The sequence below is a fragment of the Diceros bicornis genome, chromosome 39, assembly GCF_020826845.1.
Source record: "Diceros bicornis minor isolate mBicDic1 chromosome 39, mDicBic1.mat.cur, whole genome shotgun sequence".
NCBI lineage: Eukaryota > Metazoa > Chordata > Mammalia > Perissodactyla > Rhinocerotidae > Diceros > Diceros bicornis.
The window spans coordinates 4,105,581-4,177,052 of record NC_080778.1 but is presented as its reverse complement, the minus strand read 5'-3'; the positions used below and the strand labels follow the sequence as shown (position 1 = coordinate 4,177,052).

Genomic DNA, 71,472 nt, shown 5'->3' with positions numbered 1-71,472 from the left:
CAGGGGACCTCCTTAACTCTGGTGTAGGAAAGCAGCGCGAAGCACAGCTGAGTGAGCTCTGGGCCTGGAGGCCAATGGAGTGGTTGCCCCGTCATCGCCCGTAGCAGTAGGCCATGAAGCCAACGTCCTATCTGTGTACATCTGGCTCTGATACTGTGAACATCACTCCCCCGAAGCATTCCTAAGATCAAAGCCCTCTTCTGGAAGAAGAATATGGCATGCATTGCTACAGAACACCATTCAACCAAGCTAGACTAAGTAAAGGCACAGCTAACCTTGTAATGTGCTGTCAAAGACAAACATGTCAGAGTAAGGCAAGTTCCCTGTCTTCCATTGGCTGTAACACAGCTGATTTCATCAAAGCGTAAATAGCGTCTAAAGAGCAGTAGCAACGTGACTCTTCAGAAGCCACATTCAAACATATGATTACGTCGTTATCATAATTATGGGGTTTTACAATCTCTTGGAGTCTGTGTGAGCCCTGGCCACACGCTCTCCTGGCTTATGAAGGTGGAAGGGCCTCTCTTTCCCATACCTTGATGATATTCCTGGGCACACAGGGCCCCATGGGAGGGAAGCCGGCTAGGCACAACTTGTTCCATCATCGCAGGAATCCTGAGTCCCGAGAATGCCCTTGTGGGCTCATTGCTCCTCCTGGAAGACTGAGTCCTGAACAGGAGTTGCGTAGGAGGAGCTGGCTGCCAGCGTCCGTAGCCTGTCAGACTGCTTGTTCTCACACTTTCCTCCTCCCAAAAAGTCTCTCAAAAAAGAATCAAGACTCTGTTATTTTTATTCACACTTCATCTTTTTAGTACTTTCACTGCTTAAAGGACAGACACCCCAGGCAACTCTCCATGTGAACTGGGGTCCAGCTAGAGTATTAAGCCATGTAATTAAATGCCATGATGTCAAACATCACTGAACTGAGGGAGGAGAGATTCTGGGGTCAGGGAGAGGGACCCTTCTTGGGGGACCCTGAAATCAGACCTGCAAGAGTAAATGCAGGTTCCACCAATGTGGAGAAGCAACTTCTCTAAGCAACATCAGTCACAGGACATGACCAGTGTTTCTGTTTACATCTCACATGTGCAAAGATGAAAGAAGTAAAACCGCACATATTTCTATAAAAAGGCCTTGATTTTTAGGATTTCAAAAATTAAGTCCAAAAATATTTCCCCTGCCTTTATTTGGAATTACTGGGCATTTACTATACATAGCCTATATTTTCATGTGTCTCTTCTGAAATGTGGTTTCCTTAACTTTTTTGCTGTTAATAGCCTTGCCTTGAGTCATGCTGCAAATACATAAAAAACCACATGCCCTCTTGTTGTGAACAGAAAACTCATACACACAACTGATATTTCACACTGCTTAGCATAGCAATTTTCAAATTTAGAAGTTAGTCGTTTAGACATAGAAAACATTCCATTTTTACTAAAGAGGAACAAACAGTAGCTGTAGCCTCTTGTATAATTTTTCTAGGCAGGTGAAGCCAGTTTACAGAGAAGAGTCATCCTCAGTCATTTGGCTTAGAAATGATCACGGTCTTGTTCATCCTCCTTTCCCAATATAGTTTATAGTTGTGGGTTATAGTTTATACGGAACATAGAACGCTTCTCACATTAAAAAAATATGCGTATATATTATTTGCCCCATTTTTTCAGTTAGCCAACCTAAAATGTGTTCCTCCATACTACACACATGTTCTTCTGAAAAAAAGTTGGTAGTGCCTTAAACCCAGAACAATTTTTTATTATTCGAAATCAGAGCCAATGTGCTATTTTTTGGTGTGTCAATTATAAGGAAAGTTCTTTTTTATCATTAAAACCTCCCATTTCTCGAGGGCAAATGTCACTTCCAATATCTCCTTGTCCCCAGACTCGAGAGCATGTGTTCACCTTCAGTACACACTGGTGGAATGGAACTGACTTGAGAAGAAAATTCTGTCTGTAGTCCCAGGACTTACAGAGCTGAATTTGCCCCTTTATAAACTAATATAGGAAGGCAGGGTTTTCTGCCTACTGGGGAGCCTTCAGCAACATCCGACTGCCTACGTCTGAAGGCCACACGTCTTAGCGTGGCATTCACGGCCTTTACCGTGAGTCCTCAGCTCCACGTCTCAGCCTAATGCCCCATCCAGCCCCACTTCCCAGGCCCTCACGGGAGGGTCATGAGCCCCGAGTCCAGACACAAGGCGCTAGCTGCGGCCCCGGCCTCAATGGTTGGCTGCCTTCCCAGCCCAGAGCTCCTCCTTCTCTGCATGTCGGAGCCATCCTGGCTTTCAAGGCCCACTTGATGCCCTTCCTTCCTCCCCACCGCGGGGACTCCCCTCCCCTCCTCTGGGGCCCACACTGCTTCACACTTACTTCATGGAAAAACTGTTCTCTCCTACATTACAGCCATTTGCCTTCCAGTAGACTATCTTGCTCAGTCTTATAGCCCTAGCATCTCTCAGTTCTTGGAAAACATTGGCAGTTCAATATGTTTTGGTTGAATTCGGTTGAATTTCCCCACTCACTATGGGGCGCATTTAAGTTAAACTCTTTCTCTTTGATAACTTTTGTCACAGAAATTGTGTTCATCCCATTTGCCCTCACATAGCTACAACCTAGCACACAGTAGGCGCTCTACGTATTTTCTGGATTGAAAGTATGCGGAAGGGATACAACCCAGGTCGGGAGGGAATGCTTTCCCTTCCAGTCCACATGAAGCCTAGACTGTACAGTGACCCCAGCAGTCAGAACACACACTCACCGTTCCTCGTGGCCCTGGACCCCTGTGCTCTCGAGAAGGGGTGGGTCCTGGGGTGGCGGCACGCACTGGGGCCACCCTGAGCCAGGCTCGGTGTCAAGGAAGGCAGGAAGGCCTTCTCGTCAGGCCCTGATTCCGAGGGTGGCTTTTGTGGTCTTTCTTCAGCAGCTGCTTAGCCCAGTTGAAATGGGCAGGACTGGAAGCTGACGTGCTGGCCGCTTAGCAATGCAAACCCGCTCTCCTCGCAAAGAGGAGGGCCGGTCATCGCCTCAGGGGCAGGGCCAAGGGCTCAGGACCCCATGCAGGATGTAGAGCCAAGGGTTCATTTGCGTCTTTCTTCGTCTACACTCAGAGGATTTTCTTCTATTCATGGGAACCACACACAGCCAAGGGCTCAGTGGCCCGTCACCTACAGACCTGAGGACTCAGGGCGGCTGACTACAGATGAGAAGGGGCCATGGGCTCCTCTGGAGGGCTTCCCAGGATCCCCTTGTGCTTTGCCCTAGTGGTACCTCAAAATATATTATTTCTACATAAAAACAGTCGAGTTTCCAAAATGAATCTTTATTATTTGTTTTAGCCAAGTTTAAACCAGCGACCCTGGTCCGATCCATCTTTCTAGCAAAGGCTGTGGGCTGCTCACACATTCTTGTTCCGTCTTCCAGCCCGTGCATGAGATGCTTGTGGACTTTATGACGGTAACCGAAGAAGACCGTCTGACATTTCAAAGCTGGGAGCTTCACTTCACGTAGATTTTTGTACTCAGCTCATTTAGGCTCTGGGATGTTGGTACCTCTGTGGATTAATGTTTAATATTTTGCTGCCGTCTATTTAATTACAGGCACTGTTGGACCCTTTCAGGACCAATAAACTGTTTCATGTAACTATATAAAAACTGCACAACACAACACCGAAGATATTGTCTAAGTTACGTCAAGCAAAAGGGAAACATTGCAGATTTTCTAATTAGCAAACCAAGAATTAAAGCAATTCATCATATGTGGCCTAGAAGGCATTTTTCTTTTTCGGTTAGAAGTGTTCACTTGTTGTTAATTATTTATGCTACCCTCCAGCCCTATGTGCTGGTAAATTTTGTAAAAACGAGGCATAATTAAGTTCTTCCCCGACTGTCTTCACGAGCATCAGATGAAGGATGGGTTTGGCAACGGTTTTGACTGATGTGCACAGCCAGGGGAGGCCATCCAGACACAGGTAAGGATTTCTGGCCTGGAATGATCTAGCTGAGTGCAATTTATAAATCTTGAATTTGTTCATCAATTTTTAATTTTCCCCTTCAATTTGAGATGTTCACATGAACTTCTAAGACTTGGCGATCAGTCTCTACCTGGAGCATCTGGGCTGAGAAAGGAGGCAAGCGATTAAGATTGGAGGAGATTGCTGAGGGCATTTAAACAACAAAGAAAATGCAGTGTGCACTTATCTAATGGAAATGTGTTGTTTTTTCCCCAAAAGCACTATGAGCAAACACATTTCTCCAAGCTGTTTCTTTTCCATGTTCGGCCTCCTTTTGATGATTTCTCTGAATTTCTCACAGGGCTCAGTTCTCTCTTTGGCTTGCATCCTCCATGGGATCCCAGGTCCTCCTCAGACAGGGAAAGCCTTCAGGCGGCTCAGTGCCTGCTAGTAACCGACCACACGGATTCTGGCCGTTGTGATCAGAGAACTGACCCAGAGGCACGTTCACTCTCAGCAGCAGCGTTGATCCAGGACCACCTTCCATCTCTGCTTCACGCTGAAGTAAATGCCCTTTGGGGTTCTCTCCTTCAGGGATGTGGACCTAGCAAATGTCCATGCCTACGGCATCAGTCTAACCTCATCTTCAACCTCATCCTCAAGCCTGCTCTTTGCACCAGGACACACTTATTTTACATGTCCTCCTCTGATAGGATCAAGAAGGGAGGGGCTGTATTCATTATGATGTTATATCTAGAATTTTGGTGAAGTCCAAGGAAACTCTGAACTCATACGTAAAACTTTCACTATTTTATTATTCCTCAGTCCTACCCCGCAGGCAAGCACAAAGACCCACACCCCAGGTGGGTGATGGAAAAAGAATTTCCTCTAGCATCTACCAAGCCCAAGGAGAGAGAATGAAAAGTAGCTTGATCTAAGGGAACTTGGAAATCTTTTCTGCCCCCCAAAGATCCTCCCAATGAGTGACCAAGCCCTTGACATTTTGCCAGTAAACAGTCACTGAAAACCCACAGCTAGCACAGCATCTGGTTTGTTGGAAGGACGGTAAATATTTACTGAGAATGGACTTTTATTTACTACCATCATCGCTTCAGTATTGGTTGAAGGACTTACAAGAACATGATGTTTTTATAATAAAAACTTAATCAAGAGATAAATACACATAATTGAGTGAAAGAAATGAATCTAGAGGTCTATGCTGGTGGTGGTCTGCTTCTTGATCTAAGTGCTGGTTACATGAGTGTGTTTGTGCCAATTTATCAAACTGTGCACATATAATTGTACATTTCCTGTCTTTACGTTGAAATCAATAAAAAATTCCAAAACATTCAGTGTGTATATCTCAGTTGAAGAACAGCATTTGGAGTTATTATCATTAACTAGCCTTTTAGCAGAAAAATACCCTCGACCAGGAGTTAGGAATCCGAGATCCAGTTCCATTTCTTCAACTAACCAGCCGTGTGACCTAGCATGTCACCAACTTTACTGATTATCCTTGCTTTTCTCATCAATGTTACATGAGGAATATGATCTAGAATTATCTTAATGCCCTGTCCTTCCCAACTCCCGTTATTTCAACTGTGTAACAACCCTTGACCCCATGTCACGCTCTAGCTATTGCCTCTTTTCTGGAGAAACCCTCGGTAAGTGGTGGAGATCTTCACCGTCTACACTTCTCTACTCTCTTTGAGCCACTCAGTTCAGGTCTTCATCCTCCAAAATTCCACTGAGCTGCTCTGGCCATGGACCCCAGTGACCTCATCATTGCCAAATCAACGATCCATCCTCCATCCACATCTGAGCAACACACCATCAATCGTCGCCATCACCAGCTCCGTCTTTCGGAACACTTCGATTGGGCTCTGTGGTGTCACTCTCTCAGGGGTTCTCTTTTACCCCACTGGTCACTTTTTCCTGGCTCCTGCTCCTCACCCTGACCTCAGAAGCCTGGAAGATGCAAGGACTGAGACTCCAGCTCTTTGTTTTCCTCCATGCCATCCACTCAGCATTGGTCTCCCTTCCTGTGCCATGACTTTAAATATCCTCCATATGGTGATGACTTCCAACTTCATCTTTCTCCATGTGATATCCCCCACGAATTCCAGCCTCATGTATCCAACTGCCACTCAACGAAACCACTTGGATGTCTAATAACACATCAAAACTAACATACTCAACACCCAACTCTTGATTTTTTACCCCACCAAACTGCTTCTCTGCCAGGCTTTCCCCATCTAAGTCAATGGCCACTTCATTTTTCCAGTTCTTTGTTGAGCCAAACTTCTGGAATTTTCCTTGGCTCTCTTTCTCCACTTCAGCATATCCTGTAGACTGTGCCTTTAAAGTATATCCTGAGTCTGACCACTTCTTACCCCTCCACTGCCATCACGACCACCTTAGTGCCAGCCACTGTTGCTTCTTGCTGGGAAGATTCAATAGCTTCCTAATTGAACTTTCTTGTTTCACCCTTGTCCTGACTGTGTCTTCTCCACCCAGCAGACAGAGTGAGCCTTTGAAAATCAAGTCATTGCATGTCACTCCTCTGTGGGTTCTGTACTGGGTTGAATAGTGACTCCCTCCAAAATTCATGTCCTTCCCAGAACCTAAGAATGTGACCTTCTTTAGAAATAGGGTGGTTGCAGGTCTAATTAGTTCAGATGAGGTCATACTAGATAGGGTGGGCCTGTAATACAAGATGAGTGGTGTCCTAATAATAAGAAGAGAAGAGACACAGAGACAGGCAGACACAGAGAGAACATCACGTGCTGACACAGACACACAGAGGGAAGATGGCCACGTGATGTCAGAGGCAGAGACTGGAGTGATGCAGCTAGAAGCTAAGGAATGTCCAGGACTGTCAGAGACACCAGAAACTGGAAAAGGCAGGAAGGATGCTGCCCTAGGGCCTTCACAGGGAGCCTGCCCTGCCGATACCTCGATTTTGGACTTCTGGCCTCCAGAACTGTGAGAGGATAAATTCCTGCTGTTTTAGCCACCCCAAATAGTGGTTCTTTGTTACAGCACCACAGGAAACTGACACAGGTTCCCATGTTGCTCAGAATAAAATCCAGTCTTACCTTGGACTGTAGGCCCTACATGATCTGGTCTGGCTCCTCTCTGGCCTCACATCTGACCATCCCCACACGCACTGCGCTGCCTCAGACTGTTAGCGGCTCCCCTTTATGTGACAGGGCTCTGTTCTGCTGGGCACCTCCTGATTCTCCCCTCATCACCTTATTAGAGAAGCTGACACTTCCACTCAACGCAGAAGAGCAACTTCTCCCTCTACAGGAGCATCGGTCTTGACACCGCATCCTGTCTTACCCTCACACTGCTCTCCCCTCGATGACTTAGTACGTTACTCGTTTAGAAGAGAAATTTCTTGAGGGCAAAACTTTGCTGTTTTGTTCACTGCTGCATCAAGCATGCCTAGAACAATGTTTGGCACTTAGCCAGTGCTTCATAAATACTTGTTGAATGAATGAACATATACATTCGAATTTGCCTACTAGATCATCTCCTTGTGTGACAAGAATTGTTCAAGATGAGCTCGCTCGGAATTTATTGGGGTCAAGAATGGAAGGTAAAGTCTCAGGAAAGGTCGCTGGGACAGCAGAAATCAGGATGCCTTCTTTAAAACCGTGCCGTGGAGCAGAGCTACGGGGGTGCTGGGCGGGAGAGCAAGGTGGGCACAGGAGAGAGCATCAGCGGGGGCGGGTGGAAAGGACCTTCAAAATGGTGGCACTGGGCGTCCTCACTGTACTTGGAGTGTTGAATGAGGTCCACGGCTCTATATTAACCATAAATATTCCCAAATTGGCTTTTCTTCAAAGACGTTACACTGGCCTCAGAATTTCATCTCTGGACTGCATGACTCACCGCGTGTGCAATGAACACTGGCGCCCACCAGGACATTTTCAGGTTGTCCAGGTGGATCCTCGTGGATGTCAAGGTCATAGTTTAGTGTCACTCATCACCTTCAGGGCAATAGCTGGAGAGGAAGAAATAGAAACCCCACATTGCCAGAGATTGGAGGGAAAGAATTCTTCTCTAATTAAGGAATGCTTCATACTGTGTAGAAACACCCCAAGGGTAGACGCAGATATAACCGAGTAGATGAATGATTTGCTTTGGAATTCCTGGGTGAGAGGCTTTACCTTGCAAAGCAGCCTGGCAGGAAAGCCTTTGTAGTTGTTATTTTGTTTTATTTTTGTAAGGAAATCAGAGAGAAGAGGTGAGGGAGTGTCTCATTGAGAGTCAGATTTATGTGCTCTCCTAAGAGAAATAATAAACAGGGCACTGAGCCAGGGGAGGGTGAGCTGGGAACATTCACGATAGGGGTCGGAGCTGTGCTTTAGTAATGCCAGGTGACAGTGAGGAGCGGGTCTTTTCACCTTCTTGGGAGGGGAAGACAGACCTTTCTCTGCCGACACGTTTGTTAAGGCGACAGTGGCTGCCGCCGCCCGCCAGGGGGCACCATGTAGCTGCCATTGTCCCCTGCTTCCCGCAGTGGGGATGGTGGCATGTCCGCTCGCTAGGTGGGGAGTGTGGGTGGCCTGGAAAAGCGAGGACCATGTGGTTCCACGCACTCTGCTGTCTCCTGCTCACCACACCCACTGGACACGCGCTTCTCTCCAGATCTCCTGCCCCTGTGGGGTGCTGAACCCAGGGGAGGAAAGAACAAGGAGGAGAGAGAGGAAAATTGTCTGATTGCTGCTCCAGATTTCTGTGATCTGCCCCCTTCTCACTCTCACGCTCGAGGGCACAGATATGGGACAGACTGTTATTATGGGAAGAGCTGTAAGAGCCAGCGTGGAAGAAAGGGCAGAACGCTCTGGAATGCACTGGAAGGGCACCTGACCCAGGCAGGTTGCTGCTTGCAGGGAGCAGGGCAGTTTTAAAAAGATTTCCCAGAAGAAGTGACATCTAAGCTGAATTTGGAGCACTAAATTGGTCAGCCAGGCAAAGTTAGGAGGAGGAAACGAGTTTTAATAAAGCTAGCGTTAACTGCAAAGATAGAGATGTGAGAGAAATTTACATTTATATTTTTGGGAAAATACTACAGGGATGGGAGCAAGGACAAGACTGGCCCAAATCACAGAAGGTCCTGTGTGCCAGCTAAGGCGCACAGGTTCCCTCCTGAAGGAGAGTGGCAATGCTCAGTGGGTGCTGAGGAGGGCAAACAGCGTGTCGTTCTGGCACTTCGAGAGATTGTTGAGTGGGTTATGGATCAACAGCTACCATGGGAGAGTAGGGGTTTGGAAGATTTCCAAAAAGCAAAATCAACAGGGCTGGTGCCTGGTGGGAGGCGGCAGTTGGGGTGCCGAGGGGTCGGCGAGGAGCCCAGCTGGGGCAGCTGGCATGATGTTTGCGAGTGGCTCTTTATGGGAGGGTGATCTTGATGGGAGAGGAGGCGGTTGTCGACAGGCTGCTGAGTGAGAAGTGGGACCAGACACCAGGGAAGCCACCACCCTGGTCAGCCTTGGGACTCCAGCGTGTCTGCATGGGGCTTAGAAGGAGGCAGGGAATTCCAGAGGGGTGGGGTGGAGGCAGGTGGAGGGTGGGTGGCGCAGGGGGCTGGGGTGGGATGAGGAAAGGCTTACTGTTCACGTCCCGGGAACGGCTGAGGCTGGAGACCAGGAAGTAAGAGGCCACCGATCGCCAAGGTGTTTGCTGCTGCCCAGGGCCTCCAGGCAGAGTGAGGCACAGGGTCATTTACTTAGGAGTCGTTTCGCTAGGCTGTTTGGCTAAATGTTGGTGGAACTCATTATTTTTATGTTGTTTCATGGTATCCAAGGGGCAATGGAATCCTGCCACATCATGTGTCATGAACTGCAGTAATGACAATAATAATAATCAGGAATATCTTTAATCCCAGGAAATCTTCAAAAAGATTTACAACTTTTAGAAACAGACTTTACGTGCCGTGAGCCAGTTAAGCGAGCATGCCGCAGCAAGAGCAGAGAAATAACATGGTGTAAAATCAACGCTGTTAGCCTCACACGGTGGCTACACAGTCAGACCACCAGGGGGAGCTGTTTACAAATGCTGATGCTCAGGCTCCACCCAGACTGGCCGGAGCAGGACCCCTGGGCTGGGGCCTGGGCATCTGCGGAGGGCAGAGGCCCCCTGGGTCAGAGATGCCCCAGGGTCCTGAGGACGAAATGAGCTAAGGCACGCGGAAGGCCTGCAGGCGGTCAAGGGCTCAGAGTGCAGGCAATGATGATCCTGGGGAGAGGCCGTCACATCCCCTGGGCTGGGGGGCTCTCCTGCAGCACAGAGCCCATGTGCTCACAAGACGATCGCCCCTCCTGGGCTCACTTACCCAGGACGCGCAGCGGGGTGTCTGGAGGCCAGTAGTCACGAGACATGAATGCAGGTGGCCAGAACAACTCGTGTGTCCAGTCTGTTCTGCGTGCAAAACCTCATCTTACTACAGCACGTGGGGATGGAGAATCAAAGTTCATCTGAGATGGAACAGTAGATGCATCCTTTGTAATTAGATTAATATTTCAAATATTTAACACTGGAGAAAACCAGGAAGCTTGGGCCTGGAGCTGGAGAGGAAGTAGTGGAAGGAAACAGTAGGAAGCCCTCAGGGAAGCAGGGGCTGGGAAGACGCACACAGACCCACACAGACTGTGGGCGCCCGGGAGAGGCCGTGAAAGGGTCTTGTGGCTGGGGAAGAAGGGAGGGCAGTGCCCTTCTGAGAGACAATTCTGCAGGGAGCTGGAGTTGGGCCCAGCACCTGTAGAGGGCAGTTTTGACTTGGGCCTAGAAAGGGACTCAGGAGGAAAAACTTGGACATAAAACTGGAAAAGATTGTCAAATACCTGAGTACTTTTTAACTCTCTCATTTTGTTTTGTTATTGTCTCTCTGACTGTAGTTAAATGCTGTGTGTACTTTCGCTCACTCACTGAATAAACCCAGGTTGGAGGAGACCCTAATCTGGTCTGGGTCAGGGTTAAGGGTAGGGTTAGGATTAGGGTTAGCGTTGGAGTTAGGGTTAGGGTTAGGGTTAGGGGTTAGGATTGGAGTTAGGGTTAGGGTCAGGGTTGGGTTAGGGGTTAAGATTAGGATCCCTGAAGGCCTTCAGGCTTTGGAGTAGAAAATTCTAGTCTCCTGAAGGGTGTGGCAGAAAGTGACCAAATCTACCTCGTTGGAAAGCCACCCTCCTAGGCCTCATTAGCTCACCCTGCCCAACCTGTTCTCAGAACCACATTCCAATTGCAGGCCCTCAGCTTTGATCAGTGATCACAATGACTAAACTGCCATAAAACACACAAAAACCTCCATCAGACAGTGTCCTCTGTGCTTGTCACGTGCTTCGGTTAGGAACTGGGATGAACATTTCTTTACACTTTAGTATCTAGAAAATTAATCTCTTTTTAAACACTCATAAGCCTCCTTTTATCAAATAATGACTATTGTATAATCTGTGTATTTTTATTGCCTTGGCTGCTAGTAAATTTAGGAGTCCTTTTAGTAAACTCTAGTAAGTATACATATAGCTGCCACTGCCTAGATTTCTGACACATTCATTTTCTCTTTATTATTTTTAGCTTGAAATAAGTTATTTCTATATTTAACAGTTTTCTTTTAGATATACCCTTAATTTTTAGGAAATTTTTTATAACATAGTGTGACATACATTCCTACATTGTATGCTTTTAAATCTTGCCCTCATTAATTAGTCTGAGCAAGTAATAAAAGAATATGTTTGATGCACAGCCCTGGAGTTGGGCCAAGAGGTTTACGATGGCTGGATCAAATCCAATCGAGGTTTTGTAGTAACTCCACTGAGGGTTAGGGATTCACAAAACAGCATTGTATTTAATCCTGAGTCTTATGGGGTGGTCATTCTTACTGCTCCATTGCATAGCTCTAACAGTCTTCTACGATAACACACTGTCCTAATGATTCTTTATGAAGTAGGAATATTTTCATTTTACAAATGGAATACTGAGAACAAGATTAAATAATTTAGTTGCTGCTACAATTCAGCATTCCTAACAAGCACGTGCCAGGCTGGCAATATTGACATGACCAAGGAGACAGACCATTCATCCTTCACCCACCGACAGGCAGAGACAAGAGCTGTGAGGACTGTTTCTCTAGACCTCACACTGGGGTTCTTGGGCACATTCACAGATTCTCCTCATCAAAAAGTTCAAAAGATAAAGAGAAAAGAAAAGGCCCTAATGCTGTAGGCAGTCCCCCAGGAAGAGCCAGGATGCCAGACCAAGAAGCCGGGTGGGTGCACAGCAGGCGGGAAAGAGCTGTTCATCGTGAGCATCCGATAGCACCAGCCAACTGCTCTCCAAACAACCAGACAGCCCTTGTGTGCCCTGTTGTGGGCTTGGCTTGAAACCCTCTTGGTCACTTGCAGAGGCCTGGGCTCCTGGCAGAGGTGTCGTCTGGCACATTTTCCTGCGAGCATCAATAGTAGCAAAACAAGATAATGTGTTCAGCCATCTGATCAGAGTTCTGCAGATCCTTTAGCCTCAAGTGAGGTCTTTCAAACCGCTGAGATCTCTGTTTCAGGGACACTTGGAGATGCAGCCCTGTTCCACATCACTTCTTACACAGAAATAGACTTTGCTCCCTACAATTGGGAGAAGCTTGATCTTTGGGCCTGGAGTTCAAAACCTGGACTCTCTGCCCACATTCTCCTCATTTTCTGGTGTGTGATGGATCATCAGAGAGATCCCTACGGGCAGAGTATTCCCAGAACCAGCACTCAGGCTCGGGAGGAACTGAGCACTCCAGCAATAGTACTGAGGGAACTGAGCACTCCAGCAATAGTACTGAGGGAACTGAGCACTCCCAGTACCAGCACCCAGACTTGGGAGGAACTGAGCACTTCTAGCAACAGTACTGAGGGAACTGAGCACTCCCAGTACCAGCACCCAGACTTGGGAGGAACAGAGTACTTCTAGCAACAGTACTGAGGGAACTGAGCACTCCCAGCACCGGCACCCAGGCTCGGGAGGAAATGAGTGTTCCTAGCAATAGTACTGAGGGAACTGAGCACTCTCAGCACCAGTACCTGGGCTAAGGGGGAACTGAGTACTCTCAGCAATAGTACTGAGCAGCTAGTCTTTGCCTTTTAAGGCAGGTCAGCTCAGCACACAGCTCAATCAGATGCTCAACGGCGAGCCACCCCACACATGAGACCATGCCCAATGTCCACAATCGCTGAGGGCTCCTCCCAGGCTTCCAAAAATAATAAATAAAATAAAACTTAGGACTGCATGTGCTCCTCTCTGTCCCTGGGCTCTGACCCTGGGACACCAATTTAAACACCTCCGTCTAGAGGTCTCTCCAGGGTCATGCACGCACTTCCTGACTCTCCTCTCAGCTTGTGGCTCCTTTCCCACAGGGTACACTCCCAAGTGCCATCTGTGTCTCCAGAGATGGGCCTGGTGGGGTCAGGAGAATCTGGTCTGTTGTCTTTAGGATAATCTTGAAGGGCCTCCCTGGAAGGTACAAGGGGTTCCTAAATAAGTTAGGACATCTCACGTTCAAATGCTCTGAGCTGAGTGAGTAACCAGAGATCAGTTCCATATCAGCCCGTCTTAGATCCAGTTGGCCTCTGAGAGCCCTACATGGTTTATTTACAGGAACCCAACCCTGCAGATTGGAGCGGACAGCGCATGTCCTGGACCCCTCGTTGAGGCCTTCTGTACACATACTTGTTGAGCTTTGATTCTCTGTGAAATGACCCAAGTTCCACATTGTGGGAAATGCAAAGATGCTCAGGTGTCCTGCAAACAAATGCGACATGAGGCAGCCTGCAATAAAGGGGCGGAAAGGGGAAGAAAACAGAGTTGAGAGTTTTAGAGCAGATGAGGACCCAGCTCTGTTGAGAAGACTGTGGAGGACTTCCAGAAGTTATAGCATTTCATTCGTGCCTGGGAGTTAATGCCATTTCATTCGAGAGGATGAAAGTGGTTTGGATAGACATAAGAGTAGCACGAGCTAAGGGCCCACAAAGAAAGAACCAGGCACTTCAGAGACACATTGAACAGTTAAGTTTGGCTGACATGGACATAAGGCAAAAGAGGTGGCTGGGATTAAGTCACCAAGGGCCTGGAAAGTCATGGTCGAGATGCAAATGTTGATCTTTAGATGAGAGGGAACCCTCACAGGGGCTGAGCTGCAGGGTGGAGTCGTCAGTCGGGTGCGGATGGGAGACACTGGCGCCCTGCAGGGAGGAGCGAAGTCAGGAAACAGTGAGGCCAGGGAGGGTGTGGAGCAGGGTGGTGGGTCCGTGGAAGGGCCGGAGAAGACTGGTCAGAGAAGTGGAGGCACCCCAGGACCTGCCCCGACCCCACGGGCAGTGGAAGGAGAAGGTGCTGAAGGACAGTTGAGCCTGGCTGACGGAGAGGAGTGCCACTCACCACAGAAGCTGGGGTCAAGGCAGGATCCTAACAGGCGGGCGAGTGACGTCTAGGAGGCCATGAACACGCTCACTCAGAGCAGGTGGAATTTTATATTTATTTGATCAACACCTGTCTCCTCGCTTGGCTGAAAACCGTCTGTGTGGAGGAAGGACCGTGTCCGTATTTGCTCACCATTGCATGTCCAGCATGACAGGGGCCCAGCCAGCATTGAATGAGCGAATGAATGAACGAGGGTTTGAAGGGGCTGGGGTTTGACGGGCGTTTCATGGAAAGGCAGAGATGGGTTAATGATTCTTTGAATTCTTGATACATTTTCTTCACTCAACAAACACTCATTATGTGCCTACTAGTGTTACATATTAGACATTGGAAAGCTTAAGGTCTAGTAGTGGGAGAGGCTCACCCAAAAAATAAACATAATAAAGTGTATGTTAGATAGGCTATGAGGACAGCCCATGGGTCTTGGTGACATCAAGCTTCATCAAGCTTGGTGAATTGGTGTTGGGGGCAGGAAGGTATTCAAGGTAGAGGAAGTGTTGAGTGAAGGTCTAGAGGAAAGAGGGAACTTGAGAGAAGGCTGGCGGCCTCCTGGAGGGCCCTGGGCCTGACTAAAGAACTTGCCTTGTTGAAAATGGGAGCCACTGAGGGTTTTAAACAGGACACTGACACGACAGGTTTGCTTTAGGACTGGAGGAGTGCAGGCTGGGGTGGGGGCCGGGCCACACGGGGGGCTGTCCACAGACAAGAGGGGAGTGTGGAAGATGTGCGAGGGAGCCTTCACAGGACGTGCAAAAAGAAGCCTGGGAGAGGAGCAGAGGATGAGGAGGGGTGGGGGAAGGAGGCATCTTGGGGTGAGAGGAGAGAAGAGAAAAACCACAGGGAACCCTGTCAAGGAGTGTCAGAGGCCACAGGCCATCACAGAAAGGAAAGAAGCGCTCGAAGCACAGCATTACTGTGCTTCCCAGCCATTAAGGAAGGTGAGGAATGGAAAAGACTGTTGGTGGGCGTAGGTACTGATTGAAAGATGGGCACACAACACATAACAAATACACCTTGTGTCCGGTTTTATCATGTTAGTCTTTTTGCTTTTTTTTGTGAGGAAGATCAGCCCTGAGCTAACATCCGATGCCAATCCTCCTCTTTTTGCTGAGGAAGACCGGCCCTGGGCTAACATCCGTGCCCATCTTCCTCTACTCTATATGGGACGCCGCCACAGCATGGCCTGACAAGTCGTGCATCAGTGCGCACCCGGGCTCCGAACCTGTGGACCCTGGGCCACCGCAGCAGAGCACATGCACTTAACTGCTGCGCCACCGGGCCTGGCCCTCATGTTATTAGTCTTATATGTTGTATCTTATTTGAAATTACTTTTGAAGACTTCCAATGGTCTACAGCATGCTAAACCACTTATTTGTAACTTGTGTATGTGACCTAGGTGAGTATTTAGAATAAAACTGTTAGGACAGGAGGTAAGTCCATAATATAATTGCATTTATTTAGAAACTCATACTCCATAAGTCTCAAGAGACGTAAACCCTAGTCCGGCTTTGCCTTTACTGACTCTGGGAGGTAGTCAGCTGACCTGCCTGGATGTCAGTTTACACATTTGGAAAATTATGGTGTTGGACTGCATTATTTTAAACAGCCTTCCAATTCTTAAACACAACAATGACAACCACAAAAACAAATGTAAGTTGTTGATTCTATGATTCTAAACAAGTTCCAGTTGGCTGATTGGACCCTAAACTTTTTTCTTTTGTATCTGAAAGTAACTGATTCCTTCATGGATCCTCTTGATCTCTACTGATGAGATGGTGGATGGAAAATTTGATAGAATAGAAAAAAAATTACATAAGAAATGAAACCTTTTTATGTCTTCAGAATGGCCATCTATTGCTGAAATAGTTGTGAAGAATCAACTTTAAACTCTGAGGCATCTTCAAATAAAACTCTCTTGCTGATGCCCTCCGAGATCACCTCCCATGGGGTGGCTGCTTTCACAGTCTTGTCTGTACTTCTTCTTCCTCTGATGGTTTTGTCTCTTCTCCCGCCAGCGGCCGGGCCAGGTTCTTGGACTCCACATACTCGACAATTCCATACGCCACCATGGTCAGACTCAGGACCCCGAGGAGAATGTAGAGTTTGACATAGATGCATAAAAACGTGCTGTATCCAAATGCAATGACGAACCCCACGGCTTCCCACAGGCGGTAGTTAGCGAAGGCGGCCTCCTTGTTCTTCTCAAACAGAACGCCGTAGAGAACTGCGAAGGAGAGACGGGAGGAAGAGGCTGCTGTGAAACCTCGGATAATCCTTTCGACTATTGCTGAGAAGAGTGTACCTTTCCCATTGCCCCATATCCTCAACAAGACCTTTTCCTTTTTAAAAAGCAGAACTATTTCACATGGTGGATTATAGCAAGTCAAGCGACGTTCTCTAGCAGTGAAGAACCATCATATATACAAGAAACGGAGAATTCATGGAATGGTGGCCCTGGAGGGACCCCTCACTTTGTAGCTGAGAGAAACAAAGCTTGGAGATCTGACTTGAGTAAGAGGAGGTGTGGCTGCCTGTCTGCGTGCACAAGGGAAGACAAAGGGAAGGCTTCTATCAGCCAAAGACGTGTGTTCTTTCACTAGAGAATGTCGGCAGAGACTGCACACTGGCTTATGAGATAAGTGATTTCAGCCTCAGAATTTCCAGTGACCACAGTGGAGTAACGGAATGACCATTATATGGGACATTCATTCCTATCCATATGGTAGGTGCAAACTTTAAGAGCAAAAGAGTTCAGCTAGGCAAGACTGTAGGGTCAGAGCATTCCGTGCCTGCTTTGATGGAAGGACTAAAGAGCCCTCAGGTGGTTGCCGGAAGGTTTGGGAGAGTAATGACCCGAGTCTGTGTTAGGGGCTGGATTGTGTCCACTCAAAAATCCATATTTTGGAATCCTAACCCCCAGGACCTCAGAATGTGACCATACTTGGAAGTGGGGCATTTATTTATTTATTTATTTTGTGAGGAAGATCAGCCCTGAGCTAACACCCATGCCAATCCTCTTCATTTGCTGAGGAAGACTGGCCCTGGGCTAACATCTGTGCCCATCTTCCTGCGCTTTATATGGGATGCCACCACAGCGTGGCTTGACAAGCGGTGCATCGGTGCGCGCCTGGGATCCGAACCCAGGCCGCCAACAGCAGAGCGCACAGAGGACACAGAGAGAATATGGCCGTCTACACACCAAGGAGAGAGGCCTCAGGAGAAACCAGCCCTGCCGACACCTGGATCTCAGACCTTCTAGCCTGCAGGACTGAGAGAGAATAAATGTCTGTTGTTTAAGCCACCTCATCTATTGTACTTTGTTATGGCATCCCAGCAAGCTAGTACAGTTTGATGATGCTTCTAGATGAAAGTAAATGATTTTTTGTTTCCTGTTCACAGCGTGGTAAAATTTTTGATATGCCCGGATGAGAACTGGAAGAATCTTCATCTCCATGACGTGAGCCAGGAGGCTGGTGTGTCTGGAAGACAGTTAGGAAGGTGACAGTGTTCAACAGAGAAGAGTTGATTCATAGGGACTGTCTTGAGCATTCCAGCCAATGTTTGGGGCCAACCCCATCCCTCTCTTTTCTCCTGAGCTGCCCAGGTCACCACACCCTCTCCTTTCGGCCAATGGACTTGCCTTCTCACAAAGAACACTGCCCCTCCTGAGCCGCCATCGCTGACCCATCTCCCTGTGGACTCCTTCCTTCCACCAAGGCCCAGGAAGGGCCCACTCGCTCTTGTCTCCTTGGGGACATTACACCATCAGTTCGAGCCGCTCTCCTGGACCTCCACCTGACTCTTGGTTACCTCCTCCCCTTCAGCTGGGAAGCAAACTTGTGTCTCTCCCACAGTCGCGCAAGCTGCATTCACACCCCCTCTTCTCCTCCTCCATCCACCAACACCACTGTCTGGTCTATTTTGTCCATCCATCCCAGCATTTATTAAGCACCTACCATATGGCAACAATCATGGCACTGAGCTCTGTAAATGCAGACACAGGCGTGATTTCTGCTCTTGTGAAGTTCATGGCCCTTTCTTTAGACTTGTACTCCCAGATGTTTGGGTTTTCTTGCCAATTCAGCCTGTCTGTCCCATCTCGACAGCTCACTGCCTCAGCTGTCGTCACCTCTAGAGTAGTCTGTTCCTCATATCCAGTCTTTCTCTACTCCAAATTATCCCCCAGCCTGTTCCTCGAATAATCTTTCTCAAATGTAAATATGTCCTGTCACTCCCGTGCTGAGAAGTCTCCGTGGCCCCCTGCCTTTGGGGGAAGAAGACCAAGAGCCTCATCATGGAGGCAGGTCCCTCCACCTGGCCCTGCCCCTTCAGAGCACCTCCCGCCACTGTCCACCATGCCCCCACTATGGCCACACTGGTCACGTTCCTGTGCCTTGTGCCTTGTGCCTGTGACAGGCTCCTCCGGTGAGCACCCCCCGCCGTGATTCTTCTGTCAAGTTCTCCATGACCGCCGTCCCACCAGCGTCCTCAGGGCCTCGCCCTCCTCACAGCATTCGGACAGGCCCCTCACACCCTTCCCACCACTCATTATTTTTTCTCCACTTGTCCTCCGCTAGACTGTGGACTCCATTCTTATCTAGAATGGTCATTCCAATGCTATCAAAGAGTCAGCAAAAATACTTACTGAATGACTAAGTGGACTGACAGATGGATGGTGACCTCATAGGTGAATAGGACACCAACAGGTAAAGCAGCAAGAGCCAACACACCCTCTCAGAGGGTAAATAAGAACACTAGTAAGCGGTGGGGCAATCCAGGGGAGAGAGAGCTGGGCTTCCTCTCCTCCCCTTCTTGTTATAACCCGAACAGCCCACCCGGGGAGGGAGTGGAGGTAATACAGGACCTGTGACTGCAGACAGCGGGGACATGCAAGGCACCACCTCTGCATGCGAGTGAGATAATGAGCGAACCAAAATGTCACGTGTGGGCTCCCAGCATGGGGCAGGATGGACAGACGGCCCTCGCCCCCAGCCCCAGGGGGACCAGACACCATCTGCACCATGGAGCTGTTATTCTCTGGGGCAGCTGAGGTCTGCAGGACTGTGGAGATTTGCTTAGAACTGTTTCCTACAGGGCGGGAAGTTGCGGGCGGGAAAGCTGACGATGGAACCGTCACACACACTTTCTTTTTCAGCTTTTGTTCTGTCCCTTTCCTTCCCTGTCCCTTTCCCCCTACATTTGAAAGGGGAGGGGAGAGAGTTGTAGGAGGAGAGGCCCACCCAGCACTGGGGTCAGCAGCAAGGTCTCCTGCACGTCTGCCCAGACACGTCAACACCCAGAAGACTCTTTTTGGCATTTGGTCACTCAACTGTCCATCTACCGTGGGAGGGACTCAGGGGGATGAGGCCATCGGAAAGATATAAGAGATAAGATAAGATACACATTTTAAATAACGTAGGTGTGTTTGGGAAAACAAGAGGCTGTTTGGAACACTCAGAAGGTACCCTTCTTGTCTAAGAGTCTGCAAAGTGCCCACCACAATGAACGTTGATGTGCAAAGAGAATCTAACAGCAAAGTCTGGGGTTTAGTCAGCTTCAAGGATTATTTTAAAGATCTCTTGTCTTTCTTTGGAGGATGACTCTTAAAAAGATGCTAGGGAAGAAAATTGAGTTGAGACACTCTGGCTACCGGTGGTAGATTATGTCATGTTCTGTGGCAAAGAAGGTCCAACTGCACCCCTACCAGGTTGTGGGACCAGAGCCAACGCAGCCCAGCTTCATGACTGTTCCAGTAACGCGGGCAACTCTAGCTTTAAGCTAACATTTTGGTCTATAGGTTGGTGTCTTTCAGGGTTTCAAGGTTAAATTCAGATTGTGATGATTATAAATCACTGTGCTCCAGGATAAGGGGACTCTCTCCCCACTTTCTCTCTCCTGTTCAGGCTCTGGTTGTTTCAAGTCCAGTTCAACCTCTTAAGTAGCCATGGACTCCTGAACTTTGTGAGTTTTTTTATGAGCTTGAAGGAAGAACTTGACATTCTCTGTGTCCGATTCTGAAATTTGACCCTGAGTGAGGAGGTCCCCCAGCAGGGAAGAGAGGTCCAGAATGTCTGCTATTCCACACCCTTGTGGTCAATATAAGCTCAGCATGTCTGGGAGGCAGGAGGAGCGCATCAGGAAGAGAGGACCCGGGACCCAGAAGTTGGCGGGAAAGCCAGCTGTGCCTCTGGCTGTACAACAGAACTGAGGAGACTGAAGAAGATGTGTGGCAACTGGACAAGAGGCCAGAAGCCCTCCTATGCATGGCTCTGTCCAAAAGAAGCTGATCAGAGCCAGCAGAAGGAGCAAGACAATGGACTCTGATATCAGCAGCCAGAATGCTGTTCCAGAAAATGCAGAGAAGGGAATCTGGGGGAGATCTATTTACCCCATTTGGGAATATGCACGAGTGACTTCAGGCCCAGCCTGAAGGAAGAGATGGCAGACCCAGTCACGATTAAGCAAAGTCAGGCTTTTCGGGAAATTACTCATGATCTGGTTCCTATTTTAATCTAAACATAAAGAAAGCAGCATATTAATTGTGTCAAATTTCAATAGGTAAGGATATGGTGGGCAGAGCGGAAAGACATTAAAAAGAAAAGAAAAGTAGGCTAAAAATAATATTCCAATGATTCTGAAGTTACGTTACATGTACACTAGGATTGAACCAGTACGTAATGTGGTGCATAGTGGGGGCCAGGTTTCTCACTATCAGAGAAGTGACATGTCAGCAAGGGGTAGCTAGAACGGCCCGTGGTGCTGGAGTCGAGTCGGGACATCAGTGTGAACTCATCCTTATTTAATATACATACAGAGAGTAGATACAGACATAAACAGAGATAACATCGGTACACGTACACACATCTCACTCTGTCCGCAAGAGGGGCTAGAAACCATGTCATCCTTTATGTGTACACCCCCTCTCCAGGAGGTGGACATTAATTACCTCCCCCTTGGTGATTGCTAGACTTGGTGACTGGCTTCCAAAAAATTGGCTGTGGAAAGGAAAAAATAGCAACTCTGCATTGGAGAAGGCTGGTAGATACCAGGTTGACCAGCCATCAAGGTTCACATCCCCAGTGATCAGTCATGTTGCTGCCATGTGTCCCCTGAGGAGAAAGGCACTTCACTCTGGGGTCTTCTTCCCCAAAACCCATAACCCAGCCTAATCAGGAGAAAACATCAGACAACCCCAAATTAAGAGACAACCTACAAAATACCTGACCAGTATTCTTCAAATGTGTCAAGGTCACGAAAAACAAGGGAAAATCAGACGCTGTCACAGACCAGACAAAGGAGATGTGAAGACTAAATGCAACGTGGTCTCCTGGATGAGATCCTGGAGCTGGGGGTGGAGAAATCCAGATAAAGTTTGCAGTTTAGTTACGTCAGGTACCAATGTCCATTTCTTTGCTCGGACAAATGTACCACCGTTTTGTAAGACGTTAGCATGAGGGGACACTGAGTGAACTGTGTATGAGAACGCTCTGTACTATCTGTGCAGCTCTTCTGTAAATCTAAAATTATTCCAAAATAAAAAGTTTGTTTAAAAAGAGAAAAGCCTTGCTCCCAGCCTGACCTGTCTACCTCATCTTCCAGGGAAGGCACTGGGTGGAAGTGACCAGAAGCTGACTCCTGTCCTTGGACGAGGGGACATGGACAAGTTAGTCTCATTTGGCTGGAAAAGACAGGTTAAATGAACAGGGCATGTAAGAGGAGTCAGACCTTCTGAGTCCATCAACCCGAAAATAGCCCCTTCGGCCTCTAACAGGGCCAGAGAGTATTTTTAGACCAGACATTCTGAATCATAGATGCAGCGCATTGGCGTGTAAGGGTTGTTATGGCAACAGTACCTATCTTTCATGAACTGTCAGCATGAATAAACAGATAGGAGTTACTGGCCCAGATCTACTGCTCCCGAGGCTGAAGGAACTCCTGGAGCCCAGTGGGGAGGGAGTAGCGATCAGCAAGTTGCACAACTCCGCCTGGGGACAGAGCGGCTCGTGTGGTTCTGTCATCTGATCTGCTTCTAAGTTGCAGAACTGTAATGATCAGTTTTTACATTGAGACAGGATGACTGAAAAGGAGGCTTAAATTGCACTGAATTGTATTCAGTTTCATTAATTAGGAAAGTATGTGGCTCGGGTATTTTCTTAAAAGAGAGACACACATTCAGAGAGAAGAGGATTGGAAATCTAACTTGCTGTTTAAGAAAAACAAAAATGAGAGAGAGCTGTTCTTGGGAGGCGGAAAAAGCTACATAAAGTTTCCAGTTTTTTAAAAAATAGAGACCCTAGGATGTGCCAGACTGCAGGGGGCCAGTTCTGAGAGCCAGGTGGAGCCAGCCAGCGAGGAATTCAGTTATTGAAACATCACACCTAGCTGAGACGATTGTGAGTGTCGAGTCCAGGAGAAATTCGCAAATATATGAAAAGAACAATTTTCCCCAACAACCTATTTTCCTTGAAAAAAATTGCTTTTTATCTGGACAAAAAGACAGAAATAATTCATTTTAAATTAGCATCGAAGGGACTCTTTATGCAAGTCATTCATTGGGCTTGAATATCCAAGCCATTCACTAGACATTATGCAACTTTGTACAGTCTTGACAAAGGCTTTGCCTGACCGTCTCTTATGTCCATGAAAAGAAAGGGAGAGTGAAGTAAAGCGTTCGTTCCTATCTCTCAGAGAGGAAGAAAACCAAGTATATTTATTGCAATCATTTGAAACACCTGGAGAACTACTGTATGGCATATTGTAGCTACTTACCCCAATCCCCTACTTGACTTTTAATGTATAAATACTTTTTGAAATTGAAGTGAATTCAGAAACATCAGCTAACGTGTTAGATAGCAAGAGGGCATATGCATTTGGAGTGTTCAGTAAAATACTGGTGTCTTGCACACCTCCATGGGGATGTTGAAAGAAATTCTCTCCTGAAGCTCATTGGGTAAGATGCCCCGGATTCTGACAGGTAAGGTGCCCTGTCCCTGGTGTGTAACTCTGAACTGCCGAGAAAAGCTAACGTGAGTTTCTGTGTCTCCCTCCTCTGCTGAACCAATGTTTCTTCTCTTCAGCAATATTGCAAGTCCAGCTTGTGAACAGCTGTAGTCTCTGCTTCCAGGTATGCCCTTGATCCAAACACACTAGATTACCGCACTGAGCCAAACACACGTTTGTCAACTGGCTCAAACTTCACCAAAGCCACCTGTATGACTGAGAAAGGATTGTGAAACCCAAATCCCTTAAATTCACCAGCATTAGGTTTGTTGAAGATATTTTTTCAGCTGTTGCATAAGCCGCAACAACCCCAAGATTGCAAAGAGGGAGCCGTCCTAAAGCATTGAGTCTGTGACGGATGATGTCATGTGCACCTGTCATCCAAGGATGTGGGGATACCAGCCAGACCTCCTGTCCCTGGAAACGTTGGCTTGTGGCTTGTGTGTGGATTGGCCTGACCCGATTTCTAGTCCCCAGGTGTTTATGGGTGGAACGGTGAGGTCTCTAAAGGAAGAGGGTTTTTTCTGTGCCAGATCCAGCTCCTAGGCTCCCCAAGAGGCATCTTAGCAATCTGCAGATTGCCAGACACACAGACGGCTCATCTCCTGGGGCCTCCGACACCCCTTCCCCACGCCAGGGATGTAGAGGGGTTTGTGGGAAATGCAGGTCTAAGGGTTCCCCCCCTAAGTCCTCATCCCAGCCATTTTCGACCACCCCCAAGATGTAACCCTCCGGTCACCTGTCCTCCACGTGCTGTCACCCACACCCCACATCCTTCTTCTCTCACAGGGGTCCCAGCCATAGCGCATCTCACTCTAGACAACACAGCCAACCAGCTAACAAAAAGGTGGTTAACGCTGACTTCCACATCGGGCCTCCCTGCTCTGCACTGCACGGGGCCCCTGGGCCTCGTGCAGGACCTCTCCTCCCAGGTTCTGGCCACTCATGCTCCACCTGCGACCCGTCCCTGCCTTTCTGTACTGCGTGGGTGACTTCAACTTCCATCCAACAACAGTCCTCCTAGCTCAGTGGAAGAACTCACACTCCACATCACCCCCTCCCACGGCACATCCTGACCTCACACCTCCACCTGAAACCTTAGGTTCCAATAGTCCAGCCGAGGACTAGACTCTGTCCTTCCAGCACCTCACGCTCTCACTCGCAGGACCCAGGTCCTCTGACCTCTTTGATGCCAGCTCCTCCTCTCCTGTGTCCCTCTTGCCATCCTCCTGTGTGGCCTCACATCCCACAAGACACAGGATCACCCACAATCTGACCTCTGGATGCCTTCGTCTCAAGTCTCGCCCTCTGTAAGCCCTGGCTGGTGCCGTCTCACATCTCCTCCTCTTTGCTCTGTTGGGTCACTGAGCATCCGAGGGCACTGGGTCAGCCCGCACGCGCTCCCCGCTCTCAGCTGGCGTAAATGCTGCTCACCAGCCCTGCTATCCTGGTCAGGCCCCCTTAGCACCCCCAGCAGCCATCCCCGGCCTCACTTCTCACCCCTGCTCTATTCACTCCCAACGTCAACCTCAAGTGGCTGCTGAGGCTGCCATGTGTCATCCATCAAAACATAACGGTTGTGGCTGGGGGCTGAATCTGGACGTCCAGGTCCAAATCCCAGCTGTGCCCTCATGGTCCAGGACCTCTGCAAGTGACTTCACTTCTCTCTGCTCCCGTCTCCTGCTCTGCAGAGTGTGGGTATGAGCAGTGCCTCCCTGGGAGGGCTGAGTGAGTGAATGCATTTACATAAAGGACTTACAGTCCCCACACATTGTAAATGCTCCATAAGTGTGATCTATAAGATGCTCATTGCTCCATGGGAAAATAACGTTTCCCAGGCATGTACTTTCTTAACTCCTTTCCCCACGGTGACATTTCCCAGGCGTCCTTCATTCTGACTTCCTTCCCCTGGTGCCCAAATAAAGGGCGCCCCTCCCCTGGTCAAGAGAAACCCCTCCTCAGTCCTCCTGTCCCCGCTTGCTTTCTCCGGGTCGTCATTCAGCTCTCTCTCTCCCCAATCTTTTTGCTGACCAATGTCCTCTCTCCATCCCATTTGAAGCCAAGGCCCTTAGCAGGTGCATCTAGCACAGCCATCTCCATCTGCGTGTCTGCCCTTCACACTTCCGCCCTGTGAACCAAGATGCTGAGCCACCGCCCCTGGGAGCGCTGCCCCACGGTCCCCGCATGCCCCAGCCGCTGGGTGCAGGGGCTTCCTTCCCTCCTGTGCATTCCATCCTGGAAGCTCTGCCCCTCGAGCCCTCTCTTCCCACGTCCCCCTCCCGGCCCCGCTGCTGCTGCCTCAATGGCTGCAGGTCTGTTTTGTCTTCACCTGAGGTACCCCAGCAGCACTCTGTCTCTCGATCACCTCCCATAGCTGACCGTGTGTGAATCCGGTGTGAATCCTTTCTGTTGCTTCCACCGATGCTAAATAAAACTGGACCCTTCACCAGGCATGCCTGGCCCGCACATCAGGCCAGCCAGCCTCTCTACCTCACCCCTTCAGCACTCCCACCCAGCCTGACCCTCAGTGCTCCCCATGTGCTGTGGCCAGAATGCTTTTGTCCCCCAAATTCACATGCTGAAACCTAACCCCAATGTGATGGCGTCAGGAGATGGCGTCTGGCAGGTGATTAGGTCGTGAGGGTGGAGCCCTCATAAATGGGATCAGTGCCCTTATAAAAGACCCCAGAGAGCTCCCTTGCCCCTTCCCCATGTGAGGACACAACGAGAAGACAGCCATCTATGAAGCAGATCCCCACCAGACACTGAATCTGCCAACACCTTGATCTTGGACTTCCAGCCTCCAGAACTGTGAGACATAAATGTCTGTTGTTTACAAGCCACCTGGTCTGTGGTGTCCTGTTAAGTCATCCCAAATGGACTGAGAAAACTCCCTTCCGACATCCCAGCCTCCCCCGAGGCTCCCGGAGCTTCCCCATTGCCTGGACCTCCTCCTGCTCCATAGCTCTGCCTGGAGGACCATCTGCCAGGACTTGACTCAGTCAAGAATGAATCCCATACTGACCTCCCCTCCTGACCCCCACTCTGTTCTCCCAGAAAACTGACAGCACCCCAAGCCCCAGTGCCGCCTGCTCTGACGTTATCATAGGAACCTGTGAGCTCTTCTGCTCCAAATGGTATATGACCGTCTCCCCATCTCTGACATTATCATAGGAACCTGTAAGCTCTTCTTCTCCGGAAGTTATGCATCCCTCTCCCCATGCTGACTGAGAGCACCGTGAAGGGTTCTTTGTCTTCATATACCAGCACCAAGCATGCAGAGAGCGATCACTCTACTCAGAGATGCTTCAAATGGAAGGCCATGAAGGAACTGCCATTGCTAGGAAAGGCAGTCTTCCATCAGGATGGAAGCTCACCTGTACTCGAGCAGGGCAATGCCCATCCCTAGGAGAATCTCTCCCTGAAGAACCGAGGGGTGATTTTTCTCTTTTGCATCGTAGATATGAATAAACGCTCAGAGAAAATACTTCACATCCAGAATACGAATCGGGAGCCCTCTTGGGCTGTTTGATTATCTGCTCCCCTCTCCCCTGATCGACCACGTCACCAAGTCTCCCCTCGCGGGTCCTCCACCCACTATGTGTCCCCCACACAGGATAGGGAGATCTAAGCAGGAAATGCTCTGTGTTGGGCACTCACCATTGTTTTGTGTCTGCCAGACGGCGTCGGCCGTGCCCCAAAGGCCAGAAAATACGAAGAACACAGCCAGCTGGTTAGGGTGTGGTTTCCACAGCAAGAGGGCGATTATGCAGGAGAGGTGGACCACCGTGCCTGTGAGTGTGCAGAGGGAAATAAGAACCACTGCCATCAGCTGAGCATGTCTTAGATAAATAATGTTTCCTTAAAATTCCCCAAACTGATCTCTTCGGGTGGATTTTGACACTGAACGTGCAGGCTGATGTGTGTGCACTTCGGACGGATTTCTATGGGGCTTTACTGACTTCAAAGCAGTCCACATACACCCTCAGCCCTCACACCCAGTCTCCGAGTGGCACACACTCTTTATACTGCGTGTCGCCATTTTTGCTGGAATCTGGCAAACATGTATGCCTACCCAGCATGTAGAGAGCAATCCTGCCTGTGTACTGGGAGATCCTTCCGTACAGCACAGAGCACAACGCGTTGGTGGCCGAGAAGCAGATCATCGCGTAGCCGACAAACTGGATCCCCAAGGAGCAGGTGACGTACGACTGGAGGGGAAGCACAGAGTGACGTTAGCGGCCGCTCGTCTCAAGCCTCCTCGAGGGCTGGCTCTGAACTCGCAGTTGGTGGTTGGAATATAATTTATGCTCAGACATGTTCTGCCATGTGAAAGCTGACATGCTGAAGTGGCCTGAAACCTTTGTCTAGGCTTTCTGGCTCCCAAGGAGGGAGAACAATGCTGATGCTTGTAAAGAAAATCCCCTTTTGGGTAAGAACTAATGAGGGATGGTTTGGACAGACGTCTGGGCAAACTCCCCCCATATATTCTTTGCCATATGTTGTGCTATACTTATTATTTATATAAGGACTGATTTGAACTATTCTTGGTGGGGTTGAGCATTTCCTATTCGGCCTATAAGACATCTGAAAGAAGACAGAGGGGAGTGATGAATCTAGGTGGAACACAGAGGATTTTTAGGGCAGTGAAACTACTCTGTAGGATATTATAATGATGGATACATGTCGTTATATATTTGCCCAAAGCCATAGAATGTTCACCACCCAGAGTGAACCCTAATGTAAACTGTGAACTTGGGGTGACAACAATGTGTCAGGGTAGGTTCGCCAGTTGTAACAAATGTGCCCTCTGCTGGGGGATGTTGATAATGGGGAGGCTGTGCATGTGGGGCAGGAGGTATATGAGAACTCTGTACCCACCTCTCACTTGTGGGGTGAACTTAAAACTGTTCTAAAAAATAAAGCCTTAATAAAAAAGAAGAAGATTGAAAGTAAATGGACTTTCATCAATGGGAATGGACTCCCCATAGAGACAAGAAGAAAGCAAACGCTCCTCGACAAGACAGTGAGGTGTGAAGTGGCCCGCAACCAGGACCGTGGGTCAGCCTGTGCTGCCAGCTCTTTACCTCTCCTGTGCATGCCCACCGCTCCTGGCCCTGGGCAGAATCAGGACAGACACACAGAAGAGGGGACTGGCTAGGAGAGCCGACTACATCCGGATGGCGGGGGCACTGGCTGAAGTCACACCAGGCGCCCTGTCCACACACCAAGGGACCATCTTGTCCTTACTCTCTGGAACTCTAGGACTGTCCATCAAGACTGTCCCAGGAGTAGGGACTCTAGAGAAAATCTGGGATGCCCAAGTCCAGCGCAGCATTCTTCTTCTAAGAGGTATGCGTGGTTTATCTGAAATTCAGATTTAACTGAGCACCTTGCTTTTTATCTTGCTAATTTGGCAACTCTGCCGAGGAGGGAGCCATGGTGGCGATGAAGCAGGAAAAGGCTCCTGGATAAGGAGAGCAATCAGAGGGATGCCCCTGGGATGCAGGCTCACTGGGCCAGCCTTGGCCCTGGCTCTCTCCAGCCCCTACAACACCCAGCTCCTATCCAACACTTTCTGGAGAAAGGATCTCTATTCCCTAACATCCCTGTTTGTGGCATCCCTTCCATGGCATTCCAGAAGGTTCTTCAGGACAGGGTACCACCTGGGCAGGGGAACTAGAGGGAAGAGACTCAGTGAGAGAGCCACAGTGGAAGGTGGCCATGAGTTCCAACTAGGCCAACCCCAGGGGATAAAGGTCACTCTGCTTGTGCAGCCTTCCTGCCCTGCTCTGGTTGCCCCCAAAGAGACTGTCCCCTCTCTGCACAAAGTGGGCAGGCAGCGTGTGAGTCAGGCGGGCATCAAAAGAGGGTGATCCCAGTAGACATGGTGACAATGCCTGAGAGCCACATCCATTTCTAGACTGTAACGTATAATTTGAAAACTAGAGAGATAAGGAATTTCAGTGCTATTCGTGGATTTAATGTTTTTTCCTATTTCTTCTCTAAAATAAGGGCACAGAGTGGGATGCAGGCAAGCATAACACAAATAAATGTTGTGTGTGATCACTCACGAATAGCTGTGATCCTTGCCCCTGAAGATACATCTTAAGTGAGAATGTTCCCTGGAGATAAGTCCATGCTCAGGTGAGTTGGAAGTCACCTGGACGCTGATATCTTGAACCATGAACTCAGCTATCATAAGGACCTTGCACACCACCAGGGGCCCCGTTCCCCCAGCCCGGGCTCGGGGCAGGTGGCCCTGAGACATCCACACGCAGGGAGGTGTGGCAGTACACCATGGTACATGTGCCTCGGCTCTAGCTTTCTTTCGTACCCTCGTGTAGTCTCCAGTGATGAAGGCTTGTTGGAATCCACTGTACACTGGCAGCAGAACGAGGAGACACAGACGTTTATCTCTGAGAAGCTTGAAAGTTGACAGTAAAGTGGACCAGAAAGATGGTGGCTTTTCCTCTCCTTTGCTTTTCTGCTGGGCGTCTTCTGTGGGTTGGAGAAATATGGCTATGAGCAGCACCGCCAGCACTCCACTCCCTGGAGGGAAAAGAAAGGCAAATGCTGGTGTGTTACAGAGTCCACGGGGTGGCGGACACCTGGCACGGGTTTACTTCAGTCCCTTCTTCCTTCTCTCAAGATGGAGGGTCAATTCCAAATCCAGATCTAAGGTGAAACTAGACAGGCCGAGCCTGACCAAGCCTCTCCTCTCAATATCACGCTGGATTCCCACACACGTGGCCTTGATGGTGTGCCTGATGGTTCTATGATTAACTTGCGACTGGCAGGCTTTCTCGTGAAACCTGCCACAGTCGGCCAGCATTGTCTTCAGTGACACAAAATACATCTCAGGGAGAGACCCCCCCGATGTACTTAGCGTCCTTAACCATCGCCTCTTTCATCCCAAACCTCAAAGCAATTTCTACCAACAGGCAGTCTCCCTTCTCAGAATTTAAGTGCTGGAAGGTTACCATTTGCTACACTTTTTATTTATTCCAAATCTGTTTATCTAAAAGTCCTGAATACGAAATTGTTACATATGTTATGGTCGATCCCAATTGCAATGGAATATTGTGCATTTGAAGACAGTAAAAGAAGAGGTTCTTTTTATACTAAGATGGGAAAATCCCCCAAGAGAAATGGCTAAGAGAAAAAATAAGGTGCAGAACTGTGCGTCTACTATAAGGAGTGGCATAAAGACCTATTTATTTATATGTGCATTAAATACATCTAGGAACTAAAGAAGACACGTGTTCGCTGTGGGAACAGAAGAACTGGGTGGTGAGGGGCAGCTGTGAAGGGGGACTTTTCACCGCATGGTTTTTTACAATATTTGTATTTTGAACCATGTGAATCGGCTATCTATGCAAAAAAAAATTTTTTTTTAAGAAAACTAATCATTTCCCCCCTTGAGGGGACATTCTGTAATTTCATAATTCCAAAATGTAATGACTACATCTCTTTCTCTCCCATCCACCCACTTCATTATTTGATATACTTTCCTTTCTCTAGATGGAGGAGAAATGTTTATTTAGCCTTTTTTTCCTTTACATAGAAAACTTTTCATTCTCTTAATGATTTTAGGCGCCCTTTGTGATATCTTTCTCTCTCTCCTGTTCTCCTCTCAGGCGATGATAATTGTACCCAGTGCTTTGGGAATCACAGATTAATTCAAGAGCAGCGACCGTCTTCCCTTTTCCCTTAATGCTGGTCAGAATCCTTCAGAATAGTTTTCAATCACTTATTCTTAACTCAAATAGCTTAGACCTGTCATCCATTAAAGATGATTTGAATGACTTCATGTCTTTCCTTCGTCTGACCAACCATGTCTGCTATTTTTCTGTCTCTTACAGCCGACAGGTACCTCACTCCGGCCTGGCTGGCTGAGTGTTACCGAAACCATGAGGTTTACAAAGTCCGCTCTCTTCTGAGCTGTTTGCAGAAATGATAAAACCTGTGCTCGCAGCTGTCTCAGAAAACCCCGTTGTTAATGCATTTCCACCCAGAGAAGTATTCGTTTACTTCTAAGTTTTATTTCTGTAAACAAAACCCCTCCCCCCACTTCATGATAATTCAACACTTTAATCAAGTTCATTAAACGCTGTGCGAAAACCTGCAGTGCTCTCGCCCACGGTCATTCCATGGTCACTGCTCATCTCCTCTAGCGTCATGCTTGGCCACTCAGCTGTCACAGCAGGTCATCATGCCTGGATGGGGGCACTCTGGGCACTCCAACTATAAAGCGCTCTTTCACACCAGCTGCATTAACTGTGCTAATCCCGTGGAAAGGTGTATTGGTTCTCCACTAACTGTCTCACTCTGTAGGCAGGGCCGTGAAGTTCTGAGCTGCCCACCAGGACACTGATCCCCCTGCAGAGCGTGAGAGGTGGCTCATGGGTATAGAAGCCACATGTTTCCTAGGGAATAGGTGTGTGTCCAGAGCTGTCCTGCGACCTAGAACATTCCGAAGGGGCATGAATTGGGAAACTGCTGGTGTTGCACAACTAATATACTGCATTCTAAAGAGAATGGCTTTGCAAGAAACTTCAAGAGGACAAAGCTCAGAAATCCTGAGAAATTACTCCAGGGAGGTGGCCTTCTCCTTCTTTTAGTCCATTTTTCCGCTTTCCTAATTTTTTTGTCTTTCTGGTAGCATGGCCTTGCTTAAAGGAAGGAGACATAGAAAACCCTGCAAGAAAGCCACGACCCGAATAATAAGAGACAGTTTCCCCATATTACATATGCATGGTCTCTGTTTTACAGAAACGTCTGGACTTCTGCTCACTTAGGCTGCTGACTCTCCATGAACCAGGAATCGTGAATAATGTACAAGCGGGGCTGGGGCTGCTGCCAGAGGACCCGTGAAAGTTCAGGGACTGGAGGTGCACCCTTGCTGGGGAAGGCAGCAGAGAGCCACATTTTGAGGATAGAAATGTAACAAAGGCCCTGAAATGCAGAATGCACTTTTCCGTGGCCTGTGCTGTTCCTCGAGAACAGGGTCAACAAACTACAGTTCTCCGGCGCAATTCTGCTGGCTGCCCACTTTTGTAAATAAAGTTTTATCGGAACACAGCCATGCTCATTCATTTACGTTGTCTGTGGCTTCCTCTCCATGGCAAAGACAGTGTTGGAACAGAGTCCTCAAGCCTAAAATATTTACAGTCCAGCCCTTTATGGAAAAAACTCCACCCTGTGTATTACAGATGGGAGGGTTCACTCATCGGACTGCATGACTAGAAGCTGCAGAGCTGGGCTGAGGACCTGAGGACCTTGATGCAGTCCAGTCGTTTCCATGAGGCCCCAGCCTCCCACTGTGTGAAGGAGATGGTGAGGGAGAATGTTGAGAAGGCACAGGCCCGGCTGACCTCCCATCCACACCACATTGATGGAAATATCGGGACCCACTGGGAGAACAAGTGAACAGTTCCAGGTCAGCAGAAGCCTTAGAGACAGTGGAAGCAAACTGGAGCCCACTTTCCACCTCCCTGTCTCCACCCTCCACAAACTTCTCAAACCACTCCAGTCTGGCCCTGGCACAGAAGCACCCACCAAAATCACTTTCTTGATGGGCGTCAATGGCCTCCTGGTGTCCAACCTCATCCCTGAACCTCCTGGAAGACTTTGCCACTTGTGACCAGCTCAGCACCCCTCATTTGCTGCTGCTGCCATCTTGGGTGTCCCCGACCCCACTGATTTTGTCTCCTGCCTTCTTCAAAGGCTCCCACCCTCTGCCTGGCCTTCAGTGCTGGTGCATCCACTGCTTCCTAACAATCTTTTCTCGCTAAGAATCTCATCCACTCCCATGTGCACACCTTCTCTCTGGTCTCCAGCCTGAGCCCTACACGGTGCTTCCATCTGCCTCGTGGACACAGCATTCTGCCTCACAGTAGGCTAGACATCTCCCGGACTGCATGAATTCTTCTTTCAACCTCATGGTTGTTTTGGCCCCTTCCTTTCCCACATCCCGTGTCCAATCCATTAATAAGTCTTGCTGGTTTTCGCTCTAAACTCTCTTGACCTCCCCGCTGTCCTCGCTGTGCCGTGTCCTTATGCTTCCTGCCTGCTGTGCATTGCTGCACTCGCCTCTTAACTGGTTGCTCTGCCCACTGTTTTTCTGTACTTCCAAATTACACTAACGCTAGAACCTGTCAAGGAAGCGAATCTGCATGTGTCCAGACTCTTCACCATGGCATCAAGGTCTTTCACCATGGGCCACAGCTAGTCACCCCCATCTCTAGCTCCTCTGTCTGCTCCCACACGCTTGTCCTCCAGGCACGCCGGCTCCTTGTTGGGCTTCTCTGCCTTCAGTGCCCTCTCACCTCCCCTCTCTGCCTGGTAAAATCCTACTCATCCTTCAAGACTCAGCTCAGGTATTGCCTCTCCATCAAAGCTGTCCTAGAACCCAATTTCCCAAGAAGACGTAACTACATGTCAACGGACAACTTTGTTCAAAACACTTGTCACACCAAATTTTGGTTGGTTGAATGCATGTCTGTCCCCTTTATCAGACTCTAAGCTTAAAGGTGAGGTTCTTGTCGTACTAGTTTCTGGACCACACAAGAGCTAGCATACTGCTGGGCACATGCTAGTGCTCATTCTGCTTTGCACCATAAACTGACTGTTTCACAAGTGCTCACTCAGCGCCTCTGATTTGGAAGTGACTTTGCAAGAGACCTGAGTATTGGGGGCAGCTTACTGTCTCACCATGTAGACAAACTCTGACAGTGCACACAGTCTTTCTAACCCTTGATTCCCAGGAGAATGCTGGACTCAGTCTCACTCAAATCTGACATATCAGCCCCTCCGTCTTTAAGAAGGTCACATTCCAAGACCTTTACGAATTCCAAAACTCAACAATGACAAAGAATAGATTTAAATTCCCTTCAAATGGTAAAAAACCAAAACAAAACTCTAAAGGTACCCCTGCAAAGTAGTAATAAATCTATGGCTATAAAAGTAAATAGTTTAGAAAATTATTAACATAAATATTTTCCATTAAAACGAGCTTCTAAGGATAAGAATCATTATGAGAATTAACTTCCCTGGGGCAACCATCTTTTTCACGAACTTCTAATGTTTGTGTGCCTTCAGCGACATTGTGACCAGTAGTTGAGAGCCCTGAGGCCTCACTGATCCAAGGATGATGGGTGCAGGAGAGACCCATGCCCTACACCAGCCTTTCAGCAGGAGCCATTCAAATACATTCCTCCAAAAAAGTTGGCAATTTATAGGGATTTTGGATTTCCAGGGTTGTTTGGACGTAGTTGAAATACAAGTAGCCAATCTACCAGTGCCGTGATCAACCACGGTGCTGTCCAACATGGTAGCCATTATCCCCACGTTCCAATGTGGATGGAATGTGGAATGTGGCTCTTGTGACTTAGGAACAGTATTTTTAATTTAGTTAATTGAAATGTAAATATGCATATGGAATGGCTACTGCATTGGACTGTGCAGATGTAAAATGGTTCCATCATCACACGAAACTCTATCAGACAGCAGTGGTCTGGTGTATTTGATTTCACATGAAAAATATCTGAGTAGGACCCAGCTGAACACATTTTGCAGGGATTTTTCATATAAAGAAAGATAGTTGTACTTTGGGGTGATGGTCTCTTTCAACACACGAAGGAGTTGGGTTTGCTTCCCTTTGACTCTGCCCAGGGCTGCTGAGCACATACCCGTGTAGATGCCCAGCAGGGTGTAGATCAGCTCCTGGGAGGGACGCTGGGTGCTGTTGGTGGATGCCGTGGCCATCAGGCAGTCACTGGCCCCACAGGACAGGAGCTGCTCCTCTGGGATGGCACCTGTGAAGTCAGAAGCAAAGAGGTAATATGAGGACACAGGTAATCTGCCAGGATATGGGAACTGAGGGATGAAAGTGCCAGTGCGAAGGGCATGGATATGCTGAAGGCACATCATCACGATAGGTCAATGTCACAAGGCATAGGTTTAACCAAGTGTCACCAAATACACTTCCCCTTCGGCACATGTATGGATACTTGATTTTAAGACACTCTGGACAAAGGTACAATAAACGTTGGTTACTTGTTGTGTTACTTTCCTGATATAACTGACAATTTTTAACTTTTTAAAATTAATCAAGAAGAAGTAAAGTGCATTACAATGGATGTCAAGACTGCTGAGTTCTCTTTCAGATTCATCTGCAACCAGTTCCATGACCTGGGGCAGGTTATTCCCTACCTTGTCTGAATGTTAGTTTCCTTATCTGTTAAAAGAATAGAATTTGAACTATCAGTGACTCTCAGTCAGGCCCATGTCAGAATCTCTGGAGGGAGGGAAAGTACATCATGGAAGAAAGAATATTCATTGTTTTTATAATACAGATTTCACCATATAGCACTCCAGAAAATCTCCTTGGCTGGTGAGCTATGTAGCTCGTGGAATGAGAAGGCAGCATGGAGGTGTCGGGGGAAGAGGTGGAATCTCCCTCTGCCCTTTTCCTTAAGGTTCTTATGGCTGGCCAAATAATTAACAAGACAGGTGAGCAGGAGAAAATAATACCAAGTTTAATAACATGTATACATGGGAGAAAGCAGGGACACTGCTTTCACAATACCAGAAATTCTCGTCTTAAATACCACGTTCAGCCAATGACAAAGGAGGATGTTGGGGGTGGGGGGAGTCAGTTACAGGAGATTACCACTAAAGCACAGTAAACAAGAGTAAGGTTGTTATGCAGATTTAAGGCCTCACCTTCCACATTGATAAGCCTCTAGAAATGAGGCCATCCCCCCCTCTTCCCAAAACAGAGAGGGAGATACCTTTACAAATGGAGATTTCCCTTATAAATGTAAATGTTTGTCTGGCAACTCCTTGCAGGGCCATCCAGAGAATGTGGCCAGAGAGACAGAACTTCCGATAAGATGGGCTTGTTGGTGCCTTTCCTATTGTAACATCTATTTTACATTATATTACAGCCATCAGATAGAAGATCTGTTCCAGGAAGGAGCCATCATGTCAAATTCTTTAGGCGGTTAGTGGGGGAGGTCAAATGTCCTCAGAGAAAACAACCAAGGTAAAGAGGTAGATTTTAGGATGGCTAAATCTTGATCTCCCACAGAGGCCAGAGGCATAAAAAGGTTGAGAAGCCTTGCACTGCTCTCCAGATGCCTCCAAGCCCTCAAGTCTGCGTCCTGTGGTCACTTAGAGAATCAAGCTCACTTGCCTGAATGTCTTTAAAAGTCAACCTATTCACTCCATTTCATACCAGTCCTGTGATAGAGACTGAACTTCAATTCCAGTTTCTGCTGGATTATTGCTGACAGGGACAGCAATAACGAGTAAAAATTGGTATCCATCAACTCTCTGGTTTCCCTTCTTCAGTTGCATTTAGCAAGGGATGACATCACATGAGAAAAAAGGGAAGAAGGATTTTGATTACAGAGTTTCCCAGAGGCAGGGCTTTATAAGTGACAGCAGGACGGAGGAACAGGATGGAGAGAGAGAAATAATTCTGATAACAGTCTGGAGCGTTAGGACTTTTCCCCCATTGATAAAGGTTTCCTGTAAGAATTGAAGAGATTTATTTCCTCTGCTCTTGGTTTAAATTCTCAACACAGACATCAAAGGCTGCAGCCGTAAAACAGACACATGCTTTATATCCGTGTCTGGGCATGGTCAGGTAAAGACAGATGAGTTGAGTTATCAGTCATCAAATGTTCAAGTCAGTTAAGGATAAGTGGTCTTAGGTGTGACATTGAAAACACAGGTCAACGGATCAATTCAGTGGGAAAATAAGTTAGTCAAACCCATTCTTAGACAGTCAAAAGGATAGTGATGACCCCATGAACCCAAGTTCCACTGGCAGTGGCCCTCAGTTTCCCCAGGGCACTCCTCTGCACATGTTCCCTCTGCCCAGGGGAGGTCAGAGTCAGAATCGCTGGGCACCAGTGGATGAGACTGACCCTCAGACCCACCCAGACTGTCCTGGGGAAGAGCCTTGCATGATCACCTGCTTGAGTCACGGAATAAAGGCAGGTGTAAATGGGATCGGGGACCCTCTTGGTGATCATCACAGAGCCTCATTTCCTTTTACCTTGAGTGGGCTTTTGGCCAAATACCAGAGACGAGATCAGGTTGCCCCACACGCCGGATAACTGGAATATGAGGAAGAAGATGCCAAAATACTGGTTCATTACATTTTTGCTAATTTTTCCTGCCTTCTCTGCATGTGTGTTTCCCATGATCGTGAGGTATGTGCAATGAGCGGACCACAGCGGAGCGGCTCCCAATCCCAGCAGGATGGAGGTGGGGATCAAGGTGTACCTGTAGAATGAAACACAAACATACGGTGCATTGTCCCCCCGTTCTCCCCTATGTTTGTGGAGAAAGAAGCTCCATGCCTGGCCCATTGTAAGTAAGCATATTATTATGTTTATGGATTGGTTAGACTGATGGGTTCTCCATTAGACTAAGTTAAATGAGCAAAACCAGTGCCTTTTCTGGGTCAGGTTCATTTGCAAGAGTGAAATTCAGTGCCAGTGATGTTTCTTTGTATTTGATGCAACTATAAACAATGAGCTGGGAGGGTTTCTAGACATTTCTAACAGATTTACACTAAAAAATGATTTATTTGTTGATTTATTGTCCTCCCCAATGAGGACTCTGTATGAAAACTCGATGGTAAGGAGAAAAAGAAGAATGTGAAGCTGTCATAATCAGTATGTCCCGTGTGACAACAGAGTGTCCCTCAAAGAGATGCTTGATGGGGTGTCTCTGGGAACAAAGGCACGTGGCCCAGGGGCTTAGAGTTTGGTCCCTGAAGACCTGTTCCCATCAGAGGGTAGGCAGAGCTCAGGCCGGGCACTGGCTCCAGCCCTGCCACGTCCACTTTCTGTGATAGGGATGAGGTACGGTGTTGGGTCCGTCATCACGTTCTGCTCAGTCTCCCTGAAATTCACCCTCTACGTCTTCATCAGATTGTCCCCTTCCTTCCTGGGGTTGTAAAAGTACCTTGGCACAGAGAAGAAAGCTGAAGGCCCACAACAGACCTTAGGAAAGGTCAGGATTGGGAATCAGGAGGAGGGCATGCACCCAGCAGAGAGGACAGAGACACCTTGGTGGGAAAAAATGGGAAGAAAGCCACGCTATCATCCTGTCCCAGAAGCTGAGAGAGGGACTTGGGGAAGCAGAGCTCATCTTAAAGCAGAAGCAATGGGCAGTAGTCGGGGTAAATGCCAGCCATGTGGGTGGCCCTGAGTCTGGGGGGCTCGGGGCTGCGCGCTGTGCGGGGCCTACCAGCTGGCATAGAAGTTTCCCAGGGAGAAGGCCACGTAGCAGCACATGGAGATGACGATGGTCCACTTGCAGCCGAACTTCTTAATGAGAACAGGTGGCAGGAACATGGAGGACACGAGCACCGCCCCATAGATGGTGCTGAGGGCCGCCACCCCCAGGCCTTTCTCTGTGTACAGGCTGCTCTGTGGGGACAAAACCAGCCCCAGTCAGAGCAGCTGGAGGCCAAGGGCTCTGGTTCACCTCTAGATCCCTGAGACCACGAGTTACAGGCTTTCCTGGGCCAGTGGCCTCCCCAGCTGATGGTGCTGTGTGGAGGAAACTGCAGTAAATTCTGAATAAAATGAGTCCACAGCTCCTAGAGATGAGGGAGGGGGAAAGCACAGTGCCTGCTGGAGCCGGGCTGGGGCGCGCTGGCCTGAGGGCAGAGAGGCCCTCGTGCTCTCCGTGACATCTGTCTCCATCTAAAGAAGGGGAAGAGGCTGCTGGGATGATGAGGGAGCCAGGTGTCTCCAGGCACCTGCAGGAAAGAAAGATTCAGGCTGAGTCAGAGGCAGAGGGCGAAGCTCCTGTTGAACACTGTGTAAATTCGCATTCTTTGTATTTTTGTCATTTGTCACTTGAGTGCCTAGTGTAGCTTAATATGAAGTGACCAAAAGGTCAAATATGTAACCAGAACCAGATTGGAAAAGGCAATCACAGGGATGAAGTTTGGCTTTTGCTGTGAAAGAAAAAGCAGAATAATTGTTTCTTCTTCTTATTTCACTCGTAAGAGGAAAGAAGGAAGAGGCAGAAGAGGAGGAGGAGGAAGAGCTGGATGAGGGGGAGGGAGAAGGGGAGGAGAAGGAGGAGGGAGAGGAGAAGAGGGAGGGGGAAGGGGAGGAGAAGGAGGAGGGAGAGGAGGAGAGGGAGGGGGAAGAGGAGAGGGAGGAGGAGGGGAGGAGGGGGGGGAGGGGAGGAGAGAGAGGGAGAAGAGGAGGAGAGGGAGGGGGAAGAGGAGGAGAGGGAGGAGGGAGAGGAGGAGAGGGAGGAGGGAGAGGAGGAGAGGGAAGGGGAAGGGGAGGAGAGGGAGGAGGGAGAGGAGGAGAGGGAGGGGGAGGGGAGGAGAGGGAGGGGGAAGAGGAAGAGAGGGAGGGGGAAGAGGAGGAGAGGGAGGAGGGAGAGGAGGAGAGGGAGGAGGGAGAGGAGGAGAGGGAGGAGGGAGAGGAGGAGAGGGAGGAGAGAGAGGAGGAGAGGGAGGAGGGAGAGGAGGAGAGGGAGGCGGGAGGGGAGGAGAGGGAGGGGGAAGGGGGGAAGGGAAAAAGGATGAGGAGAAGGAGAGGGAAGAGAAGAGAGAAGGGGAGGGGGACGAGGGGGAGGAGGGGAAAGAGAGAGAGGATGAGAGGGAGGAGGAGAAGGGTTTCCACTCACAGCTGGATCTTCCTTTGCAATGGTCCTCCTATGTGTTCCTCCCATCTCTGTTTCCTTTGCCTCCACATCGGCTTAGCTGGACTCCGTAATTAGCGATGGCGTGAGGGCCTGGTGTGCTCCAGGTAATTGACCAGACATCAGAGGAGAAAAAATGGCCCTGACAGGCTGTCCTCCCTTGCAGGAGGTAGAGCCCGAATCTCAGATAACCACCATTTGTGGAGTGTTGACAATGTGCAGACCCTGAAGTAAGAGCTTTTACATTCCTTCTCCTTCGCGGCTGAGAGATATATTGTTACCCCCATGGGAAAGGTGAAGAAGGAGGCGTTGAACACCCTGTAGGATCATACACACGGCTAGCGTGTCTAGAATATCAACAGCAGGTACTTTGACACCTGGACTATTAACATTCCCTCCCACCTGGTCGACCCGACAGGACACAATGTCTTACAGCAAAACATCCTGCGCAGTGCAGCAGGTGCAACCTGAAACACTCCCTTTCAAGTCATTCTGCCCACTGGAGAGGCCAAACCCATTAGGCCGAGTTCTTACTCCAGGATTTTCTCTTCCTTTCCTCTGTGTAGGCACTCCTACTGCTAGACATGCTCTGACCTTCCTCCATCCTCTTTCCGAATAGTGCCCACTCTACCAGCGCAGATCAAGGGTCCCCAGGGCCTCCCCGAATACCATCGCCTGTGGACATCTCTGCTTTGATCTTGTGTTAGAGTTTATCTCTCGACCAGTCGCCTGACCTCTGTCACACCCCACCTGGTGCCGCTCAAAGTCACCCCAGCTGATAACAATGCCTTCAAATGCAGAGGAAATGTTTTGCTATTTTGAGTCGCCCTCAATGCCTTGCCCAAGACAGATATTTAAAAATATTTGTTGATTAATTGAAACTGAAAGTAAGAACAGCCAGTCCTATGAAAATTCTGAAATCTGGTTGGAAGATGGAAATTGAGCACTCTGCCCTGAAGTGGGGGCTGTCTGGAAATTTCTGTTTATCGCTCTAGTTGCAGGAGTGTGGGGTGACAGATGGGGCCCAGCCTGAGCCTTTGTTCTCTTCATACTTAGGTATTCAGTTCTCATGTATTAATGAGCTTGCTTTTTGTGTGTTAATGAGAAGCTTGCAGTGTTTCTCTGCCCTGGAATTTCCTTTCCACCCACAGCACTGCTGCTGCAATCGACAAGGTCTATTTGTCACTTACAATCAAGTTTGACTGCAAAAAACTGAAAAGGAAGCCAGGTTTCAATATCCAAAGTGGGAACAAAATTTTAAAAGCAAATTTCTTTTCTACGTGAATGGCAACGTTCAAACACCTGTACTTGCACATGTAAGGGGAGCCAGTCTGCAAAATACATGTGTGAGGATAAGCACATATGCTTGTTGAATTCAGTAAGGGGACTTGCGTAAACAATTAGAACCTTCATTCAATTCATTCGACAAACAGGTCCTGAAGCACTAGGGCTTTATGCACGGCCCTAGTGACACAAAAGGAAATTATAGCAGTGACCGCCCTGCAGGAGTGCACGGTGGGCAGAAGCTGACAGTTGTCAGTAACACTAGCAACCAGGCCATCGCAATTGAGTCCCCAAGGGGGACAGCTCAGGAGCCTAGAGCTCCTGGGAGGGCACTAAGACCAGCCCAGTGGAGTCAGGAAGACTTTCTAGAAGCAGTGAAGGCCAAACGAGACCTGGAGGATGAGAAGGTAATCAGGGAAAGGGTGGGATGGGGATGTTGTCGGGAACGTGTTTGCATGCCCCATTCTGAAACGAGAGACAGCGTGGAACATTTAGCTGCTTCGGCCAGAGCTGTTAAACTCTGCTGGTGAGATGAAGCCAGACAGTCTGCCAGACTAGACCAGGAATAGCCCCATATTCCAGATTGGGGAACTGGATTGATTCCTTAAGCCATGGAGAGCCCCCAAAGGGTGTCAAGCAGGAGATTGAAACGCATCAATGACTTCCTCATTCACCAACCAGCCATCCAGGGCCTCTGTGTGTCAAGCAGTCTCAGGCAGGAGATATGCTCGTGGAGTGGTGGGCGTGGTCCTGGAGTCACGGAGCTCACAGGCATAATGTGGTGCCCGCCACAACACGGGAGCACACACAGGGGTGCCTCACACAGACTTTGGATTCAGGGCACAGGGAAGGGGGGTAAGGGAGTGACATCCAAGTTGAGATTGAATGGTAAATGGGAGGTCAACAGCCAAAAAGGCTGAGAGGACAGCGGCCACTGCGAGGGAAGTGGACAGGCGCCCGACCTAACCCAGAGCAGGCTGGGCCCCTGGGATGCTTGCAACCATCTTGGCCACTCCTCTGGGGCCTGAGAAAGAAGCCAGCCAGATGAAAGCAGAAGGAAACGACAGAGACAGGCAGGTTTCTCCAAGATCGTCGGGAGGCAGTCATTTCTAAAGTCTCTTCTACCCACGCCATTACGTTCTTTTAGTTAAGCCAGTCCTAACTGATACAGATAATCACCCCAGTTAAAACATGTTGACATCTTCTAGATCAGTGGGCAAGGAAAGATGATGGTTTAGGGCTGGGACAGGGTGAGGGGGTGGGTGGGATTGTTCCAGGCCAGAGTTGGAGGTCTGGTTCTCTAGCATCTCCCATCTTATGAGGAAGGAGGGAGCACATCGATGGCAGCGAGTGTTTCTACTTCTAAGAGCCTCGGCGGACTGGGGAGGACATGGATGCGAGCGTGGTGCCTCCCCGCAGCTGCACTGTCTCCCTGTGCTGTGCTGGGGCCACTCTGAGTGTTTCCTGAATGAGCGTCCCACTGAGGTGGGGACTACGGAGGCAAATGTTGTCTGCCCACATTCGTCTGTGGCCTCGGCGTCTTACAGTCACAGCCTGAGAGACAGGCCCCCTGGTAGCTGCTAAGGCTCTCCCTCCCTGCCTCCTCCAACTCCAAGTCCAAAGGCCAATTTGTTGTCATTTGGCTGAGCATCTGTCAGATCCACAACTGCTTTCTGAGAACTCTGACCCCCATGGTGGCCAGGTCCCAAATCCAGAGGAGCTGACCTATCTGGTGCTGCCGCAGCCAGCAGGGTTTCCTTCTGTGGGGCAGGCTTTCGACAGGAAAGGGTTACTGATGGGTCCACACCCTCGCTAGTTCTCCATCCAGAAAGCACATACTGCATTCAACATGAGCGCAATTCAACGGAACAAGACAGGTGTTTCACACACACTAACATTTTACAACGACATGGCTAAGTTCTGGAGGAGGCAGTGACTACGACAGTCAAGAACTATCCTGGCAGGAAAGGAGACTGCTTCCTCTTAGACTTGGTTTTGAGAATGGCCATTGCCTATAATTTCTTTCTCTGTGAGTCTGATCGAAAACAGGGGATGGAACAGGGGTTCACTGCGGAAAACATGGACTTAGAATTCAAGGCTGAATTTTAACTTCATTGACAACCTGCTAGTCCAAAGTGTTTCTATCATAACAGCGAGGACAGAAAATTCGAATTTCTCCCTTCCTATCTTGGACCTTTGATTCTGAGCCCCCTGCATGCGCTTTTCTGGTTCAATACTGTGCACAAAACAAGCTTGACAAACCAAGCAAGACCACACTAACTTGTCATCAGAAGCTCTAAAAATCTTTCACTATGTGGCAGCCCCCAGGCCACAGGGCACAAGGCTGGGTGAAGGAATGCACTCAGGGGCCTCATGATATGTCCTTGGGATTCCCAGAGGTTTTACTGGCAGTTAAAGGTCAGACTTAAAATGTAACTACCCCGGGAAGATGCAGCAGATCTACTCCTGGGCACATGTGACCACTACCACCACCTCTCAGAGAGACCCGAGGGGGAAGAATGCCACAGGGCATCCAAACGCACAGAGACCACTTCATCCAAGTTCACAGTTGTGCTTAAAGTAGCCTTGGAACCTACAAGGTCTAGTGAAATTTGACAAATGCACATTACCGCCCCTGACCACAAAGCCAACGGCACGAAACCGTAGAATTCACAATGATTTGTCCTGTGTCTCCTTTTAACCAACCTAAGGCAAAGACGATCTTATCAAATCACTAACCCAAGACCTTTGCTCTCCTCACCCAGGGGTCAAACGCCCACACTGTTGTGCAATCCTGCTGGAATGGGAGTGGGAACCGCAGGCTGTCAATTGCATGTAAAAACCAGTTTGTTTAGAAGATTTTTTGGGGGGTGAATGGGATAAAAAGAAACCCCACATTCCTCGTCCTCTGTGACTACGGGGATTCTTGGAGGACAAGAGGCATTCAGAAGGTAAGATAACATGACAGTTGTGCACGCTTACCTGCAGATTCTGCAGGCCAGTAAAGGCAGTAAAGAGAAGGAGAAATCCAAAGGAGACCACCAGGACATTCTTCAGGCTGCTTTCCATTGTGCTGATTGGAGGTGTCAACCATCTGTGGACACACAGATTCGTAGTTCCCTAAGAGAAACAATCAGAGCACAGAAAAAGTAGTCTGTACCAAGAAGTCACATTCTCTCTCGTCGAGTTAGAGGTGTGTTAGTCATTAAGGCTGTTGCGAGTTAATGGACTTGGTTATCACCGACACCATGAAGCACCATGGTGTTATTCATTCACCTTCTCTGCAATGCACAATAACCACATTCTGACAGGACAAAAGCTTGTATGTACTTGTACTTTGTTCCTATTAATTTCTAGTAGATATGGTCCTTATGGTAAAGTGATGTTTTTGTATTATATGTACTTTATAATGTAATTACATATATTTAACTTGTAATATAATAATTTTGAAACATTATAATAACAAATTTGTCATATAATAATTTTTTAACATTATGTAATAACATAATTTTGTGACATAATTATGTATATGCATTACATAAATTATATATGTAATATAATATTATATATATATATATATATACACCATTGTATGTATAATGGTATCTTCCACATTAAGAGAAATTGTCAATGGTGCAGAATGTAGAGTATATTTCAGTCTTAGAGAACAAAGTATAAATGTCAACTTCAAGATATATAGTTGAACTTCTGAAAAAGAGTTAACATGATTGTAAGATCCAAATGTCAAAGTATTAGCATCTCAAAGACTGTGATTTACAACACTGCAATAATTAAAAAACAAACTTGCATGAGTAAAGCGCTTCTACGTGCATCATTTCATGTTGTCCCACCATGGTGCAGTGAAAATTCTTGTTAGAACTCTTAGACTCATTACCAGACAGGGACCTGAGCTTCAGGATTTTGGATTTCAGGTCTAGGGCAGGCCTGTCCAAGAGAACTTTCTGCACTATCCAATATGGTGGCCACTAGCCAGGTATGGCTATTGAGCACGTGACACGTGGCTATTGCAACTGAAGAACTGAATTCATAATTGCATTTAATTTTAATTAATTAAAATTCTAAACAATTTACTGTATATCTCATAGCTAGTAAGCAAGTAAAATCATTTGTTTATCCAATTGTTAGTTCAATTGTTTTATTCAATTATTAGTAAAACAACGTTTGAAGATTGTTTCCAAAGTTCCGTGAAGTTGGTTACATTTACTCTAGTTTGGATCAATAAGGCAAACCTTACAGTGTTGGTAAATGCACCACGTGGTGGCAATGGTGTCAGGGAAGCATGTCATGTCATTTGAATAGCATGATGAAGTAATTGCTCTTTCAACTTAACTTATTCCTGTGAAAATAAAATTTTTAGAAAAATAATGGTTTTATGTATTAACGAAACATGGATTATCATGCTTATATAGACATGTGAGCAGCATAGTCTAGTAGAAGGAATGCTAACCACAGAAACAAACGAGATATGTAGGTTCAAACCCTTGTCCTGTAACTTCTTAGCTGAGTCATCTCAGTTTCCAAACCTCAGCTTCCTCTTAAAAAAGGAGGATTGCAAAAGTTCAAGAAGCCAATAATTATGAAAGCCCCTGGAACAGCCCTGACGCATAGTAATTACCAGTAAATGTTAATTGGCTAGGATGACATTTTAACTTTCAGAGAAAATACCAGTTGGAACAATATTTAGGGAAATGTAATACCCAGCATAACATAGACTTTACCACACCAATCTTGTTACCAGTTAATGAACTCTGACTTTCTTTTTTACTTTTCAGCCTCACTTTAGCTAACTTCCCTTCTGGCCTGTCAATAACTACCCATAAATGATGTATATTTTGGTATTAGAAGACCTTCTTGAGGTTTTCTTCTGCCACCCACTGCTCGAGCTTACCGGAACCACCTTCTAGGATTTGCTAGCTGGCTCTGGGGCACAACTGCAGTAGCTACTGTTCCAGCCCTTTCAACAGCCAACCAGTATCTGCTGAGGAGCTCTGTGCTTGTGCAAAGAAACCTCAGAGGTCTGCTTCCGTCTTCAAGTCACTGCCATCCCTGCCCCCTAGCTGTCCTTCTTCTGGTCAGGAATTAATCGCTGAAATATTTGCTTTACTCATGTTGGCTTTTTCACTCTCCCTCCCGGTTCTTCTTCATCTATCTTCAAGAGCGAATTTTAAAATGAACAGATATTTTACAGTCTGACTTGGCTTCTTGAAAGAGATGTCCACCAGTACTGTGTCCCAAGTGTTAATGTGACGAGGACAGTTTTAGATGTAGTTACCAAGCTTTCCTCGTAATCAAAGGGACCCAGACTCAGAAGCGTTCCCGCTAACTTACACATTCCTGCAGATACGTGGTTGGGATGGGGACGAGCATGGGACACTTGAGAAACCGTGAAGCTATGTTGACTTCTCAGCCAGGTCCAGCTTTCTAGGCAATGTGTTCCTGGAGCTGTGAACCTGGGCCAAACCCTGAATGGCTAAAGAGATTCAGGTAGAAAGGACTCAAAAGATACCAAGAATCATTTCACTCCTCAAAGTGAAGGTCAAGACTAGATCACTTTGAGGAAAAAAGATGATTTTGTAGATCTGCCCATATTTTAAGTCAGTAAACTTCCTGCAAAGAAGCTAAAGATTGCTCTTCATTTAAGGGAAGTCTAATCAATGGTTTGCTCTCTTAAACTACTTACTTAAGCAAATTAATATCAATTTTCTTGACATTTAAGCCTGACATCTTCGTTAATAAAAACAGCACCAAACAAATTCAAATTTGTCCTCTTCATTAGTTATACTTTCATCTACATAAAGATGAAAAATGTATGTATAAGGAATGGAAAAAATTATTGCCTAAGTTAGGAATTCTTACACTTTGGAAATAAATGTACTAGGTGCTTTGTTTTTTTTTTTTTTTTTAAAGCAATTTCTATTAGCGCAACTCTAGCTTGAGAAGTTGAGAACTCTAGCAAGCATCCCAAGCAGCTACAGCCTTGGAACCACAGGATCTCCTGCTGGCCCCGTGGTTGAGATGGGCTGTGACAATGAACCAGGATAGACAGACCACAGGAGTGGCGTGGGGATTCTCCTGGAGCCTGACTTCCCTCAGCTGAGGCTCCTCCAGCTCCTTTTTGTCACTGATCAGAGAGAGCAGGGACCCTCCTCAGGGAAAACTCAGCTGAAGCGGGGCCCCGAAAAAGACCTGAAATAGTCCAAAGTACTTTCACCCTCACATTACTCATGAATCATACCAGCCATCTAAGCTGTCGTGAGATTCTCTGTCTTCCCTGACCTCGGGGTCCTTGGCACTCATTTCCACCTGGGACATTTGAGTGCTCTGACTCTGCAGCCAGATTCTTCTACAGGAATCTGCAGAGCCCTCTGACCCCCAGCATCTGGGAAGTCTATGCATTCTTATTTCATACCAGAGTGGAGGAGACCGGCGGGCCCGCGGTTATCACATATGAGGCATGTTTCACGTGCCACGTCAGCTAAGCAATGTCAAATGAGTCAGAGATGGGAAAATCGTCACACACGCGTGCACACATGTGCACACACACACACAGCCCTCTTTGTTTTCCAAATGCGTAGTCCCTTTTCCCTTTCCAATGAGGCTTCTGCTGCCTTCTATAAAGAACCGACTTCTACAATCATTCCACAGCCCCTTGTTGGGTGCCTGCCCTGTGCCAGGTATCATTCCAGGTGCTGGGAGCACCACACTGAGGGGATGGCGAGGGGACTGTTCTCATAGAGGTGTAATTCTAATGGAGGAAACAGACAATAAACAACCACACAAGCAGAGAAATCAAACAAGTTCAGGTGGTGACACGTGCCATCCCCGAACACAGCAGGTCATACGATAGAAAGTATGAGGAGAGTGGTCCCATTCGGTCCCCTGCCCCCACATCTCCACAAAGGTGGAGGAGTAACCCAGCCACTGGCACAGCTGCTCAGCTCCGCAGATGCCGACCCAGACGGATTTTCTCTCCACAGAATCTGAAAGTTCCTGTCCTGCAGCTCCCAGACCGTCTCAGGGAGCCGGCAGGTCGGGGAAGCAGCTCTAACGAGGTCTCGCTGAGTACGAGTATCAAGGAAACTCGACCTGTGACTTGGACAGCCGAGGGCCAAGTGCACATTTGTCCATGACGCCTAGATGAGGGGCAGACATGATGATTATGCCGGAATTTTCTAGGTAGTTTTCAATCAGTTATTTTGTCCGCACAGGCAAAGCCACAGTGATGTAAAATTATGTTGATATATTTCCAAAGATAATTTTGTGCCTTTGCTCCCACAACGCACAAATATCCATAAAATTTAAATATTGTCCCCAAACCAAATAAAGCCATCTATGTCAATTTTACCCAGTTTTGTGACCTCCTTAGTTCCAGTCACTCTCGTAGCACATGGCTTCTTCGGCCTTGGGGAGTGTCAGACGCTGAGACGTTTTCCTGGGTTGCTTTTGGCTGTGAGGGAGACAACTGACTCTTCAATAGTACATTGGGCAATCACTGCGTCACACCTGTTTTCGCTTCAGCAAATGGCACGGCCTGCTTGTAAGTTACAGGTCCCCCCCAGCAGATGCTTATCTGGGAACTTCTTAACTCTTTTTGAGAAAGATTTTCTGGCAAGCTGTAGAAAGATAGACTGGAAGAGTACTTGATGTGATCGAGAACATTTTACAAAGACTCCTATTGAAAATTATTGCTTGGTTTTTGGAATAAAAATAGTATGAATTCATTTTAAGGAAAAAAAATCATACACATGTGTGTGCACATATAAATATGAATCGGTATATATATGCACATGCAGAGATCTATATATATGTACACCTACATACAATGGGTCTATAAGCAAACTCATACCAAACCCTTCTCTGGACAACAGAACTTGTGGGAGGAAGGGGGCATGTGTATGCTTTCCATTTGATGCACCCGTATACTATTTCCATATTTTTAGAAAGAGCATCTAATTTTTTAAAAAATAAACGTTTTTAAAGGAAAATATACTTTTATAAAGAAATTTTGTTATAAAGAACTCTAAAAATTACACTAAAATTCCAACTTATTTCGAGGCCTCTTATTTTCCTCATTAACCCGTTTCCCCTTGGCATCTCTTGAACATTCCCCATGCCAATGGTTTATGAAGCAGACACAAACAAGAGCTCAGGCATCAGACGCTGCTACCAGAAACCACCAGAGCCACACCCACGCTCTGCTCACACCTTTCCGTGCTTCCACATGGAGCTTGAGTTTCCCTCCTCTCCCTGCCCTGCACGCACACGCAGGCCGTCCTCCCGGGGCACAGCGGTGCTGCCACCATGATCCTGCTGCATTGTGATCATTTATCCTCCAGCTGATTCCCCACTGGACTGGCAACTGCTTGAGGCTCAGCCTGTCTACGGCTAGGTGGAAAAAACAGAGGTGTGGTCGGGACCCCGGAGGAGGCCTGGCAGACAGCTGTGCAGACAGCTATGGGCATCCAGCAGACACTCCCAGTTCTCCTGTGCACCAGATGCAGGGGGGACGTGTGATGGAAGGAAAGAAAGGCCCCTTCTCTCAGCCTGGAACCCCATGGCTAGGGACTACTCTCAGTGTGGACTTTGCTCTCTATCCCAGAGTATCTGTTGCTTTCCCTCTGGGAGGGGACCACATACCTACTCATCCCGTTCATCCATAAGCACATCCTGCCCCTCTACAACAGGGATGCATCGTAGGGCCAGAAGCCACGGTGGGCGAGAGGGAGGTGGGGAAGGGCACTCTTGCTCAGGTCAGGAGAAATCAAGCTGATGAAGTGTTTTGAGATCCAAAAGGATTATGACTCACAAGGGTGAGTAAGAGTTCTGTGCTTACTGCGTGTTCCCTGTAGGAGGACTTGGCCTCTGTGGATCTGGGTGTGGTCACTGCAAGCCTGTGTCCAGCGTTCCCAAGACGGGACACCAGCTGGTGTAGAAGCCAAGAACCTCCGTGATAGAGATCCCTCCTGAATGGTCTTACACAGCCAAGAATCGGCAGCGCACCCCACCGTGTCAATTGGCCAACTGGCTGTCTGAATCCTGGACAGCAGGTCTGCACAGGAACTCAGGACCAGGGCTCTTCCTGGGAAAATTGGCTGTGTGTGGGCACTACAAGCAAAATCGTGGTTTTCCAAGTAATCCCTAATATCCTGATGTGTTTGGTTAGAGATAGGGTATGGAACTCTGTATTCCCTGTGGCTCAAAAAGCAGCCATACCTACTCACTGGGACGACATGAGCTCTTTTTGTGAAATGGAATGAAAACAAGGATCTAGGGAGGAAGACTACATTTCTGATTTTCAGACTCTAGTTTCTTCTCTTCATCTTCCTCTTACCCCCTCCTCAGCCAGGTGTTTTCTTTATTGCGTTCACACTGCGGTTCTTCTATTTTCTAAGGGCTGAGAGTCTCGGCCCCTTTCTCAGCAGCTGTTCACTGAACACCCACCCCCTCGGTGTGCATCCACCATGCTGGGGCCTCTGGGAGCCACGGAACTTCGGTCCTCAGGGCCCACAGAAGAAAATGCTACATAATAGTTAAAAATAAACGCATAAAGAAGTGTCCTCCTGCGCCACAGTAGACTGGGCACAAGGGGTTGAAAATGCCAATGCGAGTCCTCCAAGTCTCACTCCCGTCTTGGCGTTGGAAGAGCCTGAGGCTTGCTCTGCTCAGCGGCCCAGACCAGGATGCTGGCAAGGGCCAGCCGTCCGTCTGTCCACCTGCAGCAAGGTGTCCTTGGGTCTGACGGCGTTCTGCCCCAAGTTTTGCACTCAGCATTCAGTGGATAGTTTTTGGATTTAGCAGAATGTGCAGACTCCACCAGCATAAGAGAATGCCTGACCTGTGAGTGTTAACGTTCCCAGAAGGGATTAAACATTCTGTGAGATCCTGACTCTATAACATCATTTACTGAAGTTCCCCGGTGTCTGGAAGAGTCAATTTATCCTTGAAAGGTTTGCAAATTCCTGTATTTTGGGCATCCTAAGTTATGGTTGGTATCGGCAGTTGAAGTGCTTTCTTGTGACCACACTCTTTCAGCAATTAGAAGTTCTAACTTCTCCTTCATCCTGTGAGGGGCCTGCTGCTTAGTTTCATTCTTCAGACCCACCACTAAGGAATGAAAGTTAAGACGGATGTGTGTATGTGTACATATGTGTGCATGCATGTGTGTGTGTGGTGTGTGTGTGTGTGTGTGTGTGTGTGCATATCTCATATTTTGGCCTGTTCCCTTCTAGCTGGTAGGCAGTGAGAGCAGCAGGGAGTAAATGTATTTCAGGGCTGGCTTTATCACACAAATGATTTCCAGATGTAATCTCCAACCTACCTCTCTCTCTCACCACCTCACCCACCCTCACTTTGGTATATGGAGTCCAGTCTTCTACCTGGGGTTCTGGAGACAAGGAAATCTTATAGTCAACCCCACTGTCCTCGAACATTTGCTGTGAAATATGTTGTTTTTCACTGACAATGCTGAACTTCTCCTGAGCTGGGTCCTGGATGGGAGCACAGTGCCAGTTACGAAATCCCCCGATCTCCTGTTTTCCAAAATCTCCTCTCCTTCCTTCATGTCCCAGGAAAGGACTCACCACAAGGAGCCTCTCCCTCATGTGACATAGGTGAGATCCCACTCACACATTCTTCTGACCCCGTAACACTCACGATGACCTCTTGTGTACCTGCTACAAGGCAGACCCGGCCCTCCAGCTCCCATTCATTGTCTCATGGTTGATTAGCTGAGATTAGAGCTGTTTGCAGAGAAAATCCTTTCCTGATCAGCACGCTGACAGAGACACTCCCGACTGTGAGCACCCCAACTGCAGCAAAGTCCAAGGCCAACCACCCTGCCCAGTCTGATCTGTACGTCTGAGGCTCTCCATTGCAGTGGCCAAAATAAACCAGTCTCCTGCCCTGTGTGGGGTTTACACAACCTGGTGAGTGAGTTAAGACATAAGAAACTGGACACACGTGAAACACGGAATGACATTAAGCTTAGGTGGAATATGATGCAAGTGCTCCCAGAATCACTCTGTCGATTTGCAGTGTAAATTACCATTCCTCTTTTTGTAAGGGTTGCTCTCTCAAATTCGAGGGATCCTCCCATTCATCGCCCCTCTGTATTTTCTCTCTGCTTCCATGAATAAACTTATTTACGAGCCTGTGGTCGGCAGCAATAACATGATGGATTTTATACGCTCACTATAAATAGGCTCTGAACAAGGGCCTGCACTTGTGTAAAGGGTGAGCTCGCAGAGCGGTAGCTGTTTAGACAGATGCACACAACAACATGTGGCCCAAGCTATTTTATGTAGTCATGGTTGTTTTCTTGAGAGTGGGCTAGAGGCCATGGGGAAAGGGTGATAAAGATCAGAAAGGAACTTGATTCTTCAGGCTCTTGTGAGTAAATGTCACACAGGCTGGCACATTGAGAGTGTCATCCACCACAGCGAGACCCCAGTCCTCTAGCACAGGAACAGGTTGTGCTGGTGTGGTTCTCAGAAGCCAGCCCGGGATTTGAAAGTGTAGACTCTGAGGATATCTGAGGGCCAGTAAAGAAACCCAGTGACCGTGTAGATGAGATGGTGTGCTGGAAGAGGCACCACTCTGAGGAAGGGCGGAGGCAGTTCCTCCACCTTAAATCACAAGGGCACAGCCCTACCTGTGTACTTTGCAGCATCATTCTTCCAAAATGAATAGTGTAAAGTGTTTGCAAAATACAAAGCACCATGCAAAGGAGGGTGAGGAGCAGAGAGGTGGCTTCACAGAGTCAGGAAATCTCCTTTGGGGTCAGGCCCAGGCAGTGGTCTCGGTTCCACCACCGAAAGACCACGTCATGAGCTGTCTGAGCCTTGGTTTTCTTCCTTTACAAATGGTCTTTATTTTTTTAATTGATTCTATTATTCAGTATTAGTGTGAAACTGTAGAACATCCTTAATATGTGACGCAGTATATGTATTCCAAAACATCCCCTAATTCTGTGTCGCTACAGGCTGTTGTTTGACTGTGGGCAAGTCCCTTCATATCTTTGTATTACTAGGTTCTCCTGAGAAACAGAACCAATAGGAGATATACATATTATAAGGAATTCGCTCACATGCTTAGAGGCTGAGAAAGTCCTCCAGTTGTGAGTTTCTTAACAAACAATGAATGAACACTTAGAAATTAATAAGAAAGACTTAAAATAACAGACGAATGATATGAGAAGCTGATTTATAGGAAAAGAAGTACAAACAACTTGTAAACATAGGAAACGATGCTCCATCTCACTTGTAACCAGAGAAAAGCAAAGTAAAACACCTAGATACCTCTTTTCACCCAACAGAATGCAATGTTAAAACTACTGACAACAGTGGTGTGGCTGAGGTCTGGGGACCCAGACACGGCTGCGTGCGTTTGCTGGATGCGCGTCAGTGTAACCTTGTGGGGGGCAGTTGGTTAAGGTCAAACTTTAACATGTGCATGCTCAGTAATTCTGGTTCTATAAATTTCTCCTCCAGACATGTACAAATGTGTTCAAAAATAGATAGGGATGTTTGTTTGCTGTAGTTTTATTTAGAATAGCAAAAACCTAGAAACACCTTCTATGTTGATAGAGACGGACTGGCTACCAGATAAATGATGATATTCCAGATGGTGGAGCATCCATCAGCCATCACAAAGAAAGACGTAGATCTATATCTAGTCATGTCAACATATGGCCAAGATTTTTATTAAATTAAAAAGGTGAAGAGCAGGAAAAAATATATAGAATCATTTCATCTATATATAAAAAAAAAGTCTGCACATTGAGTTAAGACAGACATAAATAAAGCCAGAAATAGAGGTGGAGGTCAGGGAATGCAATCTTGACTCCCTCTGCTTACAAATGTTAACAAGGTCCAAACTCTTCACTAGGGCCCTGGTTGCTTTTCCAGTCTTGCCCTGACCCCTCTTATCCCTAACCGCGTTCCCTGTCTCCCCAGCCAGCCATGCTGAGTTATTTTTATTTGTTTTTGTGAGCCGTGAATTCTCTTTTCTTTTTCAGTGCTGTTCCGTCTGTTTGGAGAATCATCCCATTCCACTGAGCATCTCTCAGGTTAAACGCCACCCTGTGAAATCCCTCCTCCTCCATCTAGACCACATGTCCTTCTAGCTGTTACAAGTGCACCTGCGTCATAGTCCTTCTCGTGTCACAATATAGACGTTGTCACAATATAGACCCATTAAGTTGTCTGGATCTCCCCCAGATAAGAGGGCCAAGATTTCAAGAACTGCTCCCAACTTTGTCTCTGGTTCCTTCCCTAGTTCCCCGCACATCACCGGCACACAATAAATACCTGCTCCATGAATGAAGAAATAATATTCAGAGAAGTAAGTATAATGGGCTACCAAGAGTTCCCACAGAAGGAGCCCAAATGGGAGAAAGGAACGGAGGCAGCCTCTCCAGTGCGCCATCACTGGTGGAAGAAAGCAAGGGACAGAATTTGCACAGCATCTACGGTTGTAGGAAAAGCTGGGTTGAAGCAGAAGTCCAGGGTGAACAGAATATAATGGACTTCAGATAAGAGACAAAAATGGGGCTCCTGCTGCAAGTCTCTACTGAGCTAAATTGATGGTGCTCTCTGGGCATGTTGAACTTGGGAGTATTGAATATGCACCCAAGATTGAGAAGTTAAAGCCAATTAGAAGGAAAATGCGATTTTTTTTTTTTACATTACAATTTGCTCTGAGTCAAGGTCATACTGTAAGTAATTTGATATTGTGTGTTCAGAGTTTAACAATACCAAGCCAGCGTTACTCAGGACTCACCGTCACTGATAGGAGAGCGATAAATGAAAGAGCTGGTGTAACACCCTGTCCCTCCACAGAGATCCTTGGGTGAGTCCTCAGATGCTTCTGAGGAAGGGAAGACATCCCTACTGGCCTCATGCCGATAGGAGAATGCCTGGGAGGATAAGGATTAGATGTTCCTGCAGGTCCATTTGCAGAGGAAGCCACCTGGGCGTCGCCTGGCCCTGGGACAATGTGCACCCTCCTCCAGCATTTCCTCCCCAGTCACAGGGATGGCCTCATGCCAGGTGTGTGCTCTCTGAGCACCCCACCCCCACCTGTGGGTGAACTGGATCAGTGGTGGATGTCTGACTCGAGCTGGTCCCAATCTGCTTCTTTTTTTCCTAAGAATTTGGCTTTGGGACTGCTTTGAGGCTGTCTTCGCTTAGGGGTAGAATTGAAATAAACAATTGAAAAGTGAGTTCTCTTGTTAAGGAAATAGAGCAGTGGCTGAGTCCTGTCTGATCGAAGTTGAGCCTGGTAGCCCATCACTAGGCCTTACCCTTGACCTCACTGCGGCAGTGACAGAAGGGACGGAAAACTGATCTCTAGTCTTACCAGCGCCAGGAATCCTACCCAACAGTGAACACCAGCCCTGTGTGTTTCCCTCAGGAAAACAAACAAGCAAATGACATATTCTCTAGACGCTTCCATTGAAGTTGAAGTCGCCATAACTGCCCAGGAGGCCATCCCACGGCGGGGAGCCTGGAGGTGGCGGGTAGCAATTTGTCCACTCCACTGGGGCCACCTGTGTCCTGTTGGAGCAGAAGATCTCTATGTCCTCACCGACCAGGAGCCAGAATGAGCAGGCATGGAGGGCAAGGTAAGGTGGCTGATTTCATTTTGGATAAAAGGCAACCAGGATCTTCGACATTGGTCTTAGCAACATATTTTCAAGCACCATGTCTGACCCGGCAAGAGAAACAATAGAAAAAATAAACAAATGGGACTACATCAAACTAAAAAGCTTCTGCACAGCAAAGGAAACCATCAACAAAATGAAAAGACAACCTAACAATTGGGAGAAGATATTTGCAAACCATACATCTGATAAGGGCTTAATCTCCAAAATATACAAAGAACTGATGCATCTCAACAACAAAAAAACTAACAACCCAATTAAAAAATGGACAAAAGACCTGAACAGACATTTCTCCAAAGGAGATATACAGATGGCCAACAGGCACATGAAAAGATGTTCAAAATCATTAACTATCAGGGAAGTGCAAATCAAAACTACAGTGAGATATCACCTCACACCTGTCAGAATGGCTGTAATTAACAAGACAGGAAACAACATGTGTTGGAGAGGATGTGGAGAGAAGGGAACTCTCATACACTGCTGGTGGGAGTGCCAACTGGTGCAGCCACTATGGAAAACAGTATGGATATTCCTCAAAAAATCAAGGATAGAACTACCATATGATCCAACCATTCCACTGCTGAGTATTTATCCAAAGAACTTGAAAACACCAATGCATAAAGATACATGCACCCCTGTGTTCATTGCAGCGTTATTCACAATAGCTAAGACTTGGAAGCAACCTAAGTGCCCATCAAGGGACGAATGGATAAAGAAGATGTGGTATATATACACAATGGAATACTACTCAGCCATAAGAAACGATGAAATCCAGCCATTTGTGACAACATGGATGGACATTTCGGGTATTAAGCAAAGTGAAATAAGTCAGAGGGAGAAGGTCAAATACCGTATGATTTCCCTCATTAAGTAGTAGATAATAACAACAATAAACAAACACATAGAGACAGAGATTGGATTGGTGGTTACCAGAGGGGAAGGGGGGAGGGGGGAGGGCGAAAGGATTAATTTGGCACATGTGTGCGGTGATGGGTTGTAATTAGTATTTGGGTGGTGAACATGATGTAATCTATGCAGAAATAGGAGTATAATGATGTACACCTGAAATTTATACAATGTTATAAACCAATGTTACTGCAATAAATAAAAAATTAAAAAAAAAAAAAGGCAACCAGGGGACCCGGCCCCAGGGGAGGGTTCCCACACTTGCTCCCTGCCTCAAAGAACCTTCGGAAAGGTGAGTTAGAGGCTGAGGAGGGGAGGAAAATGTGTGGAGTGGCCCACTCAGTGATAAAGACAGGCCAGGTGCCTAACGGTCCGTAAAATGTGTGTTTTCATGATGTGGTCTGTTTGCAGTAAGGGGAGATTCCAGGCCCCATGATGAGACCCGGAAGGCCAAGCATTTGCCAAAAGAGCACCCAGGGGAGGAGGAGGTCCTGACCCCACGGATGGGCCCTTTCTTCTGCCAGGTGCCCATGTCCTGCAAGTCTTGCCAAACAGTGGGCAGTTCAGAAGCCTGGCCGATGCACAGCTGGCCACATGCCCACGTCTGCAGGAGGGATGGGCCTGGGCTGCAGATCCTCAGGACAGACCTGTCTTTAACCCTGGTGTACCCCTTGACATTCAGAGGGAACAGGGGTTTAGTCCTCAGTTAGAGAAAGGCTTAAAGATGCTCCTGGGAAGGAACACTTTAACTCCAAGTGACGTTCCAGTGTGGATGACTGCCCTCTTTATGTCACGAGAAAGAGGAGTTAAAGACTTCCTGGTCTTTCCATAAAATTCACACGGAAATGCCTGTGGGATGTCAAAGATCACACTACACAGGGCAGGAGACTGGTTTTGTTCAGGCAGATGCAGTGGGAGAGCCCAGACGTGCAGATCAGAGTGGGCAGGGCGGTTGGCCTTGGACTTTTCTGGGGAGGAGCAGAAAAGCTGTGGATGGGCCATCTGCAGTTAGGGTGCTCAGAGTTGGGGGTAGTTTTGGTCAGTGAGCTGACCAGGAAAGGGTTTTCTCTGTGTCCAGCTGGTCTCAAGGGGACAAACCTCTTTAATCTCAGCTAATCAACCATGAGACAAAGGACAGGAGCTGGAGGGCTGGGTCTGCCTTGCCGCAGGCACACAAGGGGTCATCGAGAGTGAGACCCCTTGTGAGAAAGTGTGTGTGGAGTCTCACCTATGTCACATGAGGGAGGGGCTCCTTGTGGTGAGTCCTTTCCTGGGACACGGGTTGTTGGGAGAGTTTAACCGTCACTGTTCCCAGGAGCACAGGGCTCGGGTAAAGCTCCACCTTGTCAGGGGTGAGCTCCGCCTGGCTTAAAGAAAAATAAGTGCTTATAAAAATTAAGACATCTTTCAGAAATATAGAAACTAACCCCAATGTTTTTCAAGTTCACATGATCTAGGATAATCTTTGGTAAATGAAAGCTAGTTTAAGTTTTGTTGGTTTAATTAAAACAGGCATGTCTTCAGAATTATCAACTTTAAATATAATGTGGATATACAACTTTTATTCTACCTAGGTTTGCTAAAAGTCAGCTTGTTCAATTATTTAAACAAGGAAGCCACTAGACTGAGGTGGCTCTAACACCGTCACAGCCACGTAAGCAAACCAGAACCTAAGCCTGTAAAGGCCTCAAGGTTATGAAATCAAAACCTAGGGACAAACCACCACAAACAGCCAACTGGGCTTTGAGCTCAGCCCATCAATCATTTCCTTATTTTGCTTCCTCACCTTCTCTTTCCCCGAGCTCCTGTCCGTGGAGCCCTACTAACCACTTCTGGTTTGTCGCTGCCCAATTTGAATCAATTTTTGCTTAAATAAACTCTTAAAATTTTTACTATGCCTTGGTTTATCTTTTAGCAGTGTGTTCCTCACAATGCCCATCAGGTTCTCCACCTCTGGCAGATGCTTGATAAATTAGCAACGAGGGAATGAATATCTATTGATCTCACACATTTCATAGTTATATCATGCAAATGATCTTACATTTTGCTAAGTTGGTTATGATTGTTTATTCAATCACCCAAAGGGAAGGAGGAGAAGCCCTGAATTCTCAACTCTCCTCCATAAAAATGACACTTGGCCTCGACAGTAGAACCTGGCTGATAGAAAGAGGAAAAAGTAATTTTCCCTCTACCCTTCTAAGTTCTCTCTGGGAACCCTGTAACAAAAGATAGATTTATAAGAGAAAACCAAATAGAAGTTTATTAACATGTATACCAGATGTATACATGGGAGAAACCCAGGGAAAATGAGTAACTCCCTGAAATGTCTCATAACTCAGGCTTAAATGCCGTCTTCAGCTAAAGACAGAGGAAGGAGGGTGTGGGGAGGCCACTTACGGGAGGTGAGCAAGAAGGGCACAGTAAACAGGGTGAGGCTGTTACACAGATTTAAGTCTCTGCCTTCTCTCTGGACAAGAGTCTCTTGTGATTCAGAGTCATCTTCCTCTTCCTGGTACAGACGGGGAGACACCCTTACAAACGGAGATTTTCTTTATAAATGTAGATGTCTCTTACAAAAGGGTAACTTCTGTTCCTCAAACGTGTACTCTTCCTCAAAATAATCCTTATGCCAAATAGGCATATTTTGGGGTGGCGTATTCTGTCGCTCTTCAGTGGGGACCTTCTAGCACCTGCATCCCCTACTCCTGGTACCTACATCCCCTACTTCTTTGGGTACCTATGCCCCCTGCAAGCTCCAGCTCCGGCTCTGGGGTCCAGACTAACTCTGGGCACAGGAAGGCCCTTCCAGCCCCATCCTTCTGCTACAGGAAAGCCAGGGTCAGGGCGGGGCCCCACAGCTTCCTGTCTGGGAGTCCGGGTTCCCGGGCACTCAGGGCCTTGCGCTCTGTTCTTCCTGAACCTGGTGTGAGCCCAGATGTGTGCTCCACAAAAGGAGTCTCAAATCTCCCAAACTGAGCCTGCCTCAGGCCTTCGTTGAGTCTCTTCAAGTCTGGGAGATCAATAATTCTTTCTAATTGTCATTCGAAACAGCAGGACCATAAACGCAAAAAACTCCCCTCCTGCCTGGTTAAACATGTAAAGCCCTTTGATGAGAAACCTCAAGGACTGGGAAGTCAGTTTTGAAAGACAGTTTTATTTAGATGCCTGCTCTGAAAGACGGTGCTGCTGTGATCAGGTCGGCGTTGCCCTGTGAAGCACGTAGCTTTCCTTCTCAGGAGCAAGGACGCGCCGGTATCCTCTCCGTGCCTAGTCCTGCTCCCCAACCTCTACAGACGCCTGAGAGGGGGCCCATCTGTGCTAAAAGCAACCCATGCAGGGGAGGCAATGGGGCTGCTCCCCAAGGCAGAGGGTTAGCTTTGCAGATTGTGGGACCAAGTTCTCTGTGTTTGACCATCTAATATACAGTTGAACCTGTAGCTTGAAAGATGAGCCAGTCTTTTGAAACCTCAAACAGAAGCATCAACAAAAGGCCGGTGATGGGAGCTGAAGATGAGATCAGGGTCCTGGGATCGCCCAGAGCAAACGTTGGCTTGAGCTCGTCATGGGCTTTGCTTCCTCGCCCGTCTTTGAGAACACATTATATTACGCCATCTCACAGTAAATCGTGGACTGCCCTGTGCTGTCTTCTAGGTATTCCATAGTCTTATTGCCCCAGCTGGACTCCACTGAAATTCAGATTCGGGTTCCATTAGCGTATCTCGGGCTTCTCGCCATAGGGCAGTGTGTCCCAAGCCCTTTCATACTCTTCCCCTTGCTGCTCTCGAGAATGGGGCCCAGCATCTGTGCTCTCCTGCACTCTGCAGGGAACACAGTCAGCGCTAACTAAATGCTTCGCCTCCGGATTTTTCCGTGGCAGTGCCCTGCCTGATGCAAAACACGCAAATATTTTCTGCAGACATGCTGTAAGTATGGAACACTTCATTGTGGTCATACTCAGAACAAGATCAAGGAGACAATATGTTTTCTGATTCCTGGAAGTCCATTGTCTAAAACGGTCACACATATAACAGAAGATTAGCAAAGTATCACAAGTCTAACAGTATAACGTGCTCTGTGCGTTGTGTCTGAAAGACAATTTTCAGAAAAAGGTGAAATCGTGACTTGCATCTAGACGTGAAAATAACACGTGCTAAGGATTTTCTTTTATGCATATGACGGGAGGGAACCAGGCAGATGTCAGAACTGGTTCAAAGGAAAAGTCAAAACAGCACAAACGTATATGGAGTAAAGGGATTTTGAAATGAATTGCACACGGGGACAAAAGTAAATTTCCCACAGAGGGAGGAGGCCAGTTAAAATCACTACTAGGCAGGATAGGATTTATATGTCTACTAGTTACCTGCAGTGTACAAAGAGCTGCAAAATAGCTCAAAGAAAATGAACAACCTTAAAATGTATGCTCTAGTTTTCCATTGAAACACAAATTTTTTTTCCTATATATCTAATCATTATTTCTTAACTAGTTGATTCACACAACTCTCCAATAAGGGGATTATTCTTAATGTCCTTTAATTGATGCAAGGATAATCTTCCTGTGTGACACAGGTTGCTGTTCACATTTTCAAAATTCAGAGCAAAGATTTTCATTAAAAGATTTCACTAGAACTGATGAAAAATCAAAAACCAAAACCAGAACAAAACAGATAAGGTTTGTCAATCACATGGGTGGTAACAGTTCCTGGTGATGACATCTCTCAGGCTAACAGCAGTGTTGTTGATTTTGTAACTCTGTTAAAAAAAAAAAAAAAAGGAATCGTCTCCACGTGTGAAAACAGAGGTGGGTGTTGGCAGAAAGCAGAGTCTTCACAAGGTCCCTCTCAGTGCATCAGAGTATCAGGTGTCTCCTCAGGAAGCCAAAACCACAATCAGTCCGGCCATCATCAGGGGTTTGTCTAAGAAGCACCCTCCTGTGGGGAAGCATCTGCTGAACTTGTCTCATTCGTTGGTTTCTTGGCTGTCAGACGGCCCTAGGAAGCCCTATGTATTCCGTAATCTTTTTCAGCTTTGAAACTGACAAAGACTAAATTCCTCCTGATTGTTGACAAATCTAAATTCTAAAGAATCCTACTTGTGGGATTTTTTGCTTAAACTTGAAAAAGGGAGGAGAAATAACAGCAACGGTGTCCTGTGAAAATTTTCCAAGCATGTAGGAGGACTGGAATAAACTATACCCCTGAACCAACCAGCAGAGTGGAGGAGTGCAGCACAGACCAAAATATGAGGACTTGGAAATCTCTTGGACTCGATGGCAGTTGTAGGCTTGGCCACTTCACCAGCTGTGGGTCCATTAGTAAGCTACTTACCCTGTCTGAGTTCAATTCTCTTGCCTGTAAAACAGGAAGAACAATACTATTTACGCAAGGGGGTAGAAATTCTAGATGAAGAAGGTAAAGTGCCTCACACACAGCAGGCACTAATAGTCAAAAGCAGTTCTTCTTAGAGTCTGAGGTTGGCATGCGTGATGAAGCCCTGAGCGATGAGGGAGGGCTCCGGATGACACAGCGTCTCAGGAACTCTGTTGCCAGGAGCCGTCAGGGAAGCCTGGTCTCCTGGGAGGAGCTGGGACTTGGGAATCTACCCTGGTGGTTGTGAGCTCCACATTCCATTGCAGTTGTGGGCAACGCCCCATAACACCCACTGCTGGTTGCCTACGCACCGTCCATTCTCTGGTCCTCCCTCATCAGCAGAACCTCAAAACTGTTTAAGAGGGTGACGTGCCCACACGAATATGCACCATTCTGAGCTCTCTAGCAGCCATGGGTGGTCACGACCAGTTGCGTCCAGAAAACCTTTTAAAGGAGGTTCGTGTGACTGGTGTCTTACCCTGTGGCCCTGCTCTCTTACCCTTCCTCCCTCTGGTGACCCAGATGTGACAGCTGCACGGATGCGGGCAAGCGGGGAGGGGAGCTGAGTCCCTGGTGACACGGGGGGGCTCTGCGCCAGCCCAGGGTCACCACCTCCAGACTCCCTGTTGCAGGAGGAACATAGGCCTGTTTGTGGGGCCACTCCCCACAAAGCAGCAGGGTCTGGTGTGACTGCAGCCGAACACATTCTCGTCTGAGAGGCTCTTGTTCCTGAAGAGGTCAGAGGGTGCCACCCTGAGATACGCTGCTTTGGCATAAGGATGATTTTGAGCCAAAGGCAATTGAGAAAAAGCAGATGCAGGATAAGCTCTCTGCCTCTCACAACCTCGTCTGAAAGCAGAACATAAGCCCCCCTTGTGAAGGAGTCCCCCACTTCCTGTACCAGGATGGGAGAGAACAATCGTATTGCAGGAGTTGGGTCGGCCGCGAGAAAGCCTGCACAAACCGACTGGGCTAAGTGGCCCATATCTTCCACCAGCGCCCCCATATATTTGCCTTCCCACAATTCGTCACCCTAGAAACCCAAAGCCCCTCTCCTCTGTCTCGTCACTTCTCTCCACATTCATCGTTCCTTTGCTCAGCTGCCGTAGAAGCCCGGGGCTGACCACCCCTCTGAGCTCTGCATCGCCGGGCTCCCCCGTGCACTTGCGCACTGCCCTTGCTGATGAACTGGATATTTTTCTCCCATTCACCTGTCTTTTGTCAGCCTAATTTGCAGGGACCCAGACAGAGAATCTAGGAAGTAGCAGAAAACAGAATTTTTTTCTTCCCCTATATTCTCATGAGTTGGGAGCAAGTCGGAGAACATGTCTTTTCTTTGGCATCTAAGACGGGAGTAGTGAGGTGTGCACAAGAAGAGAGGAGAGAGCATGCGGGTGAGTATTTCCCAGCCCAACTCCCCAGGACTGAGTCTGAGCCCTAAAGTCAGAAGGGACCCTAGAGGAACCTCGGCTTGCTTAGGATGTCCCCATGTGAGCTAACTAACAAGAAATGATAAGTGGTGCGATACCAGAGGTGAACTTTTAAAAATGCAAACAAAACAGTATATGAAAAGAATAAGTATATTGTTTTCCAATGTCTGCTATATTGCTAAACCCAACTTTTTTTTCAGAGTACATAATACCCCTGAAAAAGGATAAGGGATGGGTCACAAAAGATTAGCATTTTGTCTCCGGAGTAATTGCTAGAGAGTGGCTGGCCCCAAAATGTTCCCTTTCTCCTAAAAAGAGGCTCCGTGTGGCTTACCCTTCCCCAGCCCAGGGCTGTAAATTTCCTGGAAGCCAGTCCCCCGTCGCGTGGACACTAGGCTGCTAGGAGACTGGTCTCTGGGTTCACGGCCTGACTGACAGCAGCAGCCACGCCTTGCGACATTATGCTGTTTTGCTAAGCTGGGGGGGGATCTCTTCTGTCAGCATTACCTCTCTTTTATGAAGGCCCCAATATGGAAACCTTGTCTTATCAATTAGAGAAAACCAATAACACCCTCAACATTAAAATGCTCTCATTTTTGTCATTCTCTTTAATCCATTTTCCACCGTCTTTGAGAACTAGCATGTATGCCCTTGGAGACAAAGACAACAGGAAATAGGAGATCACCGTATTTCTCCGGCCTGTATGCTGCTGATGTCCTTAGATGTGCGGTCCTCAGGCGTCAGTGCCTAAGGATCACAACGGACAGCTCTTCAAAGCGCAGATCTTTCAAGGGCCCTCCGGTGGTTCCTGTCAGTGAGTCTGGTTCTGAGATTCTGCATTTTCATCAAGTCCCAGGCGATTCTAAAGCGTCGGTCTTGAACAAGGTTGAGAAGCTGCCTTAGTCTGACCAGCATCTGCCTTTCTCTCTCCCCTGGAAGAAGTTTGCGTCCCACTCACTCTCCTTTCCAGGAGGTTAAGGGGCTTCTCATGCCTCGTGGGTTGAGTTTCAGCCTGGGGGAGACCGGGAGAGTCAAATTCCGTCTGGGAGTCCTAAACAAACAAAATCCCAAGTCCCCTTGATGTTCCTGCTCAGGATGGGATTTTTTTCCATAACATAAAGAAAAGGCCTTCCCTTTGAGAGTTTTGCAAAAGTTCTTAACTTTTTAAAAAAGTTTTTATCTTCCCTGCGACTGACAACACTCTTAAATTCGTCTAATTTCAATGAGCCTAAAGCCCATACTTGTTGCTCTTTTCCCTCATTCCCAAGCATTTAGCTCAGATCTAAAGCAGAGGAAAGACTCATTCTTGGGATCCCAGAGCCTGCGTGCGATTCAACAGGAGCACAGCGTCTGCTCAGAGCGGAGCAGGAACAAAAGCAGAGCGATAAATCCCCAGGAGGGCAGAGCCTCCCGTTCATTCTGGGTGGAGGGGAAGGTGTAATTGAGGGGAAACTAGCTGGTCTGGCAAGTTTGCAGGCTCATGTGACTTATGCAGAGCCAGGCCTGCTGACTCTGAGACTGTTAAGACATGAGGACGCTAAAAATGAACAGTCTGACCGTGTTTGTGTAGACGTATCAGCAAGTCACCTCTCCAGGTGGCAAAGCGCTCCTAAAAGAGCTAAACCCCACACGCAGCTCCTGAGCCACCTCCCGGCTGGCTGCTGGAGGGGTCAGAGGGCGCCACCCCAAATATGCCGCTCTGCTATAAGGAGGATTTTGAGCTAAAAGCATTGAGAAAAGCTAGACACAAGGAAAACTCTCTGCTCTCCCCCTCACCAAGAAGGGCAGGACAATTCTTAATCACAAGACAACTTGAGACTAGTCTCAGCCCAGAGGTGGCACCAGAGGACTCTGCATAACACACCTTGCCTGAAACCCTTACCTTCAGTCAGTGCCCCGCATATTTGCCTTCCCATCTTCTGCTGCCTCTGGAAACCCAGGGTCTCTTTCCTTTGTCTTCTCACTTCTCTACAAACTTATTGTTCTTTGCTAAGATGCTGTGGAAGCCCGAGTTCTAACCACCCCTCTGAGTGACTCATCTTGAGTTCCTCTTGTGTATTTGCGCTACACATGTTAAGAAACTTCTGCTTGTCTTCCTCCTGTTAATCTGTCTTGATCAGTCTAATTTGCAGGGCCCCTCCAATGAACCTACGATGGGTAGAGGCCCTGAGATGCCCCGGGAGTTGGTGAGTGGCCAGGAGGGGTCAGGAAGGTCCATGTGTGGGGTACCAGTTCTTGAGGACTGATCTGCAGTCTTGGGGCAATTTTGAGAACTGTCTGGAAAATGGAAGGATGTGATAAGCACCATACTTTATTAAACACACAGACAGAAAAACAACAGAGCCCAATGTCCCTGAAGCAGCCAGCTGCCTCCACAGTGACCGGTCCTTCCCTGGGCCAGCAGCTGTCGTCCCAGGGTTCGGGGAAGAGGTGGCAGGATGACAGGCTGACCAGGCCTGACAGGGAGCCCCAAAGACCGCGGGTTCCAGACGCCTCGTAGTTTTAACAGGACAACAAGGCAACTCAGCGCAAAGTAAGAAGAGAGATGCCAGATGTCCCCAAGTGCAGCTTCCAAACACCTGTGCAAACCCAGGCTACACCATCAGCTTGCATGAGGGAGGCCCACTCCATGCTTCCTGGGTTCCTCCGTGGGTTGGAAACTGGACCAGGCCTGTCTTGGACCCATGTTCTGAGATCCAGTAGCCGTGTCTGGAAGCCTCAGTTGTGTACGAGGGATTCCCTTTCCGTCCCTGTCTAGGAGACGTTTGTCTCCAGGAGCTGAAGGAATGATCCTGATCAAGGAGATCAGGTGATCGCCTGGTGAAAGGAGGTCAAGGTGACCCAGGTAGAGGTGGCTTTGTGAGATCAATGGTTACTGACAGCCTGAGCCTAAGAGAAGCGGACATCACAGGTAATGCGGGCCAACCTTTTATTATGCCCCTACTGTGTGCGACATAGCCACTCTCTGTGGCAGGTTTTGTGGTTCTTGTTTGAGAATAAGGAAACAAAGCTCGGTGAGACCGAGCAGGTTCCCAACGTCATCCATCGTGCCAGTGACGGAGCCTGGATTTGAACCCTTTTCTAGATGGATGCAGAGCAGCTGAGAGTGGCATTTAGGGAAAATGCCAACTGTCCCCCAAGGCGGTTTTACAAGAGGTACAGGAACCGCTCTTCCCAAGCAGGTCTGTAGTTGATATGTGAGTGGGAGAGGGAAGGGCCCCGTGTGGGCCGTGGGAGCGTGGGCAGCAGAAGGAAATAACCACACCCCGTAACCCAGGGCGGACCCACTGTCACTGCACACAAGTGGATCTTTGGCCAGAGGATGGAGGAGGGCAAAGGGATGGTTGTAATCTTTCTATGAGCCTGAGTCTCCACCACCAAATTGAAGGAGAGTAACGTAGCATAAGTCTGCAGCCTTTAAAATGTCTAGTCAGAAAAGAATCTTCATCATGCCTTGCACCCCAAAGGTTACTGGTTGTACATGAATCATTCCAATTGCCAAAGCCAGGGCAGGGTCAGAGCCACACCCACCCCAGCCCACCTGAAGAGAAGCCCCTCTGAGTGTGGGCTGCCTGCTTTCACACACCTGGACGAGGTAGGGCTGCTCCAGGGCGCAGGGTGGGCTGCACCGTGAATTGGCAGGTAAGGGTCTGGATCGCTGCTTCATTCCTCTGATGCCCAAAAGGGGTCAGCAGTAACAGGAAGACAATCCTGGACCACTGAAGGCATGAACCATGGGGAGGAAAGGAGAGGACACGCATGCACACACGCACACACACGCACACACCATTTTTCTGTGTAAACGCTTTAGTGTGGCTCCATTTGACCACTTAGCAATTCCCAGCCCCATCTCTATGTGGGGAATGCCCAAATCCACCATCTCCCTTCACATTCTCCACCAAATGCTGTTCCTGCACCTTCAGCTGGTGCCTCCCTTGGAAACCTACTCCTCCTCCCCCCTCTGCCGCTTCTGAGAATCATATCACCCATGTCCTGGTCTCCAGCCCATAAGTCTCTCTATTCCATCTACAAGACACTCATTCATCGGTGGGGTTTCTAAGGCCTCCATGGCTTGGTTTCCCATCCAACTTCACAACCAAACCCTGCCCGTCACTCTGTTGTGCAGACGTCGGGCAGACAGTCCTTGTCATAGTGGTTCCCATATGCTGGCCTGCAGCAGACTCACTTGGGGACTTGTTAAGACCTGACAGCCGGGCCCCTCCCCGGAGTTTTGATTCTTCCGTCGCCAGTGAAATGACTCCCAGGTGACACGATGCTGCTGCTTGTGGGGACACACTTTGGGAACCATTGCCTCACAATTCTTGCTGTGCCAGCCTCTGCTCATGGGGCAGTCCACAGCTGGAATACCTATACCCGTCCCAGAAACCTTCCTAGGGCCACTGTAACCAAGGGCAACCAACATGGTACTCTAACACAACAGAGACTTATTGTCTCCTGGTTCTGAAGGCTGAAAAGGTGTGGGCAAGGCCATGTGCCCTGCAAAGGCTCTAGAAGGACAATCCATTCCATGCCTTTCTCTTACTGGGGTTTGCCGGCAATCCTTGGTGATCCTTGGCTTGTAGACACATCTCCCCAGTTTCTGCCCCGGTCATCACATGTGTGTCTCTGTCCTCTTCTTATAAGGACACAGCCATATTGGATTCCAGGTGTACCCTTCTCCAGTACGACCCCATCTTAACTTGATTACAACTGCAAATAGGGTCACGTTCACAGGTGCTGGGGTTAAGACTTCATTGTATCTTTCTGGGGATATGATTCACCCCCAACTCTTGTCTTCCATGAAGTCTTCTCTGATTTGCCCAACTAGAAGAAGCTCCTTCCCCTCTGAGCCCCACAGCCTCCATGAATGTCTCCATGTAGTGTAGTTACTTGGGGCCTCTTTCTCATCTGACAGTAAGTCCCTCCAGGACAGGATCACATCACCTTTTGGTGCCTCATAACCCTTGCACTGCACCTTCTATGACACATCGGTTAAAGGATTGTATCAATGATTATGACACCTGACACCTGTTGAGAGACTTATGACAAGAGGACTTAGCATGAAGCTTCACAGCAGTTCCCTAAGACGTCTGTTCTAGTATTACCCCCATTTCACAGACGGAAGAAGGGAAGTGCCCATGACTGTCTTGTCTGAGATCCCGTGGGCAGAAATAAACACCAGCGGTTTGGTTGTTGGGCCATAGGTACCCACCGTGCTGTTCTGCTCTTGGTCAGCTGTTCTTTGTCCTCCCTCCTTAGCTCCCCATCAGGGCCCCTACGGAATGTGAGGGGCCCGGTGCAAAACGAAAACACGCCACCCCTGCTCACAGAGCAGGGAAAAATGTACGAAGGTTCTAAAACGTGAAACGTGTTCCATTCTTCTACAGTCTCTCTCTCTCTCTCTACCTATCATGATGTTCTTCTATTTGCTATTTAATGTCATTCTAAAAGGAAAGTTAAAAATTATTAGCAGGAATTTTACCAGTCAACTTTATTTTGTACAATGCCAATTTTAAATGCAAGTGTAAGAGCCTTTATCTCATTCTCAGAGTCACCAGAATCGCTCAGTGTGTATTTTGTAGCCCATGTTTACGTATTTCATTCTTAGCAGAAAAGTGAACTTCCATGCAGAACAAACTCCACCGTTTCTATTTCACTTCTTGCTGCGCACACTCTCCCGGCACCCGTCCACCCAGGCTCACTGAGAGCGAGGAAGGAGCGGGAGGAGAGGGAGCTGTGACCATCCCGTCTTGCCCTCCCTCCGTGTCGTGTTTTCAGTATAAATGGACGGCTAACGCAGGGAAGTAATGAGCTCCCCGCATGAGGGAGGGTCCCTGGGTCGGTGGGGTTTCTTAGGACACATTGCCTCCTTTCTCTGTTCCATGAAAGCTCTGGTTCCAGAGGAAAGTGTGGCCTCTCAGGGCCATCAGCGCCCCCATTTACTGGGTCATAGATGGAACATGTGACCTTGAACTCCCGCCATCACAGGTCCCCCTAATCCTGTGCTCACGGCACATCGTGACCACTCTGTGCGAATGGGGAGGCAGGAACAAGAGCAGATCTGTGCGGCCCCTCTGCTCGCACACCTGCTCCACCGCCCCCGGGGACAGAACCAGGCTCAAAGACAGACGATAAGATTTCAAGGTGGCAACAACAGAGCATTGAGCCACACGTGGGCGTGACTGCCCAGGTCCCCCATGAAGCCAGCCCTGCTCTCTACTCGCCTCCCTCCCGCCCAGGGGATATCAATCAGTTCATCTTTCTGTCTCCCCTCCCCTCTCCTGCCACCCTCTCCTTCTGGTCACCGAGGAACAGGTTGTTTTTGTCGGGGTCTCAGCATCCTGAGCTGAACGGGCACCCCTATCCTGACCCACATAAACCTCTCGCATGGTCTATCCCCCCAGCCTCCGGTGTACAGCTTCTCCCGCTGGCCACTCACGGCCGTATTCATTTCTCCCTCTGCTTTTCAAGGTAACTTACCTCTCAGCTTCTTAATATTCTTCCAGACTTTTGAAAAGGTTCAGAACACGCCACCCAAAATGTGCTGCTTCGGCGTGTTGACTATTTTACACAGAAAAGCAGCAGGTGCGGGATGGGCTCTCTGACCTCTCCCTTTCTCCCTGAAAGCAGATCCCGGGATGTCAAAGGGGCCCTCCCTGCACTGGGGAGTCACCGCCGAGATGGACCTGGACAAACAGACCTGCTAACATCACCCCGATCTTCCAGAGTCCCCGGATAATTCTCCTCACGGTCCCACGACATACTGCCCTGGCCAACACCCCTTCATCTTGTCACAGTCCCACAAGGTATCATTCTTTGTGTAGAAAGGTGTATAGGCTTTTAGACCTAATGGCTTCTTCAGGTTTTATTTCCCTTCTGAAGGTTCCCATGTATACCTAGAAATATTAGATAAATTTTTCTGCTGTCCTCCTGCTAAATTGTTATGTCAGTTTAATTCTCAGTCCAGCCACAGAACCTAGAGGACAGAAGGAAGATTTTCCTCTCTTGGGTCACCCACCGGGACCCCTCTGGCTGCCTTGGACTGGCCCCCAAGAGGGCCACCAGGTAAATGTGTCACATTCACAAATATTGAATTGATTAAAATCCACGTGTAAAGTTTGTTTACTCTGTCCGAGCACAAAACGCTGTTTGGAAATTCTCATTGATTCTGGAGAAGAAGTGGAATGTTGTCCCGGCCCTGGGGTAAGCAACTCCCTCCGGACGGTGGAGGCAAAGAGCAGCAGACGAGGACTCCATCAAGATGGTTCCAGGACACAGGAAAAGACGCCCTTTAGCGTTTTCAGCTCACACTGAGGTTGGTGGTTGTGAGTGTAATGATGTCATATAGGGCATATAGTGGGTGCCTGGTACACGGAGGGGCTCGTGAAAGATCCGTGGATGTGTGTCTGTGACATATATGTGATGTCTAAGTGTGTGTGTGACGGTTATGCAGTGCATAAGTGTGTGTGTGATGTATATGTGGCGTATAAGTGTGTGTGTGTGTGATGTACAGGTGGTGTGTAAATGTGCACATGTGCGTTTTTCCACTTATCCATTTTGAAAGTGGGTACTTTCTGGGTACTTCGTTGGGCCTGGAGGTTCTCCCTGGGAAAGGAGCTTCCTCAAGAGGCCAACGTCCCCTAAATCACCTCAGCTCAGGCCACGAAAGCTCTCGGCGTCCACTGAAAGGGGAACA

At 48.0% G+C, this 71,472-nt stretch overlaps 1 protein-coding gene across 10 annotated transcripts; it reads right to left on the bottom strand.

Annotated features, from left to right (window-relative positions):
* Nucleotides 1-15,987: 15,987 nt before the first annotated feature.
* On the bottom strand, nt 15,988-52,295 carry UNC93A (unc-93 homolog A). 10 transcript variants are annotated; one of them, XM_058533994.1, is made up of 10 exons: nt 46,301-46,422; nt 45,647-45,748; nt 44,374-44,511; nt 38,686-38,867; nt 37,484-37,713; nt 35,106-35,231; nt 29,750-29,964; nt 27,488-27,623; nt 27,073-27,204; nt 15,988-16,636 (listed from the first exon to the last, which is right to left on the bottom strand). In XM_058533994.1, exons 3-10 carry the CDS (start codon nt 44,458-44,460, stop codon nt 16,371-16,373), a joined length of 1,374 nt encoding a protein of 457 aa, XP_058389977.1. In that variant the 5' UTR covers nt 44,461-44,511; nt 45,647-45,748; nt 46,301-46,422; the 3' UTR covers nt 15,988-16,370. The 10 variants fall into 10 exon arrangements, with proteins under 10 accessions (XP_058389977.1, XP_058389979.1, XP_058389978.1 ...); XM_058533996.1 differs by lacking the exons at nt 45,647-45,748; nt 46,301-46,422 and adding an exon at nt 52,083-52,295; XM_058533995.1 differs by lacking the exons at nt 45,647-45,748; nt 46,301-46,422 and adding an exon at nt 50,050-50,174.
* Nucleotides 52,296-71,472: the final 19,177 nt, after the last annotated feature.

Excerpts from the sequence above, each read along its gene's own strand:
- UNC93A (XM_058533996.1), bottom strand. The coding sequence starts at position 44,460 with ATGGAAAGCAGCCTGAAGAATGTCCTGGTGGTCTCCTTTGGATTTCTC. Across the intron at positions 37,714-38,685 it reads GGAAACTTCTATGCCAGCTG|GTACACCTTGATCCCCACCT; the intron begins GTAGGCCCCGCA and ends TTCATTCTACAG. Across the intron at positions 16,637-27,072 it reads CTGGCAGACACAAAACAATG|TTCTCTACGGCGTTCTGTTT; the intron begins GTGAGTGCCCAA and ends TCTCCTTCGCAG.